The sequence below is a fragment of the Rhipicephalus microplus genome, chromosome X (genome assembly GCF_043290135.1).
Source record: "Rhipicephalus microplus isolate Deutch F79 chromosome X, USDA_Rmic, whole genome shotgun sequence".
Lineage (NCBI taxonomy): Eukaryota > Metazoa > Arthropoda > Arachnida > Ixodida > Ixodidae > Rhipicephalus > Rhipicephalus microplus.
In genome coordinates this window covers 221,828,695-221,900,783 of record NC_134710.1, presented here as the reverse complement: position 1 = coordinate 221,900,783, position 72,089 = coordinate 221,828,695, and the positions used below count along the sequence as shown (strand labels likewise).

At 44.0% G+C, this 72,089-nt stretch overlaps 1 protein-coding gene and 1 long non-coding RNA gene across 2 annotated transcripts; one reads left to right on the top strand and one right to left on the bottom strand.

The window, feature by feature from the left end:
• Positions 1–46,083: 46,083 nt before the first annotated feature.
• LOC142775997 (uncharacterized) lies at positions 46,084–51,816 on the bottom strand. Its single transcript, XR_012887220.1, has 2 exons — positions 51,678–51,816; positions 46,084–46,406 (listed from the first exon to the last, which is right to left on the bottom strand). It is a non-coding gene; the product is annotated as an uncharacterized LOC142775997 (long non-coding RNA).
• A 2-nt stretch (positions 51,817–51,818) lies between these two features.
• On the top strand, positions 51,819–66,526 carry LOC119187543 (stearoyl-CoA desaturase 5). Its single transcript, XM_037435683.2, has 5 exons — positions 51,819–51,982; positions 52,728–52,902; positions 56,988–57,118; positions 63,846–64,051; positions 64,278–66,526. Exons 2-5 carry the CDS (start codon positions 52,737–52,739, stop codon positions 64,726–64,728), a joined length of 954 nt encoding a protein of 317 aa, XP_037291580.1. The 5' UTR covers positions 51,819–51,982; positions 52,728–52,736; the 3' UTR covers positions 64,729–66,526.
• Positions 66,527–72,089: the final 5,563 nt, after the last annotated feature.

Genomic DNA, 72,089 nt, shown 5'->3' with positions numbered 1-72,089 from the left:
GGTGGTTCTTTCCGCGAAGTCTACCACAATTAAATTCAAGACATCACATTTGACATCATCGACAGCTGCAGGAGTCGCCGCCATATGTGCAGCTCTAGAGTTTATAGTTGAAGAAGCTTCGGAAACTTGGTCCATCTTCTCAGGCTCGAAGGCAGCTAGCTTTACAATGCCTCATGTAACCCATTTGCCATAGACCTAATGAACAGTTAGTAGCTAATATAAGGCTTATTCACCACCAGCAATCGAAAGACAACACAACACAGCTTATCAATGGATACCAGGTCATTGCGGCATTTATGGCAACGACCCCGCAGATAAGGCTGCTAGGTCTGCGCATGACGGTACGCAATAGACAGCCATCCCGTTCTCAAGAACCGACGCTGCTACAAAACTTCGTTCGCTTGCACGTGACCTCACACTGGTACAATGGAACTCGACGTAATTCAAAAATGCTCGCCTGCATAGCTTGGATTTCGATCTAAAGGTTCGTCTTCCTTCAGGAATATCTCGAGCTGAGGAGACTCTTCTGTGCCGCCTGTGGCTTGGCATAGCCTTCACGAACGCATACTCATTTGATAGTGGATAGCTGCGAAGAAAGAATTGTTCATCTTCTGTGTGAGTGTACCCATTTCAACACGCCAAGACAAGAACTTACCGAAGCTCTAGATAGACTAGATGATCGGCCTTTGCTGGAACAAAGGATTCTGGAACATTGGCCGAGACCATCCTCAGCCCAGAAATCTTTGAAAGCTTTATTGCGTTTTTTTTTTTTTTGCGGACAACTGGCTTTAGACACAGACTTTAGTGTCGCATTCTCTTTGATGTTGGTTCTCCTTTTTTGTTATCTTTTGTCATTTCTTTTCTCTCTCTCTCTCTCTCTTTGTAAAATCTATTTTCTATGATATTTTATTCCCCTCGCCCTCTTCCCCAGCAAAGGGTAGCCAGGTGGTCTAAGAACTGACTAACCTCCGCGTCCTTTCACTTATTTCTCTCCTTCTCCTCTTTGTAATTACGAAAACACAGAGTGAACTTGTTTTTTTTTTTTCCTACTTCTCGACGGGTGGCCTTAATGATGCGTGCGGCGTTAACGATGTGTTTGCTATGGTGATTTGCTTGTGCCAGCCGTTTTTACTAACCCGCCAGCATGCGAACCAATAACCAATTTTTTATTTGTTCAAGCCTGAATTTTAATACAAAGTTCGGAAAAAATCTCTCGCCACAGACACCCGTAAAAGAAGCAATCATCGAAAGCGAGTACATTTCATTTTTCCCGCTCTTCACTTCAGTTACCCTGCATATCCAGAACGCATCTGGGATATGCGACGCACGCAATGACGTCACTTAGTAATGGGAGCTACCAATGACATTCTTTTTCTTCGTAAGCAGCAGAGTCAAATACACTAATAAACTCATCAGCTAATAGAGGGGGAGAGAGGGGTTGTGTAATAACGGTCGGCGGACAGATATCCCGAACCCTTCGCACGTTACGTGCTGACGCACTTACACTTACTGGAGGAAACGCTTATCGAAAGAAAACATAGACACTCAGTCGTGTAGCAATGTCTCTTAAGTGTGGCTTTTTATCTCCATAAAGAGTGGGGCGCGCTACTTCGGTCCGGTACCGTCCAGCCAGGTGGAATGCCCCGGAATGAGCGACACTCGTTTCTCCCTCGCCAGGCCACATCCGTGCTAGCACACTACACGCACTTCGATCGATTCAATGAAGACTCTAAGCGCATGCGCAGAACAGTAACGAAAGTCGAGCCCGGTAGGTGGCCGTCGAGAAAGTGTTCACTTTGGTTCGCAGGCGGAGACGAGACGAACGCTGCGCAGTGGCCAGCCAAATGTCACCTGCGGACGCTCGCCCCGTATGGCGCATTTTATGTGGCCGGCTCTCCCGAGTAAAATTGTCAAATATAGCGACCGGCAATGCGTTGCTGGAGAGCACGTACCGATGAGCGGCACGCTCCGACGTATTTGAACCTCTACTCTTTTAACTGTTGCTCGAGACGTCGCAATCGTCGGCAATACCGCCTTTATCCACCGCCGCTCCGATGCTCCGGCGCCGCGGAATGTATTCAAGCCACAAAAGGCGACGCCATTTCGCGTGTCTCGCATGCGGTGGGAAGTCGCCCCCTCAATCGAAGCCACATCCTGCGACATTGGAATGCACTACGTGCCATGGAACGGATGTCCCGACCAAAAGACGTTCTTTAACCAAAAAACAAATTGTAGTGTTTGTTTACATTGAGGTCGTTTATGCTTGTCACAACATACACTACCTGTGCGGTAACTACCATGTTAGGAACTGTACTTTCAGAACACTCGCCGCTTACGACATACAGGAAGATAGGGATACAAGGTTATTAACATTACTACCGTGCCAAGCTACCTTCATAGAGCACGGTTACTAACTTGACAGCGCCAAAACAACACATGGTGGACAGGAAAAGGGCAGTACAAGCGCTTGTCCAGTCTTTTCCAGTCCGCCGTGTGTTATTTTGGCGCTGTTAACATGAAGTATGCACAATCGACTAGCTCAGTCAGCCACTTTGTTAGGTTACTAACACTAGTGAGCTATAATTACCGAAAAACAGGCGCACACCTATTAATTATGTGGGGTCTTGGCATCTTTATATCCCGTCTAATTTATTCCAAAACCGCTCTCTAAAATAAAAAAAGAGAAATGTTAATGCGTTGCCCTGTTACACTAATTAATAATCGCTCATTACTAATCAATACACACCACACGGGCATCTTTTGATAACAACGCATAACTGCATGAACGAACTGTAAACAGGCAAACACACGCGCCAAAACAGAATAGATGCGCATCTACGCGACAATAACTGTAACAGCAGCAAGTGAAAGGCGTTGCACCGAGGAGCATAATTTATACACGTTTTGGACTAAAATGCTGAAATTTTACTGCGTGCTCATACGTGTCCCCTGGCTCAGCACAAAAAAGTACCTCCAATGTAATCAAGAACATTATATCTTGCCTGAATTTTCTATAATAATGTCGCAATTTCAGCATAACATGAACATTGTGGCGAAACAGTGCAGGTGATGCGACAAAGAACATAGAGGACCCTGCGCTGTGTCCTGTATGTTCTTCGTCCCGTTTTGGCATAATGCACTAAGACTTCTTGTACGCAAGTCTTACCCTGAAACGCTGTTGTAGTTACAACGCTTTTTGACAACGCTTTTTGACAACATATTTTTTTTTTGGAGGTAAAACGAGAGACCCGTCAAAAAGTTGGCAAGGGGGTGGTAAAGACTGCAGTTAGTTACTTCTTGACACATTTTTTTCGGGAGTGCAACACATACTGCCAATGGTGTGATGACAATGACAAAGACAATGAGCGCGTTCTAGTTTGGAGCAAGTCAGGTACAAGGAGTGAGGCTGCGGCTGAGTGTACGCACTTATATAGCAGCCGGCGAAACATCCCGTGTGCATGGCAGCCGCTCTTGCAATGTGAAAACTAAACGGAAGGCAAACACGGCTCGACGCTGTTCCGTCTCAGCCGCGGGCCTGCGATAAATATACTCAGTCAGTGCCTCTGTAAATGAGCAATACACAAGAAGTTCTTTTCTACAGCAAGGACGGGAGAGAAACGTACCCCGTGGTACATGTTGAGCACGAGTAACACGATTACTAAAATATATGTCCAAAAAAGCGGCCAATGAATGCCTTTTTTTCATGGTTGAATTTGTAATGCGGTTGCTGCAAAATAACTTCAGTGATTCTGGTTCTTTATCTTCTTCTTTTTTTCTTGGGCCGATATATTCTAATCATGCTACAAAACAAAATACAAGTCGCATCTATTTAATTTTCGTTTCACCAATTAATAGAAAGAAGGCGAACAAACAAAAAAGCCGACCTCCATACACAGCATCCCAGCATAGGCTTATTTCAACTGCGTCAGTGTTATGCCTCCGTTATACGCCTAATATTTATAGGTAATTAATAAAGAAAATAAGAATAACACTTCGAAGTGATTTCATGCGAGTCTAATTCGAGCAGGACGTTTTGTAAGCACGCTTCGGTAAGTTGATGTAATGAACCCAACACGTTTCGCATGGAAAGTAGCGTGCTTATTGGGAATGTGCTTTTTTTGATATTCCGATTCTATGTTGACAGAAAAGAATTTTAATTATCGAGCAACCTAGGACACTTCCCATTTAGGTAAGGAGACGTGGTACCGTGATAATCAGAGCAGCTTCGGTAGCTGACGCATCTCGAAGAATGCGATCCGAACACGAATACGCCCGCGTGGCTCTCATCCAGAGTGCAGCCTATAGCCAACCGAGCAAACTTCGAGTACACCAGTGAGGCACCAGGTTATCGTGTGCAAATGCCTTTTGGTGGTTCGTAATAATCACCCCTCACCGCCGATATAAATCTGCCGTTTTCGTTGTCATCCTAATATATTTTCGGCAGTGCAGACGATACCAGAACGGAGACACCACGCGGCGCTACTCTCAGCTGACATACGTATTGCGTCACGCTCCCTCTCGTAAACAGCAGGCCTAAAAAAAGAACAAAGAGAAAGACCATCGTGACACGCCATTAAGGTGAGCGACCTCATTTGCCTCATTCGAAGGATCAAGGATTGGTAGGTCACAATTATTTTCTGCGTATTCTACTTCGGTTTCCTTTTTTGTTGTTAATATGTTTGTGACGTAATAAATGTCTCCGTTGAAAGTTGCCCCATATCCTGTACCACTCCGGGTGTCATCTTGTTCGCGCTTCAGAAAAAGTGACCAACACGCACCAACTATAATTTCGCGTACGTTGAAATCCGATATTTTACTCACTGCAATCCTGCCTTCGAATTGCGGACACCGTGTCTTCTTCTTCTTTTTTTTTTTTTTTTTGACGCGTGACGCGTAGCGACGTCTAGCAGCAGACGAGTACGTGCCTCAGGAGAGTGTGCGACAGGGTTGAAGCGTGCCGAAAGTGAGAACGATGCCTCTCTCCGGGACAGCATTTCCGCGAGAAATCGGAGGTGCCTTGCGAGAAGGAATGGCCGCCGTGCACTGATTCTGCCAGACGCACAGAACGAATCATGCGACAGAAGGAATATTAAAACAAAACAAATTGATGCAGAGACTAGTACGCGAAGCAATAATGGTGTAGATATTATTAACGTTTAGGCTGCTTAGGAGCACTGTGTCTAGAGTTGGTTCATGGTCTTGATGCAAGCTTTTCTCGCCCGAAACGAGATGAAAAACAAAGAAAGCGGTAAAAGAAAAGCACTCTTCGGCGTTCCTTCGTTTCCCGCACTCTCATCTCGTTTGTTTCGAAATCACCGCCCTAGCGAAACTTGCTCTCAGTCTAGGCATCTGCATTTCTTTTCTGGTCTTTTATTGATTAAACGATGTCCACGCTATTTGAATGACCGCAGTTCGATTGTTTGTATACTTCGGGAAGTTGAGAATACGAAGAGGTACAAGCTTCGAATGTTCGGCTTTCTAGCGGTCCTGTACATCAGAGATCGAGTGTTCGATTCTCTGTATATTTCGGAGGTCTATGGCTCAGTTTCCGACACAATTGGTAGGTCCGTGGGTTCGAGTCCACGTACAAATCGGAGGTCAAGGATTCGATATGTGACATACCCAGAAGTTTGAGGGTTCGAGCGCCGACACACTTTTCAAGACGTATGTTCTAGTCGTTGCTCCCAATATATCACTCCATCTTTTCCATGTACTTGCAATGCAGCACTAAGAATTCATATCGTAAATGCATTAAGAGACAAGTTTGCTAGGCTAGTCGCCCGTATGCTTGTCTACTCTACGCTGGGAGAATAAAATATTCGGCATGCTTATGCAACGGATGCAGGGGGTTGTTTATAGTTATTATAATTATTTGATCTTTGTACACAAAAATTCAAAGACACATAGAAAATAGGAGGCAACTGCCACCAATTTGGAGGATGGCAGTCACCACCACGCCGGCCGCCGCTAAGCCCGCCAGTTGACGCTGCAGTCCGCGGCATGCACACACACCGGCAGGAGCTGTCGCTCGACAGAACACACGCTTGCGTCAGCTTACCGGTGGCGTGAGCGAGAAGCGGCAACTCGACGCACGTACCGTTACGCTATCGGTGTCCTCCCTGTGGCTCTCGCGAACGAGCCGCGCCTGCGGTAAGACAGTAACACCTGCGCCCTTCGCAGATCGTCGATCGTCGTGCCGAGTGAGCGGGTTGCCTTCTTGCTGCTCGCATAGCGCTGACGATGTTTGGGGCTGGTGTTGTTGTTTTGTCCTTCTTCCTGTCTGTCTTCGCCTCGAGCCAACTCCACGGGGTTCAACTGTGGGCTATGGCACCGAGTGAAGTTTTAGAAAGGAAGGAAGAACAACAAGAGAGAAGTCAGGGACATGTCCGGTTGGCTAATCACTGCGGGGGAATGGGAAAGGGGAGTATAGAGGTGGGAGAGAGATAGGAACGAGAAGAAAAAGAGACAAAAAATTGTCAGTCAATGGGCTGACCCGTATGCAGCGATGACACTACACGAAAGTTAAAGGCGTTCGCTAGGGGCCGTAGTCCTCAAAAAGCACAAGAAGGCTTCGATGGCCTTTTGAGCCAATGAAAGACGAGGACGGTGCTCCAGCAGCATCTGCACAGAGAGTAGCCGATCGTCCAATCGTCGCAACGCCTCAGAAATTTTTTGTCTCTCAGAGGTGAATCGAGGGCAACGGTGGATGGTGGATGTCTTTTTCTGTGCCGCAGACGTCGTATTCCGCACTGTCGGCAACTCCAATGAAGGTTGTATATTCTCAGCTGGAACTTCGACATCCATCCGGATTAGTTGACGTGAAGCTTCACTGCTTTGCCTGCTTCGGTTTGGGGTTGCCTTCGCGAAAAATTGGCAGATCCCACGTATTGTGAGAATCGATGATATGCGAACCCCAAATGAGGAAGGTTGATACGTCACTTTAAAATGAGCACAACGTTGCGAGGCGGACGTAAACTATGCTGTACACAATTTCCACGCCAATATTAACATGTTTAGTCGTGTCAATCGCCTTCGTCCTCTATTCACGTCCCTTGATACAAAATTTAGTGTCACGTGACGTGATATGTGGAGCTAGTGAAATGGCCGCGAACACGCTATGACCATAGCATGTAATCATGTTTCAAATGACACGCATATCATGATTATCATGCTTAGACGAGTCATTTGCCTTTCTTGTCTATTCACGTGACTTGATACCAAATTTGGTATGAGGGGATAGTGAAATGGCTACGAGCGCACTATGAGCGTAGCATGTAGCCATGTTTTACATGACACGCATTGCGTGACTATCATGTTTCGATGTGTGATTTACCTTTGTCATCCATTCACGTCATCTAATACAAATGTTGCTATATCTAAAGCAAGTGAAACGGCCGCGAGCGTATCATGAGCGTGGTATGTTGTCATGTTCTTACATGACCCGCATGTCATGATTATCATGTTTGTACCAGTCATATGCCTTCGTCATCTATTCACGTCCCGTAATACCAAATTTGGTATATTTCAAGCTAGAGAAATGACAGCGAGCGCACCATGAGCGTGGCGTGTAGTCGTGGCTAGTCCTAACATGAAAATCATGACATGCATGACATTATTTCTACGTTAGGATCTACCACTTATATTCGCCTTGCAGTCATGTCATACCATACCAGTTTTGCAAAATATAATTTGAACGAAACCACCGCAAGAGCAGCAAGACTATGAAATGTAAATCATGACATTCATGACATACATGTCATTAATGTCATGTTATGACTGGTCAATTATGCTCGCCATGCAGTCATGTTATGCCATACCAGTTTTGGTATCGATACTATTATCGAAACTACCAGGAGAGCTAAATGTCGCAGGCAGCTATATAGATAGATAGATAGATAGATAGATAGATAGATAGATAGATAGATAGATAGATAGATAGATAGATAGATAGATAGATAGATAGATAGATAGATAGATAGATAGATAGATAGATAGATAGATAGATAGATAGATAGATAGATAGATAGATAGATAGATAGATAGATAGATAGATAGATACGCTCAAAGTCGCTGAAGTTCGCTAAGAAACGCTTCGCATTTAAAATATGATTAGTCTGGTGATTAGGTCGCTCGCCTATTATTGATGGACGTTCTCAAATCTGGCCTCATCGAAATTTTTTTTCGCCAAGAATTTATTTTTCTATCTCCCTTCGTGTCTTTCTTTTCTCGTTCCTTCACTCATCTGAGTGATTGCTTCCTACTTCGGACAAACCAAGGCAATGTTTTGGGAGGGAAGCAAAAGAGGAAGAGGACGAAGAAGGTGCATTCAGGCACACGATTATGGTAATTTTCTTTCTACGACCCCTGGCAGACCTCGAGCGTAAGAGCTCTGCTGTAAAAAATTAACAGTTTTTTCTCGCACGTGGTTAGTCTCAGCATCTTTCGCTTCCCTCTGTTAAAGTTACCACGTACCCCGGCTAGCGCATTTAATGTGAAAACAAGGATGCGTCAAGGTAATGTGATAGGCGAGTGGTACATTTTGGCGCCTCGCGCAGTTGTCCATCCGCCTTGTCCTGAATGGTAGGCTGTGTGCGTGCGCCTGTTGAACGCCGTGGAACGTTTACAAGTACAACACCGTTCTCTCTTCCGTTCCCTCGTAAATGTAACGAGTTACTGTAGCAGTTCCGCTTATCCTGAATGAAACGGTGGCGTTCCTTCGCTCCTCCATAAAAGTAGTTAGTTCCTTGAACGTCGTTCCTTGTAACGCGTTACACTGGTAGTAGTAGCACATGTGACGAGAATCGAGAAATTGATACTAACTGAACAAGCTATCTGTTATAAGAGTGCAGTTCTCAAACAAGACTGGTAGTACTGAGTAGACAGATTTTTCGCATAAGGAGGAGGAATAAACATCATTATAAGAAACCAGCAGGTTTAGGCGGCCGGGCCTAAGCCTCCCACGAGGGGACGCCAAGGGCTTGCCTCGACGCCGCCTCACGGGAGTGCTTGGTCGCCCAGGTTTGTTCGTAAAGGGCAGGGCTCCGCTGAGCCTCATGAAGCTTCGACGAAAGGGTCGTGGCGTTAGTGTGTCTGTACTGCGCCGGGCACTCCCACGGCATGTGCGGAACCATAGCCGGGTGAGTGCCGCAGCACCAGCAGTGGGAGGTTGTGTACACGCCCGAGAATATGAGGTGAAAGCAGGCAGGTTTTCAGGCAACGTTTCAAGCGGGATCGCTGACAAGTGAAGTAGTCTAGGCAGTCAATTTGTGAATAAGTAATTATGGCTTCGAACGTAGGGGATGTCTTTCCGAACGTCGTTGATACCACTTCTGATCAGAGCATTGTTCGCATACCTGCAGCGTCGGTTTCTTCGTCATCTAAGGTTGTCAGCAGCTCTTAATCTTGCGTGTCCATTTCATATCCCGGTAAACGGATATTGGAGCAGCCTTAATAGCTATCATAGTCCCGGGATCGTGGGAGGCTTCTAGATTAATTATGCTGTACACGTCCACGGAGAATGCACAAGTTGCAACAACCTATTGCTTTTCATGCTCATGCAACATTAATCAAACATATTTGTGAAGCCTGTAGAGAGACAACACGAAATCGAACAAGCAACCCTCTCTACGCAATGGAACCCCTGAACATCCGTCTGGAAGTCCTTTGCGACCAAAAAGAAGTAGACAGGGCAGTGCCCTGCATGCCGCATGTGGTCACGCATTGATCTTATAAACAGCAGATGTGAGGAAAACACGCAGAAATAAAGTAAACTGCAGGACAAGACTTTTCTCTCTCTCTCTCTCTCTTTAATTCCTCTCGCGACTTCAGTGCACCTACACTCAAATCTTGCTCGGCAGGCTCCCGAGGGAATTTCAATGCAGTGCAAATAACTTGTCTGCGAGATTCGTGACAGAGTGCGCGTGCAACCTGTGCGACAGCGAAACTGCACTACCCAGCACCTCACCACCGGTCACCGTGGTCGTTCGCCAGTTCAGTGAAGGGCCACTCGATTGCGTCTCCCGCAGTCACCTCGGAAAGTTGTAGCCACGATTTCATTTTATGCTACCGCGTACTCACTCACTTAGATGAGCCGCACCGATGCACACCACATCGTCGTTTGCGATTTCTGCGGCGTCGCAGCTAGTTTGGATTCATCGTCTGACTTTGCAAAATATGTACTCTCAAAAAATCTGCTTTAACAATTGTTTGAAATGGCAAAAATACGAAGCATAAGAATGCTATCCTTCGCTGGAAACCTGGCAACTGACTCATCCACAATCCAGCTCAGTTTTTTACGATGTTCCAGGGTCTGAGATACTTGCATGGCGCAATAAAGAGCACAGCCATTCACACGCACATTCCGTCAGCCCCTTCACGTACACTAGGGCTTTATCAGGCACGTTCGATGTCGAAGACACCGCATCATTTCGTTGATTCCTTAAAAGTTTAGGTGTGAGTCACAATATTTCACTGTTTTGTTTGTACTGTCGTGTTCCTCGAAACCACTTATATAGTATGCATGTCTAATAAGACTGAGCTCCTTACAGAGTGCCTTACAACGTCAGAAGAATTGGTAGTGTACCATGGTGACTTAGTGGCTAATACGCTGCACTGCTAAAAACGAGCTTGTGGAATTTCAATTTCTGGCCGCCACAGTTGCATTTGGATATGGACTGATGCCCCCTCTCTCGGAAAAAAAAAAACAACCGTGTGCACCCATGAATACGCTGAGGAACCGCTGTTGCTGAATATTATTCCGGAATCCTCCAATACGGCGTGTCTTATATTCATATCATTGTCCTGGCACGCAAAAGAGCAGAATTTGAATTTATTTAAATTTATTGGTCATCTATATTTTCTGGCTTTTACAAAAAAGTTTTTTCTGCAAAAATAAATAAATTAATGCAAGTTCTGTTAGTCCACTATAACGGTGATCACTTATAGTGCTCATAATTCTGTATTTTTAGCTACCTTATTGTCTACTGCATTTTTTACACCTTTATATGTGGATTTCACCTCAAACCTTTTAACGCGCAGGGCTTGAAAATGAAGCTGGGTCCGAGCTATAAATAGCGATTACTATTTGGTTTCAAAGCCTGAATGCAAGAGGGAAAAAAGGATGCTCAGTCTAGAAACACGTGGCCTAGCAAAGGCGTGCTACGTAGCCTAAAGAACTGACACTGAAAGGGGTGAAATGACATGTATATTCTTCAGTAAAAAATAATAATAAAAAGCAATCATGCACGGAAACGGAAGTAAAACCACAAAAATAAAGAGTAAAAAAAATAAGACTAACAAAGACTGCATGAAGCAATGACCAAAAACTAGAACAATCACTGCAGTTCAAACAACGATAAAAAATAGTAAGGGTAAGCAATCTGCCAGCCAATCACTCTAAAAAAAGACGATGTGACTGAGTGCATGTTCGTGTGTGCGGCGTTAAGGGCCTTACTTCCTTCTCATTTCTCTCTTTTTCTTCTTCTAGCTGTCAATCTCCCCCATCCCATTGGCCCGTGTAGGGGAGCCAACCTGTAATCTTAAACTGGTTAACATACCTGTACAACCATTTCTCTACCATTTCTTCTCTCTCTCTCTTTCTCTCTCTGCACTTTTATTCATAATTTCCGGGTTCAGAAAAAATCTGCTGGCTTCGTTTGCAGGAGGGCCTATGGCTCGGTTTAGAACTATGCACCTTTTAACTAAGCTATAGAAGTGTAATGGGAGAAAACAAAGAACTAAAGAAAGACAGAAGGAAAAGAAAAGAAAGAGAAACGAGAATGCGTGTAATATAAAGCCCCATATTCAATCTGCGCTACGTTCCGCAGTTTCTAGAGCCTCTAACAAGCAGAAAAGAAAAACGTCCCCGTCATTTCTGTCAGCGATGCTGATATAATATAATTGCGGTGCGAATCGCTCATTGACCGCCGTTCGGCTAACGTTAAGATGTCTATTATAACTACGCAAAAACATCACTGCTGCAATGATGATACCACAAACATAAGCGGTCTTGAAGACCTGAACGCTTCCATTTCTTGGTAGTTCCGCTGAGCGTGTAACCAAGCTGTTTCAGGAGAGAGTGAAATCTGGCGCTCAAAAACTGTCATCGAAAGAGGCGAGTTAACTGTGATCCCCGGAACCCTTGAAGTTCTTTAGGAAGTTCAAAGGACGTTCGGGAACCACTCTGTAAAGTGCGCGATCGATGAGCATAATCTGTCGTATAAGCACAATCTCGTTGGTACTTGGAACGACGCGCTCTCGGGTTCCAGTATGATGATGGTGAAACCGAGATATTGCCTCCGCGAACTCGCAAATATTGGTGTATTCGTTTGAGCGAGACTTGGAGATCTTAGTTTCGCAATGTAAAGGCACAGTTCCCTTTTATGCTTTCACTGAGGTCTGCACAGTCGCATATATGTGTAGTACAAGTGCATGCACCTAAAATGCAACCACGACCCCAGCCGCGGTAGTCGCATTCGGAGGTCAAATTGCAGAGGCCCATGTACTGTGCTATGTTAGTGCACGTTAAAGAACACCAGATGGTAGAAATTGCCGGAGCCCTCTACTATGGCGTCTCGCATAATCATATCGTGGTTTCGGGACGCTAAACCCCAAATATTATTAAAATTAAACCACAGCAGAATGAAGTTATTATACATATAACTTCAGTTGTATTGCACGCATATTTAAATAGGCTACGAACATATTCAGTTGTATGCCCTAAAAGATATTTGCCAACTAAATAGTACTTCATATACTAAACACTTTTTAGAAGTGATACAGTATATAAACAGTCGGCGTTTCACTGCTGTCCACGTGATATTTCACGGTTCAAAGCCAAAAACTACAGTACAGGGCTGATGGCACGTTGCGTTTATTCTAATAACGTCGACGGCACGTGCTATCATAGCACCGCTCCTATAATCTCAATAATTATTGTGATGTGCATAAGCATCTCTCCATAACACGACTGCAGGAGCCCCCATGCAAGCATGGTAACATGTCAACGTTTCGTCCTGTATATTTTATGCAGCAGTTGCTTGAGCGTAAGATTGTTGGCGGGCCAGTTGATACATAGTGAGTTCGAAACAGCGCTCCTTGACGGGACAAAAAGTTACACGAAGCACGCAGACATTCAGCTATGCAGCTGTTTATGTGTGACGGAAACCTGTCTCCGTGTCGCACGGTTCGAGTGAGGCTTGTTACTTTTTATCACAATGCCAGGTGGGTGATTTCACGACACACGAATTATGAAGCGTGTTCTCTTGTCATTTTTATAAATGCATGGAGACACCATATTAATTTCATTTGCGTTAATAGACTTTCCATTTGGGTATTTTCCAGACCCGCTTTATTGCGACTTTTGTACTGATTTTACAACGTTTGTAATCGGACATAGCAAAAAGGCAGGACAACGTACGACTGTTCTTTTTCACTATCTCTCCTCTTCTCTTTCCTGATTTCACAGTCAAGTATGCATGGGCACTTGTCGCACGGCTCAATCAGACAAAGTTTGCCTCGGACAAAACCAGAACAGGTTCGCGTATTATGTCGTGTTTGTATGTATGTACAGTCACATCATCAATGCTCAGAGAACAATGGGGAAAACTGCACTGATTGACAATGTCATGAGCTCGGGGCCCAAGGCACTCCACATTGAGTGAAAAGTGTCTAAGTGGTGATGGTTACGGTCTTGGTATTAACGACGAATAAGTCGACGATTGCGGTGAAGATTTGATCGAAATCATTTACTCTGTCTGTGGTATTCTTTTTTTCTTTGAGGTCTTCCGCGTCGCATGGTCTGGTTGTAGCGCCAATAACAATGTTAGACAATTTACACGACAGGAAAGAAACTCCTCATCCCTGTCGTCAAACTTGTCTGTATTTGCTGCGTGGTGATACAACTGCATCTTTCAATGAAGTACCACAAGCCAGCATTGACACCCTTGTTCTGTATTGTTTTTTAAACAGCGTAACAGCGTGTATGTGTTTAAGCTTGGCAGAACTCTGTGTGATGTTGGTACCCCTGAAAGCGGGCATGTGCCAAGCAGCTCCTAGCATATCATGGCATATACTGCAAGGGGGTGAGAAATGCATGTGAGCATGAAGATGAGTGATGTCGTGCTGAGAATGAGAAAATTGACGAGGGTAAAGTATAAAGCGTAGTATAGCCTTCTAAAGTATAGCATAGACGGTTCTAGTGTTTGAGAACACATGCCCTGGACGGCTTCCGGTTTTGTACACCTATGTCGAGTACTATAGCATTGGCAAAGAAGACAAGCCTTGGTGAATAGCCATGCAGTCTTTTTACAATTTCTCTGTGTGTTTATCCAAATAATATTAAATATTCTTCTAAGCTATACACAGGATTAGAAAAGGTACTCTTGAATTTTATGCACCCTTCTTTTATCCTGAAACGTAAAAAGAGTCTTTTTTTACTCTCTGAGACAAATTATAAACGCGGTTTCCACGTCCGTGTTAAAGGGGTCGTGAAACGCTCGCTGTGAAACCACCGGCGTCTACACGTACTAACTAGGTGACGTCATCATAAGTAAAACTTTGCCTATCGAGAAACGTGGAGCTCTTCTGTACTTGTGAGTGCGCGCAATTGGGACACCCATCAGCGTCTTTGTTATATGCAATCGGCGCTAACTTGAACTCTCCAGCTGACGTCATATTAAGAAGCTGTAGTTGTGGGACGGGGATCACGTATGATAAACGCCGGTGAGCGCATCTTGCGCGGGCTTGATATGCCGTAGTGTTCCACGTTCCTCGATAGGCAAAGCGTCTATGCACGTGTACTCGGGCTGGTGACATAGTTAGCGCGTGTGGCTGCCGATCGTGCCGCATTGTAGTTCTAAAGCGACCGCCTCACGACCCCTTTAAATGATGATAAATGGAGGGACCAGAAGTTTCTTGTGGTAAAACGCTTGCTACTACTTAGCGCATACTACTTATTGGCAGCTTAGCGATCGTTAAATCGCTAAGCTGCCAATAGCAAGGAAATTGGAAAGGAAAGTGATAGTGAACAGGAGAGAAAGGAGGGAGAGAGTAAAGCATAGCATACTGAATAAATATGCGTAGTATTATGTATAGTAAAGTATAATATATAGTATCGTGTAGTATTGTGATTGGTCGGAAATAAAAGTGAGGGTGAGAAGGACTGAAAGGATATGGGTAAGGCCACTAGCTCTGCTTTTTTCTCAGTCTGTCACGTAATAACGAACCCAAGCCCTACACCAAGATCTCCATGTTGAATTCCACTGCTCGTGCCTAACTTCTACCTTGTCTTCTACGACGTTCTGCTTCTTGCTGCCGCCCGTTCGCAATCATTAGCAACATATTCCCCAGAGGCGAAGGAAGTTGATTATCGCTGACTTATTTCCAGAATATACGCCTTCTGAACGGGTCGTTTGATTTCCTGACCAAAGGCCTGTCACAGAGTACAGATGCGCACACTACCTCTTTTCACTGGGTGCACTGACATATTGCTGTTCAGCTATCGTGCCACTCGACATGCCCTGTAATCACATACGAGCACGTAGCCTGTCCACACAAGCGCAATCACCAGCACGCAGCCCAAGCATTTCGCGAACAGGCCCATCGCGCACGTACTGCTGTAGTAGGAGGTATGACCACTTCTCTCGGACCCGCCGCTGCGCTGGGAGACACTCATCATAGCGTGTGTGGCAAACAAGGTCTTCTCTTCTAAATTCATTGTAGCCGGAAGAGGACGTTCATTGCAGAAAGCCTACGTCGCGTCTTCCTAGCAACCATGTGCAATCATGTCACCGGTTATGATTTTTCAAGACTATTGTCAAGGTACACAAGAAGTCTGCTCTTGATGACTGCTTGAACTCCACAGAGTTCCTCGGCCTTGAGTCTGTTATCAAGTTGCTAACCTCAATGCAGTTTTTGTAGATCGTATGATGCTCTGATCAGCCTCCCCACCAAGGGATGCTGTCACACACGAACTTCCGAAGACAATGACTAGCTGCATACTATCAGCGTCTAGCTTTGAATCTTTCAGCAGGAAATTGTTGTGGCAGGGATAATCTAGCGCTTGAGATGAGGCGTCAGAGCCAGCACGAACCTTTGTCACACTAGCATCTAGGCGGACGACTTCATGATGAGGCGTATAATAAACATTCATCTGTAGCCTCGGTTCCTCAAATCGTCTTGTCTGTTCTTCAATTAATTCCACTGTGATTGCCACGCCATGGTTCCTCCGCAGTTCAGTATGTTTCTTGAAACTGTTCAACGCACTACTAGTGCATAGTAGTGCAGCTGAAGTTTGTGCATGTCCTTGTCTCCCAGACCAATTGCAGCCAGGACGACCGACACACGGACGACCATCATTGCTGCTGTTGTATCAGATTGTCCTACATTGCGGTAGTCACAAAAAGCAGCAAATTTAAAGTACACATCAGTAGTTATAACCTCCGAACCGGCCATCTACTAACTGCCGCAGGAAGACAATGAAGTCATCGCAATGTTTCGAGTGCTCTCGATGCCGTACGAAGGCTTTGCAGCAACCTGAAATCACCGCTGGCTCATAGTGCACTAAACGTACTTGATTCTCTAAATACACTATTAGCAAACCTTCAGAAAAAACTATAGCTCATCCGATATCCTCATTCCGAAACCAAGTCGTACGTGCGTTGGTTGTACTCTGGAGCGCGAGAAGTCTGACGTCCCGCATCTCATCATTTTGTCAACATATGTTCATAAACAGAATGCTCGTAATTGTCATTTGCGAACCAAACGTAAAAAAACCTCCCGAACTATCAGGGTACGAAGCACGTGCTTTTCTAACGTGCGAATAATGCAGCGAGTGGGTTGTATGCATTCGTAAGGATTTTACGTATACGATTACGTCACGAAGTACAACGACAAGATGACAATCAATGTTTCAATGTTTCTGTTTACGCGTGAGAAAGAAGAATATGTCATTCACGCTCGGTGGTGCCTACACATCCCCATCTGGACGAATTGGACGGGGCTGATACGAGACATATTGTCAGCAACTAGTAGCCCTTGGGTTATAACTCACGACTTCAATGCACATCATCGATATTGGGGTAGCTCGGCGATCAACGCTAAAGGAAGAAACCTCATTTCATTAGCCTCTAAGCAGAAAATGTATGGCCCCCTAAGCTGGGGCCTTTCAGGTAACAGAAACAAATAAAGCAATAAATAAATAAATAAACTTAAGTCCTACATGTTAGCTGGGTCTTACAGCAGCTGCATTGGTTTGACTCTGGTATCCTGATCCATCCGCTCACAAGTCCAATGGCTTTCAAACATCGAAATACATGGGAGTGACCACATTCACACTTATCTGCGAATGGGAGGTCTTGCCAACTCCTTCTCTAGGACAATACGAAGAATCGATGGGTCAAATTTGCAGCAACACATGAACATGAAAAGTGCATGCCGAGAAGAACCTGGCCATAACTTGGAAGAAAGTATCAGAGACAATGAGAGAATCTTCGTTCCAACCCAAATTGAATAGGACACGTTCCGACTTTGAGGCCGAACTGGAGAAAATTCGCCGAAGGGTGGGAATAAGGTATAGATAGAGACACTCGAGGGCAGCATGTGATCTTAGGCTGGCACGGCGCATACAAAAAAAAAAAAGACCGATGCCAAGAGTGGCGCCAAGATTTTTTTTCTGGGGGGAGGGGGGGGGGGCACCAACGAAGAATGCGTTTCTTGGGGGGGGGGGGGGTAATTTTTAAAAGAGAGAAAAGAAGATAAAAGTGAGCCCCGTAACTGCATCATAATGCGACACCTCAACAGTGGCTCACGAGGGATGGGGGTAAGGAAGGATTAAAAGGTATAGGGAGGTATAAAAGAGATAGGGATATAGATAGGGGTACGGACAGGGAGATCCACATACAGAAATAAGGAGAAGATAGGAAAGCTGGACACGGTCGTAGGAGTCTGAGGACGGGGCACCACTCAAGGAGAGCTCTTGTCCGCGTCAGGAGATGGCGTAGGGCGAGCCAGTCGGCCAGAGCTGCGCTGTCGTCGGAGATCGCGGGGGCACAACCGGTCGGCATGAAATCCAGCGAGCGAGTCCCGTGTGTTTTTTCAGGGGGCAGGGAGGCACAAAACTTATGCGCTGTGTTTTGACTATGCTTGCTTTTGGGTGGGGGTGGCAAAGTGAGGGGGCAAGCGAGAATGTTGTGGGGGATGAGTCCACCAGTGCCCCCACCCCCTCTGGCGCCGCCACCCGTGCAAACGCGCTTTGGACAAACTGGAAGAGCAGCACTAGAAATCCTTCTACTACTCGTAAGATCCACGGAAGCCATTGTCACCCAAGCCATTGTCACGCAAGCCATTGTCACGCATTTAGATCTTTTCATGTTTTTGCCCCTATACAGATTTGTACATCTAGGCAACACCCAACACGAGATGGTGAATGATTTTTGTGCGCGAATAGCTGGTTTGTGTGCCATAACCACTTCCGCAGATTTGAGTGTTTTCTCGGATTCCAAAAAGGGACGCCAATTTTACGATAGAAGAACTTGGCGCACCTTTGGCTGCTTTCTTGCATGGGTGTGATTATTTTTTTCGTGAAGCCTTTACAGCACAACCTATTGCACAAATGAAGTTTAAGCTTTGTATTCTTAACGTAATGAGGTTTATCTGCAAAAAAAACATGGGGCACGTTAATATATTCTATATACAGCTGTACAGGACGCTCTTCCTAGGTTTTTTTTATGGTACAGCTTGCCGACGCTGGCATATACACGTCAGACGAATATCCACACCCTCGAAAGTTTGCAAGACCATGCACTACGCACGTGCCTAGGATTACTACTCCACATCTCGACTCTTTGGTCCATTATGATAGCTAGCCCCGCCATGGTGGTCTAGTGGCTAAGGTACTCGGCTGCCGACCTGCAGGTCGTGGGATTGAATCCCGGCTGCGGCGGCTGCATTTTCGATGGAGACAAAAATGCTGTAGGGCCGTGTGCTCAGATTTGGGTGCACGTTAAAGAACCCCAGGTGGTCAAAATTTCTGAAGCCCTTTACTACGACGTCTCTCATAATCATATGGTGATTTTAGGACATTAAGCCCCACATATCATGAATTATGATAGCTAGCCACCATCTGATTTCGACATCGGCCACCGTTGACAGCACACACTCATCTTTGCCGAGTTCCCGGTCATCATATCGCTGCGTTGCCACTTCCGAGACAGAAAGCCACGCTGTCAGGGATTGTTACGAGCCACAAAGGCTGCATTTCACTGGGATTTATATGAGCAGCAAGACCATTTTCACCTCTGTAGCGCATATATTAACCACAAGTACACCTCAGAATTCCGGGAATATGAAAAAGAGCCGTCAGTCAACAGTGACTCTACAACAGAGAAAACATTGGTATTCACTTTCAATTGCTGTAACTATTGTATAATGCGTGTAACTATTGCTTATATGCCCTATTGTTTCTAATCTTATATGCACGTTGTTTTTTGTCCTATCATCCCTCTTAGGCCATAAAATACAATCTTGTAACGCGTCCGGTTTTTTTTTTTGCTGTCTGCCAGGCTCTGCCACCCAAGCCACCAAAGCCACCAATTGGCTTTGGCAGGCCTAGTCACATGTACTGTTTTATTTGAAGAAATAAAAGTTATTATTATTATTATTATTATTATTATTATTATTATTATTATTATTATTATTATTATTATTATTATTATTATTATTATTATTATTATTATTATTATTATTATTATTATTATTATTATTATTATTATTATTATTATTATTATTATTATTATTATTATTATTATTAAACAAGGAATAAGGGCAAAGGATGTTCACCGATAGCTTGGTCTCAGCCGACATCTACACAGGCGCTGTTATCGCGGCCAGTTAAGTGACCATCAAATTTAGAGTGTCCCACACAACGGCATCAAAAGCAGCAGAGTTTGCTGCCTTTCGTGCTGTTATTCTTTTCAGTGTGGGTTCCCGACCTAGAGAATGGGTTGCTTTTTGTGACTAAGTAATGCCTTCAGAGTCAAAAATGCGCGTTACGACGTAATGACCATGACGAGAGAAGACCTGCATCAAGATTTGACCAAAAAACAAGAGGTTGTATTGCAATGGCTGCCGGGACATTGTGGTATTGACGGAAACCACTCTGCCGATGATCCCGCCCGGTCCACGAACAAGAGCCGACGCTGCAGGGGGGCTACACTCCTTTGCTGACACAAATTTTCAAGCTTGGTTGAGCATTCCCAGCGCCACAGCCGCCTAAAAAAACTCGACCCATCGAGGAAGTTGCAAGTTTCATCACACATTTCTCGCCATCGGACGCAACCTTACCGGACCGCGTGTGGTTAGGAGGAACCTTCCAGAAAGCCTTTCGCACAGGAACGGCTGGAACCTCCAGATGTGACTCATGCAACAGTGACGAGACAATTAAATATCTACTGTGTATTTGTGATTGCTTTCTAAGCGAACTCGACGTTTTTATGCGCTGTGCTGAAGAAACTAGACGAACACAGACCGTTTTCGGAAGAAAATTAAGACTCTTGGATCGCGGGGCCCAACGCGTCGCATGCAGGCCCGCAAAACGATGCGAGCTTTGATGCTGTTCTTAAAATCTACCTGTTCGACCCTTTGATGCCCAAAATGTTGTTTCAATGAACAACATCAACAAAACTCTGGTACGCATAAGGAAATGGTAAAATATGCTAAATACGTTTTCAGAAGAAAATATGGTTATTTATAATCGAGTAATGAGTTACTCCTGAGCAACATTGGGCACCTGTGGTACTACTTCACATGCAATGCCTCCCAGCAGGAGCGGCCTGGAATAAGGTGTAGATGAACGTTGCACCATCCAAGATAGAAATTTAAATGTATATATCCTATAGTTTTTGTTTACACTTGCCCTGTGACTGGGCTTGAGTCAGGCAGCCTTGTATATCCTTCAAAAATATTTCAATGGTAGGAAATACAAAATATATTGTCGTTTTATATAACTGAAAAGCTATTTTAGATTTATTATTGTGTAAATAAAAGGAGAACCGAACCACGCAGACATTTTGTGAAAATAAAGTTTCTTCCTTTTCCTATGCTGGACTGAACGGCGCGCTTGTCCTGGGGGTGACGAAGACGAGGAAGAACAAGACGAAAGGAGCGCTAACCGGTTCTTGACGATGAGAGAGTTTTTTTCTCTTCCGTACTAAAACATCGAATTTGACAGCTTCGCACAATGTAAATTATTACAATCGTGCCTTCCCATTTCTGCTTGTACTCCCTCACATGCCCAATCTTGCTCGTGAGATACAACCCATTTGGTATCAAGATTTCTGTGATGTAATTTGCGGCCACACTAATCAGCGTGTTCATAAATGTTTTACAACGCATCCTCTTCCTATGTAGTCGAATAAATTTCCTTCCGTGTGTAGGGCTTTTTTTACCACCTGTCAGACGCTGGAACAAAACACTACAACAATGCGATGCATTGATATTTATGCATTTTCAAAACTCAAGACGCTTGGTAGTATTTGTCTCTTACCACATATAGCGCCAGGAGGTGAATGCAGCAGGGTGTCTTTCTTTTAAAAAAATGTATTTTGGTGGTTGTCGCCCCAGAGAAACAGCGGGCATGATCGCTCCTAGGCGTGCAGTGGACAGGCGCAGATATAGTCTTGCCCTTCTTTCTTTGTTTTATTTCTTTCATCACTTCTCCACTGTGTAGGGCAGCAAACTGGACGCGCGTCTGGTCGACCTCCTAGCCTTTCATCCCTTTTCTTCCTCCTCCGTCCAGCATGATGCTGTACAATATAGATCAGTAATTTCCCCAGAGCCGCCATCCAGTGCATGTATTCATTCTTGCTTTTCTCCTCACTGTCATTCACCGCTATATATTATATGCTCTCTCACTCTGCTTAACTACTTCTAAACGCAGCATAGCCGACTAGAGCCAAACGTCGTCTCTGCCTCGAACGCAAATAGCAATCAGTTTTGGCCTCTATTCAGGTCCATTTAGCATTTCTTTCCATCACCAAATATTTTACTAAAAATTCCTGTTTCCAAAAAGCAATGTGTATCTAAGATAACCAATTACTCGATAAATTTAACGAATCCATAACTGACTTTGTGACACACAGCCACACACACACACACACACACACACACACACACACACACACACACGCACAAAGCAAACTAGCTTAAAACATTCTGTAAAATGCAGGTGACGCATAATAAGGAACATTTTGTATAACTTAGGGAAACATACCGAAGGAGAAAGGGTGACATAAAAACAAAACAAAGTAATGAAATAAATGAATGAAAAAGAGAGACGTGCCACAATATAGAAAAGTATAAAAATATAAATACAACATAAATACATTCAAATTAACAATTTACTTTTTCCTCTTGTTTCAATAAATGATTTCAGGTGGTTTATAATGCATTCACCACCACAAAAACAAAACAGTGACACGCTAAAGGAGTCGATCGTTTAACATGACTATACATATTTGAGAAGTGTCGGCGTCGCTCAATTCGCCAATGAGATACGAGGCGGTTTATATATATATATATATATATATATATATATATATATATATATATATATATATATATATATATATATATATATATATATATATATATATATATATTGGAGGATGGTCGTGTGTGTTTGGTCTGATACGAGTTTATTGGTGCGAATCAATACGCTTAGTACAATGCAGCATGAACCATCTCAACTGCGATAATCTTGTAGTGAATAAAGAGCAATATAGGATAAAGTGGGAGTGTGGACCAAAATACCTAATTCCTCTGCAACACCATGATGTATCGAACCATCATGAAAGAAAATGTCGCCTCGAACACGTGGCTTAATGTTTTCTTTTTTTTTAACCTGCGGCTGTTTTCGCGGCCTATACCAGACGTAATAGCTCGCAAACGCGATCACCATGGCGTGATCTCGCACCTAGCTTGGTTGTTTGCGATGCCAAAACGTAGTGATGGTGGGCTTGGGGGCTATACTCTTAGTTGCCACGCAGATTTGACAGTTCTCGCGAGTAGAGTGCGTCGTTCTGCATTCCACCCTGGAACTTTCAGCCTGCCGTTGTGTCGCATATTAGATGCTAAGCAGCTTTTTGACTCACGTGTGCAACGCCGTACGTACGTGCGTCCATACGAACGCGCCGTAACGCTTTGCCCTCGCCTCAAGTCTTGAATCGGTGCCAAGTAGGTGACACTGCAGCTGCGCGTTGACGTCACGCTCCCCTTGCAATCAAGCGCTTACGTCACTCTCTTCCTTACCCGCAGCAGGCTCACCACAGTGCCCGCAACTGCCGGCTCCTCCACCCACTCACAACACACTGCTTTTTTGCTTCAACCTCTCCCCCACTCGCAAAAACGCTCAACCGCACGTAGAGTGTAGGACCTTTTTCAACTCGTTTATCTGCGATGAAACTTACACAAAACCCAACTCGCCTCCTCTGTGTTTGCGTTTTAAACAAACGTTTACTCGAGTAAACGCTACGCCGCTTCAAACCGTTCTTCCAGCACCCGCGTCGATGCCCGTTTCGACCCGGTCAATGCCGGGCGCATCGCTGCTGCTTCGCCTCCCAACAGGGTTCCCTTCGGGGAGATGGTCCATAATTTTTGGCTCGCCTCAGTGTTTTGTTGATATAAAAAACCTGTTCGACATGATAAATGCTACAGTAAGGACTAGGATGCTATATCTTTAGCTTTTGGAAGTGACTCACGGGCGATCAATGTTGATTTTTTTTTTCTGGAATATCGTGTTTCACGAAAGTAAGGGACAGTACAGTTAATAAAACGAGTGTGCATATAGAGAAATGAGTTCACCCAGTCAGACAGGCGGCGGTTATAAGGCTCTGCTTATTTCAATTCCTTTCAGTAATGATGTACAAAACATGGCGTGCTGACGTTGGCTCTGAAACGCGCCATGTTATAGTGGTTGCTGACCCTCAGGTTGCGGTATTGAATCCCTGTCACGGCGGCCGCAGTTTTGATGGAGGCGTGAATGCTTCTAGACCGTGTGGTTAAGTTTAGGTCCACGTGAAAAAAAAAACACCAGTTAGTCAAAACTTCCTCAGTCCTCCATCACGGCGTCTCTCATATCACGGGTTTGGGTCGTTAAACCACATTAATTATTTTATCAATTAGCTGACACTGCACTACGTTATATATAAATACAAGGCAAACCAGCGTGTTTTGTTTCGTCATGCATGCCCACTTGGAGTGCCATAAAAGAATCGCATGAATACTGCATACGGAAGAAAAATTATTAGGACATACTTGAAAAAAAAAGCCTCGCCGCGGTGGTCTACTGGCTAAAGTACTCGGCTGCTGACCCACAGGTCACAGGATCGGATGCCGGCTGTGGCGGCTGCATTTTCGATTCAGGTGAAATTGCTGTATTCCCGTGTGCTCAGATGTGGGACCACGTTAAAGAACCTCAGGTGGTCAATGTTTTCGGAGCCCTCCACTACGGCGTCTCTTATAATCATATGGTAATTTCGGGGCTTCAAACCTCACATATGAAATCATCAATTAAAAGAAAACAAGAAACTGATCTGCTTTTTTATTTCTATTCATTTGAAAATACTACCTGCCATCAATCAAAAGTGGTAGTACACAGATAAAAACAAGGACTGCTTGGTTTATACAACAGTGCTGTATTATACCAAGTTCTTGAATCGAAATGATTGGAAAAGGCTGCAAAGATTCGAAAAACGTGGGAAGATGTGATTAGCATTTCTGTGAAATCAAAAGATGCGCAGCCCTGTACGTTTACATGTTATTGAGCCATTGAAAGAAACAGGTGCAGACAAAGAAGCGCTTGTTTGGTGGCTTGCTATTACCTCTGCACAGGAAATAGTTGAACTGCGCCACGAAAAAAAAAAACGGCACAATCACCAACAGCTGCACCGTATCCGCGGTGACGTGTACTGTATACGTGTACGCGGCGCATCAACCCGAGCATATGGCGGCAGCACAGGCCACCCATGCATATGCTGCTCTTGGCTGCCGCTGTTCCCGGTTTTGCGCGCATCTGCGGAATGTGTTAAGAACATCTTTGAGAGGCTTTTCATCCGTTGTGTTCTCCCTCAGATGAACGAGGAACCTGGAATTATTCGTCACGGAGCACGCCCGTGTCCATCGGCTTTGGTCCGACACCACGCGGCTAACGAGTCACCCACAAACATCCGGAAATATGCATGGTCGTAAAAACTTGCATGGCCGTAACCTCGCACTTTAAGTAATGACGGCTCAGGTAGGGCTGAGTAAATGTATGGGGTGAACTTAGCGCCCCCTAAAGATAATTCATGGGGGCGGCTACCTCCTCCCCCTCTTTGCGCACTTCGTGAATTGCAATGCTGATGCCGATGAAAGCTTGAAGGTCTTACTCTCGATAGTGGATGACAACTAAAAACCTTTTACTTCCAATATCCCAATCCCACGATGCCAATCTCAATCCCAATCCAACGATCGAATTTCATACATGAGTCAGTTTAGCGAGCCTCAAGGATCTTCTCGTAGCGTAAGGACATGCAGAAGACATTGCAATTAACAATCATGGTGTGCCAGATGGTACATTTTTTGAATTCATGCACTATAATGTATCCTCGAAATCAGTACATAATTTTAGTGTCACGGCGCCAAGCGAATGGCACGGTAAATGCTGCAGTGTAAACGTACTGCGCAAACAGCGTGATCTGTTTCGCAACTGGGACAATGTGTGAAAAGACGCTCCATATTATTAGACTGCCCTACACTCAAGGGAGTCCCGCATCATCTACAAGTGTTTTCAGGGCGTCCTGCCACGTCTGCTCGGTAACCAATCGACTAAGTGACTGATTTAAGCTATTGTTCTTCAGATAACTATATAAACGACAGGTGATGACAGGCACGTAGCCAGGATTTCTTTTCGGGAAGGAGGGGGGAGGGGACACCCAAGGCCTAATTGTTCGAAACAAAGTCCTTTCATGGCAAATAAAATGAAAGGGGCCCAAGAATATAGGAGGCAGAATTTATTAAAAGAAAATGAGAACAAAGTGGAATGCAGCACAAAAGGCGAGTTAACCTGTCATGAAAAGCAAATTTAGACACTTAAGTAAAGCTAGTGCGTGTTCACCAAAAAAATGCTTCTTTCCTGCCAAATATTGTCGACAAAGAAGGCCCCGTACAGCTTAGTAACAGGAAAACGAGGGGCAAAAAAAAATGGGGGGAACACAAGAGAACCGGTTGGCCACTTACGCATGTGCGAAAAAAAAATAAGTATCGGACGCTTTCTCTACCGAACTTCTCACACTCTGTCTTAAGAACAGGCCTGTGAGAAGAACGGGGGCCATCTTATGTAAATAATTTTGAACGAAATACTTACAATCGGGGAAAAAGTTTTATTAGATAGCAGAGAACTAAAACATGGTTGATTCCCTGACACAAAAAAGGCAGCACATTAACATTCATTTTAGCTAGCAATTTAAAAAATAGCGTTGCCAATTGTTTTACAGTAGAGTAAAGGTCAATGCAAAAGACGATAAACGAACATTTATTCTGGTCGTAGACAATGGTTCACGCTACAATTTTCATGCGTCGTGGTTTCTCCATAAGCACAGCAATAACTTTGTCGATACTGACTTGTATCCGGTGAATGGACATTAGGGCTAAAGCATCAAGCCACACCTCATCCATCCGGTTCTTCAAATATGTTTTCACTCTTTTCAGTGTCGATAATCTGCGTTCTGCATCAGCTGTATTGATACCTTGAGGTGCGTGTGAAAGTTCTGGAACAGGGTTTTGTCGCACGCAGCTAAAGCGTCCGTCACAAAGCGCAGAAATTTGTCCTCATGCACGGCTTGTCATTTAATTTTCCAGATTTCACATTCACCTTTTTAGTGTAAGGGTGTGAACTGTTGCCATATGTCTCAGATGAAAAAATTGGCAGATCCCGCGTACAGTGGCAATCAATGATATCTGAAGCATGAATTAGGAAGGTTAATATGCCACTTTAAAATCAGCAGAACGTTACGAGACGGCCGTAAATTATGTCGTACATGACTTACATGTCATGATTATCATGTTTGCGCCTGGAATTTTTGTTCATCGTGCATTTGCGACACGCAATACCAAATTTGGTATATGTGTGAAGCTAGCGAAACGGCCGCGAGCGCATCATGAGCGTGGTGTGTAGTCATGCTTTTACATGACACACATGTCATCATTATCATGTTTGCACCAGTCATATACCTTCATCATTCATTCATGTCACGTAATACTAAATTTGGTGTATGTGAAACTAGCGCAATCACCGCGAGCGCATAAGGAGCGTGGCATGTAGTCATCTTCTTACATGACACGCATGTCATGATTTACACGTGAGGGCCTGTCACTTGTGTTCGCCATGCAGTCATGTCATAGCATATGGCGCCGGTGGTCTAAAAGCATGGCTCACACCCACTCTGGGGGTTATGGGTGTTCCTTTTCTTTTCTCTTCCTCTTCTTCTCTATCCTCATGAGATGCAAATATACCTCCATCTGTCCTCCTGCAAGAGTAGATTTCCTCACTACAAAGGGTGGGTCCGGTGACGAGGGCCAGCTACCAGTCGAGACCATCCGGATGCGGTGCCAACAAACTGGAGGTAGCGGTGGGATCCTCCTAACCCCCGAGCCCGAACACCGCGCAAAATCGGGAGACCTCAAGAATCGAAGTGGCAGCGTCTGATTGCACAGACGAATCTGCAGTGTGAGAAGGATGTTGCATTTTCCCCACAGCTTTCGCTGTGCTACGCATACACGAATCAGGCAGAAGCTTCTCTGGCTTCCCGGCCCGGGCACAAGCACGCGACGACGGAGGCGCGGAGGGCCAGTCAGTGAGGCATCAGTTAGTGAAGTCTGTTGTGCAAGGGATAGTATGGTTGGTTCGACCACATGAGACGTGTTTGATGATGTAGTGTGGTCAGTTGAACTGTTGTAGAGTACCAATAGATGACACAGTAAAAGCAGTGACAACTTTTGAAGAGGGTCGCTGAGGAGACATGTGATCACGTCCAACTGCGAAGGATAACGAACCATCAGCGCTGCTGTCTAGGGGGAGTGTATCGTCAAGCCGGTCAATATGATAGGAGTTTCGCGCAGATTAGCGTAACAAGGCCCAGACATGAGGTGGAGATCGTGGTGAACATCCGATTTTTTATTACAAATGGGAAGCCTAAATCACTGCATGTTCTTTCTGAAGTCAACGATTTGCACATTGCTGTTTATGTATATAATAAACACAAAACGTTCGAGCGGAGTGCCCTTGCACGGCGCTCGAACCAAACCTTAGGCTACGATAACTTTCGTCTTTTACTAGTGTCCACATGATCGAGCGCATCCAATGAGGGCCGATACGACAGAACGAAAGCTTGAGAACAAGAAGCGACGCATTAACTCGTGCAATGTCAGACGGCTCGTCTGTCCCAGCGTACGGCAGTGATCCATTGCTTTCGTATAGCTCTTTCACATAAAGCCTTGCGGTGAATGAGTAAAAGCATGTTGTGGGCGAGTTTTTACTGGTGTTGAGTACTCCACCCCAGAGCCATTATTAGACATCCCAAGAAGTTTCAGAGGAACGTTGCTATTTTCTAGCGGAAACGGAAACGCGAACAGTGCGGTATACCACAGTATAAATACGTAAATAACAACGGTGGTCATGTCCTTACTTTCTTGAGGGTGACGAGCAAGTTCGCCAACTATGGCGCTTCCGTCAGCGCGCAATAGACGAATAACTGGAGAGCCGAATAAGCACTCATTCAACTAGTGGGTGCACCAACTCGTACCCATTGTGTACACTGTTTACCCTTCCACCATGCGGGCGCCTGTCCGAAGACAGGGGCAGCGAACGAAGGGTCGTAGTGTTCAAATCCAAACATAGGTGCTAGTTAGGTCGGGCGGGTCAAGGGGTCGTCGAATCTATCGCATTCTGTAATTAAGTTCCTTTTTTTTCCAGCTCTCCGTGTTCTTTGGCTTTCTCCCTCGGTGATCCGTCCGAAGCAGATCCGAAGCATGTACTTCCCATAATTCTCATGGAGGTACAAGTGTCGTTGAAGGAGTCTTCGTAGACACTAGCGCCAGATTCCCCTCTAGGTATTATTCTATCAAACTTGTGTTATAGTGTTATAGCCACTAGACTACCGCGGCTTGCACTGCCGACACGAGCTTGTGTGGGCCGTTCCTTCTTTTGTTCATGACATTGAAATGCATTTCGTAATTAACGATTTTTTTCAATGCTTCTTGAATTTATGCATTTAACTATTTCGTGTTTGATTTCAATAAAGTTATTTCATTGTGGCTCAGTACTAGCATTCACTTCATTTTAGGGGTGAAGCTCCTTAAGGCGTGGGTCTGTCCATCCCTGGTATGCATGTAGTAGTACATAGCCACCGGTGGCACGTATGTGCCACAGGGGATGCGAGATTGAAAGACGGCGGTACTTGGAGTGTTCACTAGATGGACGCAGGGACGGACGGACAGACAGACTAGCAGACGGACGGACGGATGGATACACGTGCGGACGTACGGATGGATGGACGCACGAAAAGACGGACAGATGGATAGACGGACTCATGGACGAACGCATGGACATATGTATGGACGCACGGATGGTCGCACGGACGGACGGAAGCAAGAACGAATGGATGGAATGGACGGACGGAAGCATGGACGAGCTGACGGATGCTTCGCCCCACTCATCATCATTCACTCCGTAAATATGCTGTGATTTTTTTTCTTTTAAAATTTTTAAGGTTGTTTATTATTTTTATGATTGGTATAGCTGTATGGTTTCTTGGAATTTGTGTTTGTTTTTGTAGCTCGTTCGCATACATTATTTTACATGTATGCGACAATATGCATTCATTATTTGTATACATTATTTTATGCATACATTTGATGCATATATTATTTTGCATGTTTCCACTTCTGTTTTTCTAATTGTTTTAAATGCAAAGAATTTCTTAGCAAACTTCTGACGGAAAGAAGTGAGAATAAATTTAGAGGGCTCGTTTTTCTCTGTTAGACACAATAATAATGAGTACTAACAGACAATAATACCAAAGAAAGTATCGGAGATGCATGCTATTAGGAGTAATTTTGATGCATATGCGAAGAAAGGAAAGGGGCCGAAACGATAACTTGTCACTAGCAGGGACCGAACTTGTCATCTTCAAATGACGCATCCGACTCTCTACTGACTGCGATGGGCCAACCCATGTCCACTTTTGGCGGTATATATGTAACGTTGGAGGGCCAGTCAGCATCCGCTAGTATACAACTATGACCGTGAGTGCGAAACAATCTCCCCCTGCCTGTACGCGCCACGTAAAAGTTGATCTTGTTACGAGCTGGCAGCCGTTCAATAATCACAATTCTGACCGATTGTGGCAGACCCGGTGCCTTCAGGTAGTATACGAGGAATGATTGGTCAGCTTGCCAGCTCGTGATAAGATTTCGTACTACGTGATGCAGAAAAAGACGAGTTCCACACTCGCTGTCATAGCTGCGAGCGATGATGGCTAAAACTCTTAAGTTTAAATAAACGCAAATGCCACATAAGGTGAGTGGCGATGACTGCCGCTTTAGCTAAGTCGGTAGAGCATCGCACGCGTTATTCGAAGGATCAGCAAGTTATCTTTTCACCCACTTTTCTTTCTTGACACTTACATTACAATTACTACTAAGGTTCTCTATACTTTCCTTAGCATTATTGTCGGTTAGTTGCCCATAATACTGTGCCCAACGAAAAGAAAACGAGCATGAAATATTGAGACGCAGGAAGGCTTCACTAGGCAGGACCAGCAGGAGCTTTTATTCCGCGATGATTGCCTCGGCTCAGAACAGCAGTGAACGAACCCAATCGCGAAGATGATGGTCATGTATAAGTGAGAACGATGACGTACGATAAAAGTGCTTACACTAATTTCTCCCCCCTTCAAAGCGGCCAGCTTAGCCACAGCTCAAATATCAGCTGAACGAGTAACGAAAGGCTTCATGCGAGACACGTGAACGATTTCCGTGCTGCGACGATGGCGGTCAGTGACGGACTGAAGCGTGGTCACGAGATAGTTCACTGGGGAGTTTGTCGTAGAACGGTGTATGGGCCAACGTACCGGTGAAGAAATTTTTTGCAGAGCCCTGACGCTCGAGTCGGGGTCCATAGAAAGACCTTATCTTCGGAATGAAAGGCCACGTCGCGTCTTGTGCTATCGCAGTGACGTTTTTGTTCTTCTAGAGTGGCTTTCATGTTGCGCCGAGGAATTTCACGGCATTGCGCGACTCGAGTTGCGAACTCTTCCTTTCGGGTAGGGAAGTACTGGATTGAGCTTGTACAAAGAATGCCGTGTCGAAGACTGAGGATGCATATCGTCCATACGCAAGGAAGAAATGTCTGTAGCCGGTAAGTTTTATGCGTCGTTCTACAGGCCTGTAGGACTTCCTCGAGGACGTGCGAAATGAAGGTTTTGCCCCAGTCGCTCAGAAGAACGCGTGGAGCTTCATGGCGCAAGATGGTGGACCGCAAGAAGTCGGTGACTTCTGTGGCTGTACCCTACCAAAGAGACACAGCCTTAGTGTATCTTGTCAAATGACCAACTGCAGTGACGATCCAACGGCGACCATTAGACGTCAATGGCAAGGGACCATGACAGTCAATTCCGACAAATTCAAAATGTGTTGTCGGACAGGGAAAAGGCTGCAGGAAACCGGCTGGCAGAGACGTCGATTGCTTACGGGGCTGACATGACGTGCACGAGTCGACGTATTTGGCTACCGACGTTGGCAAGCCAGGTCAGAAAAAGTGGATTCTGGTGCAGTCGTAGGTCTTCCGAAAACCTAGATGACCAGGAAGGAGCAATGCCATCGTGAAACGCTTCTAAAACACGAACACGAAGGCAGCGGGGAAGGACTGGCATCCACTTGTTACCCGTGGGATGATAAATATAGCGTTCGAGCACACCGTCGTCGAGGCGAAATTGTCGAAGCTGGTGTCTGAAGTGGCTGTTGGGTGGTTTAGTGATGCCGTGAGTATAGTCAATGAAAGTTCGACAGTAGAAGTCGGCCCGCTGATGTGAACAGAAATCAGATTGCGAAGAAGGTTGAATTTGGTCCAGTGAGGTGATCGAAGCGTGTCATGAGGCAGGCTGGATGTCGGAGCGCCCAGGATGCGATGCGAAGGGGGTATATTGTCGAGAGAAAGTGAAAGTGGACATCGGGACAGCGTGTCGGCATCATGATGACATTTGCCAGACTTATATGTAATGGTAAAGTCATATTCTTGCAAGCGCAGCACCCAACGCGCTATACGCCCTGACATATCGTTTATCGAGAACAGCCAACACAGCGCGTGATGGTCTGTGATGATAGTGAAGTGCCGACCGTAGAGGTACGGGCGGAATTTTTGTATCGACCAAACAATAGCCAGGCACTCTTGTTCCGTGATCGTGTAGTTCTCTGCTGTTGACAGAGACCGACTGAAGTATGCCGCAACTTGCTCTTTAGAGGCGGCACCATGCTGCAAAGTACAGCTCCCATATACTTTGCGCGCTTGCGTCTGTGTGGAAGATAGAATAGGTGCTCCCTCTTCTAAGTGGCGAAGCACTGGTCCGGAAGTCAGGCGTTCTTTAAGGACTTCAAATGCGAACTGGCAGTCGTCAGACCAAGCGAAGGGAACACCAGCGACTAATATCTTATTTAGGAGAGCCGATACTTTCGCGAAGTGCGTATAAAGCGACGAAAGTATGACGCCAGGCCTAGAATACTGCGCAACGTATTTTGGGTGGAAGGCCGTGGAAACTGCAATACATCGGCTATCTTGTCGGGATCTGGCCGGACTCCGTCTTTGGAAACGACGTGACCGAGGACTTTTATACTTTGCTGACAAACATGCACTTTTTGGTATTTATCTGAAGGCCAGCATTCGAAAGGCACAGAAGTACTTCGTCTAATCGTTGAAGGTGTTGGGTAAAGGTAGACGAAAACACAACATTATCGTCTAAATAACAAAGACAGGTCTTCTATTCCAGGCCATTAGGAACAGTATCCATAATGCGCTCAAATGTTACTGAACCGTTGCGCAGGCCAAATGGCATTACATTAAATTCGTTGAGCTCATCCGGCGTAGCAAAGGTGGTTTTTTTGTCAGCCTCATTCATGGGGATTTGTCAATACCGATCGTAGGTCAAGGCTGCTGGAAAAATGATTCGCTCCTTGTAGTGTGTCCAAGGCATCATCTGTTTGAGGCACAGTATATACATCCTTGCGCGTGATCATATTTAGCGCACGATAATCAACGCAGAAACGAACGGAACGCTCTTTTTTTTTCACTAAGATGACCGGAGAAGCCCAGGAACCGGAAGAAGGCTGTACTATTTTGCGTGATAGCGTATCGTCAACTTGTTCTTCAATGAGTTTCCTTTCCGATTGTGAGACACCATAAGGCCGACGACGTATGACACCAGTACCATCGATTTCGTTCCGGTGTACAGCCACGAGAGTCTGGCTAAGTGTCATGGCACAGCTATAGAAGCAGGCCTTATGCTTAGCTAAAACCTCCAATAGCGCTGTGGACTGGGCAGATGTTAGATCTGAACCGATGATTGCGCGGAAAGAGGAGGAACTCGCACCTGACATGGGTAGTGACGATGAAGTCGGGCCAAGTGCTGCGATGAAGGTCAGTGGAGAGGCGGCTATCGTCGCTCCAGTCATCCCCTTCTGCAGTTATGTTGCAAATGGGCAGAATCACGTGGCCATGGGACAACCGGAGCAGACAGCGACGATAATTCGATGAGAGGTGCAGCGAGAAGCAAGGACAACTAGGGCGTCACCACCGGCTACTTGGCTATAGATGCAACAGCTACCACGTGTTCCTGACCAGGGCGCAAAACACAGTCTTCAGCGACAGCGAGGTTAAAGACCAATGAAGGCGGATCTGACAGAGATGCTGCCGATGTATACCAAATGTGAACGACGTGTTCTTTACATGATATGACAGCGGAGGCGGAATGTAAGAAGTCCCGGCCCAGGATAAGTTCATGAACGCACGTGCGTAGCACAATCATTTCGATGTGGTGACGTAAGCCATCGATGAAAACACGAGCCGTACACTGTCCATCAGGTTGGATGAGTACGTTATTTGTGCCACGCAACACAGGTCCTACATAAGGAGTTCTTACTTTACGGAGCCGCAAGCAAAAGTCCCTGCGTATAGCAGAAGTAGCGGCACCGGTATCAACAAGCGCTTGCACAGGAACACTTTCAATATTCACTAACAACAAGGTTTGCCGGGAAAACAGGAGGTACTTTGGACGATCGACAGGACGCAGTTTTCCCTGCAAAAAAATGCAATTCTTAGTTTTCCTAGTGTTGTTCAATAGTGCGGGAGAGGGGGAGAAACAGCGATGCCGAGCGTCGGTAGGGTGATGGAGAGCGTCGTCTGGAAGAGCGATAGTCCTGATGTTGACGCGGGTACGCTGGAGGACATGAAGACTGGTACTGCGTGAACGGGTAAGCGTCTGGACCATAATATTCGGGCCGCCGATAGCGGTCCCGCTCGAACTCGGTGAGTATATATATATATATATATATATATATATATATATATATATATATATATATATATATATATATATATATATATATATATATATATATATATATATATATATATTCGGGCCTCCGGGCGGATTCGGGCCTCCGGGGGTGCGAGGAGCTAACTGGAAGAAGCAGAGGACGACTAAGTCGAGAGTAAGAACAGCTGGCCCTGGATCGGGTGTGTTGTCTCTTGTTCTCTGTCTGCTTCCTTACAATGGCGCAGTCCGACAAGTGAACCCTCTGCGGGAGGGTTCACTTGGTCGGCCGCAGTGTCACAATGACACTGCGGCCGACCAAGGCAACGATTAAAGTTTCAGCGCGCCAAGTTGACACAGCCTAGACGGGTCCGGCCACGGCGAGGCAGTTAATGTCACCCTCCAGAACCGTTTTCACTAAGTCTTCCGAACACGTCGAACCTTGGAGGAGACCAACCGCAGCGACAGAACTCATTCCAGCCGTCGGAAAACTCGTCGCAACGTGGCCGAGGTTATAGACGGCCGCAACACACAGTCGTAACCCAGAGTCGATATCGGCCAAGGTTTACGCCAAACCTTAGCAAACATCAGCGTCTTCACCGACATTTCGAACAACCACGGCGACATAGCCAGTGTCGTCCACCAGAGACGCTTCTCCCAGACCAACCAATGTCGCATTGTGGTCCGGGGCGATGACCACGATGCAGCCAAGCCCGCCCACCAGAAACTTTGCCGCCAGCTCCACGCACTTGCAGTCATGGCCGAGTGTGATGACTAAGAGCAGCGGAATCGGGGCTCTGGGCGTGAGGAGCTAGCAGGAAGAAGCAGAAGAAGACGAAGTCGAGAATAAGAACAGCTGGCCCACGATCGGGTGTTGTCGCTTGTTCTCTGTCTGCTTCCATACAATATATATATATATATATATATATATATATATATATATATATATATATATATATATATATATATATATATATATATATATATATATATATATATATATATATATATATATATATATATGAGATATAACAGACAGTAATGCCAAGGAATGTACAGGGGAAGTTATTAACATTAATGGAATGTAAATAAGAAGAAAGAAAAGTGGATGAAAAAATTACCAACTGTAAGCAGGAATCGAACCTACGACCTTCGAATTACGCGTTCGATGCGTAATTCGAAGGTCGTAGGTTCGATTCCTGCTTACAGTTGGTAATTTTTTCATCCACTTTTTTTTCTTCTTATTTACATTCCATTAATGTTAATAACTTCCCCTGTACATTCCTTGGCATTACTGTCTGTTATATCTCATTATTATTGTGTTAAAAACACGGAAAAAACGAGCCCTTAGGTATACACTTCTTTCCCTTATATATATATATATATATATATATATATATATATATATATATATATATATATATATATATATATATATATATATATATATATATATATATATATATATATATATATATATATATGTATATATATATATATATATATATATATATATATATATATATGTATGTATATATATATATATATATATATATATATATATGTATATACATATATATATATATATATATATTTATATATATATATATAAAGCATCTGTGGTCACATCTGTGCATAACGCCCAGATGTGAGCACAGGAGGCGGAATCGCAGCTATATCTGCATATGTGGGCGTCAGTGGTTGATCAACCGATGCTGTCGGTGTCGTGATGGAGGCCACATCAGCGTATGTGGACAGCTGGCGTGCTGGTGGAGCGACCAGCGCTGTCGGTGTTGTCATGGCCGCTAACTCCTGCATCACAAGATTCCGCAGGTCGAACGGTGCAAATGGAGTTGAGACGGGACTGCTGATGTTCGAGGTCTTGAAGTTTTACGCGGATGATCGCGCGAATTAGCCCTTTCAAATCAGACGGAGGCATAAGGCGGGGAGCACTGTCTCGTTGAAGGCGGAGCGACTGCAACTGATCAAAGCGTTGATATGTCGAAATGATGTTTTCAACTTTAGTGGCATTGTTAACAGCCAAGGCATTGAATGCAATCATGTCAATTCCTTTGAGGATCTGGCGAACGCGCTCGGCCTCCGTCATATCGCTGTTCGCACGGTGACGGGCCAAAACATCCTTTATATACGAAGTGTATTTCTCGTGTGGATGTTGAACCCGCGTTGCAAGCTTCTGTTTTGCGGTTTCGGAACGACCTGACGAGCATCTGGAGATCTGTCCCAGCTTCGTGGCTAAGGTCCACCAATCAACGAAGTCAGTTTCGTGAATGAAATGCCAAGTCTTTACTACACCGGTCAGATAGAATGGGAGATAGCTCAATTTCTCCGCTTCGATCCACCAATTGCCTGAACACACACGGTTGTAAAGGTCGAGCCACTCCTCGACGTCGTCACAGCGGAGACCCCCGAACATGGGTGGTTCGCGCAGATGGCTAGTGACGTACAGAGGACGAAGGGAGGACGGCCGCAGGCATCGTTGCAAAAGGGTTGGGGCTAGGTGGTGGTTCCATTGTCGGCATAGCTTTAGGGGTGACCGGGCGCAATCGACGACCGGATCGTAGCTCCAGGTGGAACACGGACGTAGGAGGACGTCGGGATCTTGACTCAGCTCCTCCATCACTCTGAAAGACGCAGGAAGACTTCACCAGCCAGGACCAGCAGAAGCGTTTATTCCACTATAATTGTTGTTGTTGTTGTTGTTCACCTATTAATTGTGGTGCATACCCACTATAGAGGATTGGCCAAGAATCGAGTGGTTTTAAAAATTACTGTTCGGATTTGGAATAATGGATGTATAACAGAAAGGTTACCGATAGCCTAGGAAAGTATGGTGCCTAATGTAATGCATACAAATATTTACATGAACGAATTTATTCTTAGAATAGAGCAATAATCTGATTTTATACGTATATGATTTTGTGGACATGTTGGGATAACGAAACAGGCTAATTAGTCAAACTATTAGTTTCATCGATATAGTCCCGGACGGCCGCGCATACTGTCGCATTAGAGAAACCGGAAATGGAAGCTCCAAAAGACAAAATGACAGGCACAGATAAGTCCATACCAATACCACGTAAAGGTGTTTCTAAAAGGATTTTTCGTAATGTGTTAAACCGCCTGCAGGTCAAAAAGAAATTATCTATTGTTTCCAGTTCATCACAGAACGCGCACAGTGGCGAAGGCGCCTGAGCAGACCTGTGTTTATAGAAATATAGATTTGATACCCGGCAACGCAGCCTTGTGATAGCTACTTCATGTTTACGAGTGCGGCAAAAGTCTCTTCGTCAGGGATATAATAAATGGCGATATTCTGTAAAGTAGATTAGTGCTGAACCTTTAAAGACTTGCATAAGAGTACGTCTGCGGAATCGAGCAGCACTCACATAAGCGGATGATGGACAGAGTGGTAGAATATGTTGGCTGATTGACGACTTAGCTAAGGAATCGGCTATTTCATTTAGAAACAAACCTTTATGTCCAGGCACCCAAACTAATCGTACTTTTCTCAAATGCGCAGGTACTAGTGCACGTAATGCCTTTGTTACTTGATTATCAGCACGTGCCGCACAGAGAGATAGGGAATCTGTTATTATGACAGCTGATGTAATTGCTGTATCTAACTTGCGTAAGGCGAGCACTACTGCATGCCAGAACTTCAGACACAATAACGGGTATGAAATCGGGTAGTCGAAGGGAATAAATCCAATCTAAAATCGGGCTGAATATACCAACCCCTGACTTTTCGTGATATTGCGATGCGTCTGTAGCAATAATAACGTTCGTTGTAATACTGCATGCGCAGGTGATCTTGTAGTAAACCATCCAAAATATTATAGGGAAGTAATTTGGCATTATTAGTAAAAATGTCGTCAAATTGAATTTCCACGGGGTATGAATTATCCCGACTCGGCATGATGTTGCATATACGTATGTTTAGAGGCTCCAGTAAATTTTGCACAAATATAGTTTGTGCGGTGTGAAATCGCGGCCATCTAGCACCAAAAAATGATTCCGGGGTGGATATAAAGGCTGTTTCTGAATGTCGTAATGGTGATTCATAAATTCTTAAGAATGTCTGAACAGTCAGAAGGCGAATTCTACAAGAAAGTGGAGGGACCCCCGATTCGAGATACAACACATCGTTGGCACTGTTTTGGGAAGGCGAAGGCATAAGCGCAAAGCTTCTCTTTCCAGATGAATTAGAGGCCGCAACTTGTAAGCTGGAACTCCAGAGAAACGTAAACAACCAAATTCCAACATGGGACGAACATACATGCGATATATCATTACCAATGTGTCTCTTCTCACACCTATGTGGTAGTTACTTAGCCTACGTAATATGCCAATGGCCCGCACACCTTTTCCGGCAATATATTCGATATGAGGTCACCAGTTAAGCGATGTGTGATAAATTACTCCAAGGTATTTCACAGATTCCACCTGTGGTATATCCTCATGATGGTAAGACAGAGAGATGTGCACAGGGTATTGCAGCGGGAAAACAAGGAGGGCACACTTACTCGGATTAAGTAAAAAGCAGTTGCCATCGAGCCTGCTCTCCAGTATATTAAGGGAAGTCTGCAGCCGTTCATATAAGGTCTGAATGTTATCTGCCATTGCAAAAAACGCGATGTCGTCTGCATAAACATAAGTTGTTATATCCTGTTTACGTGGAATGGTGCTCATTAGTAAATTAAATAGCACAGGAGAAAGCACTGAGCCTTGCGGTACTCCCCTCGTTTGGGTATAAGTAGATGATGAAAACCCATCTTTAAAACAATAAAATTTCCTGTCTGCAAAAAAATTGTGAACCCACGCTACTATATATGATGGAAAATCAAGGTATTCTAATCGATCTATCAAAATACAGTGCTTCACGGTATCATATGCTTTAGCGATGTCTAAGGTAACAAAAGCTGCATATTTTTTATGTAGCCGAGCTAATTGAAGACGACTTTCTAAATCAACGCGGGCATCCCAAATTGAACAACCAGCCCTGAACCCAATTTGACAGGGGCTTAGAATCGACCTCACGGTAATAAGTTCATTAATTCGTATATTAATTATTCTCTCAACCAATTTCACTAAGTTTGATGTCAGTGCGATTGGCCTTATGCTATCCAACATGTATGCTTCATTTCCATTTTTGAGCAACAATACAATTTTGGCAAATTTCCATTCTAGAGGTATCCATGCGTTCCCTAACGAATAATTCACTAGTTCTAGCAAAAGATTAGGCGATTCCTGGAGTAAACATTTTAACAACGAGTTCGTAATTCCATCTGGTCCGGGAGCTGTCCTCGGCAAGCATAATACTGTCTGACTCAATTCGGCTAAAGAATCTTCTGGAAATTCATGCACGTTTACCAGTATGGGCCGAATAACCGAAAGATTAGCAGCGAAGCGGCGTTATAAACCTTGCGCTATGTCTTCTAGAGAGGTGTTCATTTCTTGCGGCGTCAAGACACATGACTGCAACGTTAAAGGTGCTGGCAGTACTTTTCTTGTCCGAAGATAAGCGAACAAAGCACGCCTATTTTTTTATTTAGAAAGATAATCGAAATGTATGCTGTCGTATTCTTCTTTCGCGCGGTTCACTGTACGCTTAAATACGCCAGCATGGAATTTATAGTCGTTCCAGTTTGTTGGGCTCTGAATATGAAGAAGTTTTTCCCAAGCGGCTTTTCGTCTTCTATAATCGCGCGTACACTCATCGTTCCACCAACGAGAGGAGGATCGTTTATTGGATGGAATAGAAAATACGGAATTTTTTCTAGATCCCTCCAGCATTGAACCAATCGTCGATGCAATCTCCTTAGTACTGGCATTTCCAAGCTTGGAAATGGCAGAACGGAGGCAGGTTTGAAATTTGCTATGGTTGATGTATGTGCGTTTTGGCTGATCTAAAGTTATTGTTGGACAAGTAATGTCAAAAACTACAGGAAGATGGTCGCTGTTAGTTGCCGAATCCAGAACAGCCCATGACAAAATCTTGATTGCATTGGAGCAAAACGTTAAATTCAATACTGAGCTAGTTTGACCTCGGACAAATGTTACATGGCCTTTATTCAGACAGGAGAGGTTGTGATCAATAGTCCATTCCCACAGTCGCCTACCACAAGAATCTGTCCTTATACCCCAAGACAAATGATGTGAATTAAAGTCTCCTGTGAGTACAATTTCCTTTCTACATGCTACCAAACCGCTGTCAAGATAACGCGTACTTTGCACACCGGAGGGAAAGTAACAATTTACAATTGAAAAAGGGTGGTATCCGGGGAGACACAAGCCTAATGCTAATATTTCACAATCCGAGTCTAACATTCTGAAAGAAATTTTCGCCCTATGGCATAATTTACTCGATACAAGGATCATTAAACCACCACCACGTAATGGGCAATCTAATCAAAAAGAACGAAAACGTGCAAGATATAAATTTTTATCTGGTGTAAGCCAAGTTTCTTGGAGAACTATAATATCAAGATTAAAATTATTGCAAAAGTAATGTAAGTTGGCTGATAATATAGAACGGCAGTTCCACTGTAGCACCCTTAACTGACCTATGGTGTTGGGCCCACCGCAGAGGCCTACATATGTCGCACCCTTGTTAGCACCTTCAAGCGATAATTGCCTCGGCTCAGAATTGCCTCGGCTCAATCGCGATGATGATGGCTATGTACAAGTGAGAACGATGAAGTACGATAAAGGTACTTGCAATATTTATTCATTTCCTTCATTCATAGTTTGTACTATAAAAATAAAAATATGCATGCCAAAAATATGCATGCACAGTATTATTTATATGACACAGTCTTGAAGCACTCGTGGCCATTTTATTCACTGTTTATACTATATGCCAAAACTTGTGCGGTATGATGTGAGCATGGTACGAACATTGATTACAAGTCTCATATTATATACCAGAATATACGTTTCGCAATCATGGTATATACACAACTGTACATGCATTTACGCATGACAAAGATGATATAGCGACATATCCTGGTACGAATACCTTTATTTCAAAAAAGAAACAAAGATATGTACGCGGCTACTTGCTGCCTGCTTCACATCACATCGATTCCCACAATGCATGAGATCTGCCGGATTTTTTCACCGTAAAAATATTAACAATGTTTTTTTTATTGTTTGTATACGTTTAAGCCGTCTAGAAATCGTGTCACTTTTTTTTAAATGCTCCCCTTACACGATGTTCTGAGTGGCCTGTAAGCTATTTTAAATAAATAAATAACCATATACATAAATGTGTTTATTCTGAATCACAAATATTCAAATATATTAGGTCATAGTTCCAACGACTGTCCCAGCCTGCAGATGATTTTAACGGGGGGGGGGAAGACTTTGATTGGTATGAAACAAATATTTTAAAATACAATGAAAACATTAGTTAATCAAAATCTTGACCATCCTCCCGCTGTCTTATTCACTGTCTGAGAAGCAACAAATTGTTAACATTCGGATTCGATACGAGAAAACTACCACTTTAGCTAATATAGCTGGGTGTATACAATCAATTAGAAAGGAATGACAAGCTAAAATAAACGCAACATATGAAGGAGGTTCAAAAGGAGACAGAATGAAAGGACACTCTAATAAAGCCTGACTGCGTGTACAGCATTTTTGTGTACCTACGAACTATTTTGTAAAAAAACTCTCTAAATCGAAATTCAATCCAGATAGGATCTCGATCCCCTTTAATCCGTCAAGTGATAGAATTAGTTGCTCAGAGATTTAGTGCTCCTTTTGTCATCTGTGTATAGCTATTCAGTATGCAACGTGTCTATACGCCTCTTGTACGCCCTGACCTGTACGCTACACTTTTTTTCGCCCATGGTAAAAATAAGCAAACGTTGGAGTGACTTTTGGGAACTTGGCGTACGGAGTGGGTAGGCAGAGGAAATCGGAGTGTTCGGAGCATCCTCTACATATTGCGTACAGAAGAGTCCGCCTATGTGGGAGCCGTTGGGGAGATAAAGGCATCCTTTGCGTATACATTACTCTTTGATATTGTCTCGGTGCCTGTTCTGTTAGCCCGCCACACTTTTCGAGGGTTGAGCCGACCTTCAATGTTTTCCCGGCCTATCGTCTATGCCTGCACTTCATAAAACTAAGTCCCGTCGTCGGAAACCATTGGCAGTGCACTAAATGCTCATGATTAACACTGCTGGTTATTTGAATACGATTGAAAACAATAGAAATATCAGCCCCCATAATAAGCGTCTTTCACAAATATCTGGTCTCGAAAATAACCCTCAGTAAATGCACACGTGTCGTCGCTGTTTTCGAACAATGCGAGGTCTCGTGGCTATGCAGTCGAAAACGCAGCTGCATTCAAACTCGCAAAACGGTGATCTTACGAAAGGGATTGCTTTACTATATTTATACGGATATATATACATGGTGTCCCATTTCTCTTGCAGCACGATTTAAGAAAAAAAAAAAGCTGCCAGCGTTACTCGAGAAAAAAAAACCTACTGCATATTGTTCCTAGTACAGTGGACTATTCGATTGTAATTTTTGTTAATTACATTTAATTACGTGAAGCAATTAAACATTTAAATACAGAACTACTGTTCTATCGTTGAAGCGTTAATGATGCAGTGGTAGTCAACTACGCGGGGGGCATTAAACTGCGCTATTTTCAGCGACGTATCTTTTTTTTTCTGAATGATAAACAATACCCGCGAAATATGAAAATTGCCAAATGACAGTGCTCCCAGCCGCATCGTAAAGCAGTGGCCCCGAAGAAGCTGATTCAAAGTGATTCCTTTTCCGATCGCACATGCGAAGGGACAGCGCATCCACTTGATTTTGATATGGAAGCAGGAGCAATCTACGCGGCTTATCAGTAATTAAATCCTGTCTGTTATATGTCACTTTTCTTACCCGCCTCTTACGACTTACTGATCCACTTGCTAAAAATGGTTTTAGACAGAGAGGTCGACCAAGCGCTTGTACCACGCAAGAAACCCGAAAGGCAACGAAAGAGACGTAGAATATTTCAAAATTTCCGTTCGGCTTAATGAAATAAATGGCAAAAGGAAAAATAATCGTGACTGCGTTCGTGTTTTATATGCCACGTGCACCGCGCCCGATGCAGAAAGTCGCGTTTGGAGTTTAACAGGCAGTTACAGCTGTTTGCTTTGCGTAGATAGCGCATGAACACTTCAGACTCGCACGCTTTCGGCGAGGTATACGTTGTCCAAGCTTCTTCATTGGAACGAAGGGCGAAAACAGAAACGCAGAAGGCATGGAGGATAACGACAAAAGCGTCTCGTTGGCTATACAACGAGACTGATATGTAGGGTTTAACGTACCAAAACCCCCATATGATTATGAGAGACGCCGTAGTGGAGGGCTGCCGAAATTTCGACCACCTGGGGTTATTTAACGTGCACCCAAATCTGAGCACACGGGCCTACAGCGTTTTCGCCTCCATCGAAAATGCAGCCGCCGCAACCGGTATTTGATCCCGCGACCTGTGGGTCAACAACCGAGTACCTTAGCCACTAGACCATCGCGGCGGGATGCAACGAGATCGAGATTGGAAAAGGAGTATAGAAAGATGACAGGGTGGAGGGAAGGAAAGGAGGAAATTATCAGTGAACGCGATGATGCGTCAGGGACTGTACCACAATAGTTAAGGACAGTCGCATAATCCCACCACTCCATCATCCTCAGAAAGTACAGAAGTGCCTTCACTGCCAGGGCTGCTTGGTTTGGCTATACTTTGTGCCCATTCGGCTACGTTTTATATATGTTTGTGGCGGCAAAAAAAAACTATACTTTGCTACTTTTTGTTCCTCGATTTGATGCAAGGAATCAATATCTGCAGCAGCCGCTTGTGTTCTAGTATGTGGCCTCAAAAAAATAGCTGCCAAAGTGTACTTTCAGCTCCCGAAATTTAGTTTGGCCCTTGCAGCAGACAAACGCAAAGGGTTTTGAATTGGAAGGCTCACTCTCAGGGCAAGCTCTTAGATCGGGCCTCAGTTTGCCAACAACCTAAAGTTGGACGTGACATTAAGCCTTCAGTATAAGTGAACTGCATCTTGCCGGTACTTATCTACGGAACAGAAACCTGGAGGCTTGCAAAGAGGGTACAGGTTAAATCGAGGACGACACAGCAAGCGATGGAAAGGAAAATGATAGGTGTAGCCTTAAGAGACAAGAAGAGAGCAGAATGGATCAGGGAACAAACCAAGATTAAGGATATCATAGTTGAAACCAAGAAGAAGAAATGGACATGGCCCGGGCATGTAGCGTGTATAGGATAACCGCTAGTCATGAAGGATAACTGAATGGATTCCCAGAGAAGGCAAACGGGTTAGGGGGAGACAGAAAGTTAGCTAGGCAGATGAGATTGGGAAGTTGGTGGGTATAAAGTAGCAGCAGCAAGCACATGACCGAGTTGACTGGCGGATCATGGGAGAGGCCTTTGTCCTGCAGTGGACGTAATCAGGCATGATGATGATGATGATGATGATGATGATGATACGTGAACTGGATAACTGTAAGAGCTCCGCATCTACGGCCCTTTGCCCCAGTCGAGGCACTACACTAGTTCACCATCGAATAGGGATACCACAAAACATAAAGCCAGACAACCGACAAGAACACGCCAGTACCGAATCATGCAGCTTCTTGAAAACACAAGAAAGACATGAATCTTATACGTATTTCTGGTGGAGGCGCAAATGTTGTAGGCTCGTGTGCTCAGATTCGGGTGCACGTTAAAGAACCCCAGGTGGTCGAAATTTCCGGAGCCCTCCACTACGGCGTCTCTCATAATTATATGGTGGTTTGGGGACGTTAAACCCCACATATTAATTTATACTCAGATGCTACCCCAGCCCTGCTTTCCGATAAATAGCTTCTGATGGATAACCACTGTTTTGGGGTCTCCGTTACAGCACCAAGACTCAAATCATGACAGATAACCACTGTCATGAATGCCGCAACTATTTATCCCCTAATTTATTGATACACACACATAACCAAGCACATCGCCGTGCTCTCGCGACAGGATATATACCATGCATGCAGTAAGACACATTGGCCAACCTTTTGGAAGCTTATATATCTTTATGCGTGAGTGGATTTTGGGGCCACGTGGCCCCACGGATATTAGAGATAATTAAGCAGCGCACGCCACTTCCCACGCATATCGAGACCTCATCTGTGATTGACCACAGTGAATTATCTGCTCTGGTGTATTCCAACTAGCCCGCAAGAAGGTAACGAAATGCGTACAAAACGCAGAGCGTGTTCTTATCCGCTCCTCTCCATGGCGAGACGCGAGGCAGTCGTGAAGCCTGCGCAAATACACTGACATGCATACTTGTTTTTCTTTTTCACCGCGGCTAGGTTTCAGCGTCTAAAACATTTGCATGCTTTATCGTTCGGCACAGGCCATACATGAATGCACAAGATCAACGAATTTTATTGCTCAGATTGCATGCAGAAAGCGTATAGTTGCGTGTTGTTGTTGACACGTCTTTATTCACATTTTATGCCCTTTGAGGGCTGCGGTGAATGTAAGGGGATAGACGTGAAAAAATAAAAAAAGAATACAAAAATAAAAGTGGCGGCGCAAGAAAATGCAGTCCTAATGAGCGTCTTGCGAGCTGGCGTTCTGGCTGTCACGCCCAAGACGGAGCCAACGGCTGGAGCCTTGGGATCGTCCCGGTACTCGAGCAGCGCCCGTCATAGCTCGTAGGCGGCGCCGCTGATGCGCCCGGGTTGAGCCTGGAATGAAGTCGTGCACAGTTGAACGTACGCGAGCATTAGCAATAACACTGGAATGTACGATGGCTCATGTATCAAAGGCTGACGTGTTTCTCTGAAGGATCGTATTATCGATGACTGTGCTTGCTAGCCACTGACGTTTTACTGAGAGTGTTTGGGCAAAGGTTGAACCGATGTAGAGTTCAGTTTTTATCTGTATGACTGCGGCGTTGTTCACCGTCAGAGTGACTTGCACGAACCAGCCACAGTGTGTCTCCAACTGCATAGCACGCATGCAATGACTTCCCAGGTGATGTGCTATGCGCACGGGCCGCCTACAAAACGTTACAGCCCTGGAAGAGTGGCAAGTGGATTCCTGCCTTAACACCATCCGAAGGCACTGCTCGAACACGCCCAGTTTATAGCCCTAACCAAAGACTACGGGTAATCAATTTTTCGGTTGACGTTAAATAAGGTTGTTCTATCATTCTCTCTCATTTGCCCGTTGCCATGATGTTTCGTTGTTATTTCTCTCCAAATAACGGTTAAGGTGTCCGAACACGATAGACCGATACCACTTTTCTATCGTTCTCTCCCCCTCTCTCTCTTGAAACAGTTTATGAATGAAAATATTTTTTCTCACTGTAGTCGTGATCGCTGTCTTCGCAGCAGGAACAGTAAAAAATAAATAGAAAGAAACATCGACTGGCAATTTGAACAGCTGCCGTTCACGCCGCTTGCATTGCGCCGCCTGGATGTGTCGTTTCGTGAAAAATGTCGGGAAAAGGAGGAGAAAATTTGAGGACTGCAGGACGTACAGAAATGTGGTCGAGTGCCGTTTTGTACTCTGTGTTTTTATTTATTTATTTATTCATTTATTTTAATACTCTAAAAGTCCTATTGGGCATTACATAGAGTGGGGTGTAAATGAATACATGCATTTTATACGGACGAGATACGACATAGGAAACAAGAAAAAGGAAACAGCGAGTCGATCGAATCACATCGTCGAGTCAAGTACACTCACCAAAATAAGTCGTATGCATATTCATAGGTGCAGTTTTTTTTAATAATTATGAAAACGCTTATAAAAATAGCCTCGAAGAACACTGAATAATATCGCGAACAGAAACCGTAAGTGAAACGAGGGCAATCAGACGCAGGTTAGCAATGTCACTCGCTATGCAAATAGCCCTGCAGCGTCGACTGAAATGTGGAAGTACCTGTTATTTCGGCGATTTTAATGTGTATGAGAGTTCTACTCAATGGTGGGTAATGGTAATGGCGAAATCACTGGTCCTGGCAAAAATTGGGACCACCTTGTACGCATGATCGATGCGCGTTGAGGTATGAGGGTTTGGAAAGATTTGAGACTGCGCGAAGGATGAGTTAACGTGGTAAGGTATAGATGAAAACACGGTATAGTCTAATATGTCGCCTGTGCATGGAAAGTGTGGTTCTTGAAACACTTCTGTAACGGGGCTTTGATGATGAGATAAACTGAACAGCCTTATTCTGTAGAGAGAGAGAGACGAGAAAATGGAAGGCAGGGAGGTTAACCAGATGCTAGTATCCGGTATACTACCCTACACTGGGGTTGGGGAATAGGGGGTTGAAAGAGAAAGGGAGAGTTAAAAAAACAAAACAAAAAAAACCCTTATTCTGTACCATTTCGAACATGTTAATAAGACCGATTGGGGGAGGATGCCATAAAACCTAAATGTTAGAGATGATCAAATCTATGAATTGAAAGCGCGCAGTCCCTATTAATAACGACTAATAGATTCCCTATTAGTCGTTTGAGGTGGCTGTGTTTCTTATGAGCCTCATCAGTAATGCGTTGTATGTACACGGTCCAAGCTTAAATCTTGGGTGGGTATTCACACTGACTCGTGACTTTTTTCACGTGACTTTTTTCTATTACCAAATCGTTTATTTTATAATAGCTATAGCATGTATAAGTGATAACAGTAAGCATGAAGTGCTTGGTTATGTAGACGTTAATTTCCGCCTGCCAATTGCTGCATCATTCCCTTAACCGGGTGAGATCCGTTGAAGTTCTGCAACGTCATCTGTGCAACTTCTTTTTCAATAAACAACACAATCGTCCGCAACAAGACGAAAATATGGCCCAGCACGCTGCCTTGTGGCACACCAGATGTTACTCGGGTTGGATGAGACATTTAGTAGTTAAGTTTAACGGACTGAGGCCTGTTGCGTGGAAATTCTTGAATCCATGCCGTCGTTTTCTGGTCGAGGTTGAAGTGACGTATTTTCAGCATTAGCCAATTATGCATGCGAAACGCGGTCAGAAGCCTTCGAAAAGTCTGTGAAAATCGCATCGATGCAAATGGACATATGAAGAGCTTTGTGCAGGTCTGTCACGAGTTGGAAAAGTTGACTCTGACATGATAACTTTTTATAAAAATGCATGTTGGTAGTGTGGAGGAGTAAATTGTCACGGATGAGATGGCGCATGACCTGGGAGTGCATGGTGCGCTCCAGTAACTTGTATGAAATAGACGTGAATGAAATCGGAGTTGTTTGGGGTGATTGCTGTTACCAGACTAAAGAATGGGTACCACATTATAGCAGACTTCCAATCATCTGGTATACAACCAGAGTCAAGAGATTGCCGGAAAATGAATGCAAGCATGTGAGCTGAATGTCGGCAGGTTAATTTAAGAAGTTTCGTGCAAATAGTGTCATCGGGCTGGGTCAAGTTTTGAGGGGAAGTCAATTGATAGTTCTAGCTACCCCGTGCTCCGCTATTATGATTGCTGGAAAGGGGTGTTGAATGGGCAGTTGTGACAGCAAAAGAGAATCTTTCAGTGGAAGTTCGCGAGCACATATATGAAGTGCTCATTGAATTTTTCAGCTGAGTGTTCTATTGATAAGGCGCTGCCCTATTCCCATATTAGCACTCCTGTTGAGCGGGTGCTTTCGGGGTTCACGATATTCCAAAAGCTTTTATGGTCCGTTTTTTTTTTATAAAATTAGGCAGCGCCTCGTTAAATAATTAGTCTTTCGCTTGAAGGGTTACACTTTGACCTTTCTCTGAAACATTTTCGTGTGCTTCCCAACCTTTAGGAAAGGTCGAGCAACTTGCTTTTCTATAACCTCCCCCCCCCCCCTTTTTTTTTTTTTTTGTTAGGGGAGTGAATCATGGGAGCAATGCTACCGTTACCATGAGCCATCTGATCTAGAACTTATTATCAGTGTTTAGGAACACAGTGAGTTTCAATTTTCTTAGGGGGACAGGGTAAGCAAAATTTTTGAGCAATATTTTTTTTGAGTTATTTGAATTCTACGGCCTTTTCTGAACCAGAATCAGTCGTATGTTTATCTCAGAGGGTTTTTTTCTTTGTCTATCTAAAATGACACATTTCAAAACTCGTGCCTTCTTACGTAGCAAGGGATTCTTTGCACTTCAAGTATCAATGCCACATGGAGAGATTACAGTTTGCACGCGGCAGCTTGCAAATGTGCCAAATGCACTGCACATTAAGAAAAGAGTGGGCCCAGAACTGCGAGAAGGAAAAAAAAAAAAAAGCAGAGGCATCAAGCTTTCTGTCGTGAAATCTACATCTGGCCGAGGACGTCTTAGTAGTACCATGAATGGTAAGCACGAAAACCATTGTCGCTTGGTCATTAAAAGAATTTGAGCCAGCTTGGAGGAGATGTGAAAAAGCTATCCGGGCCGCATATTTTCACATGGCATCAAAGGACACCAATTTATGTCACGGCTTTTGCCCGAGGGACGGCGAAGCTTGGTGTAATTTCAACAAAACCCAGTTGAATGATGAACTGTTCGTTCATAAAAAAAGCTCCTTACAGCATCTGTTATTGAGGCTGTTAAGCCAAATTATCCGGAACTAGCTCATCTAGAATAACGCCTACATGGAAAAACTCAAAACCCTAACGAGTAGTTCAATCGTCGTGAAGGAAGACGGTAAGTTGGGCCAGTTGGTTAGGATCCATCGTGAACTTACTTACAGCGCAACACCAGAAAAAAAAAATACAGGAAAGGGAAGGAGCAAAAGAGAACAGCGCCGTCTTTTCTTTCTCTTTTGCTCCTTGCCTGTCCTGTATTTTTTCTGGTGTTGCGCTGTAAGTAAGTTCACGTCGTGAAGAAGCACACACACAAAAAAAAACGTTTTTATCGGACACCAAACACTGCAAATGTGCACTCCTGATGACGTGCTCGCTTTTATTGATGGCAATATAGCCCGCGTGAATGTGCTGAACTCCTTTGTAATTTCGCCAGTGCGCTGCACAGTGCAGGGTCTACACACCCTTGAGCGGGGTCGACAGTACTTGCTGACAGGGCTGCGCAGCAGGCGACAAAAGAGGCTCGCTAGGCAAGGCATTTCTACACAAAAAAAAAAAATGATATCTGTGATGAGTATCTAACTCCTATTGAACGAGACTGTCAATTTTCTAGCTGTTATCTCGTTGTACCTTTGAAGTAATGCACATTTTAAACTTTAAATGCAATTATCTCAAAACGTGCTCTTTGTTGTAGTTGAATTTCTTTATCTCGGCAACCACAGTATTTAGAATCATAAATTGCGGCCAGTATTTAGATAATGTAATAGACAATATGCTGAAGCAGAATTATTCTTGTGTGAGGTAGTGCTCTTCTTCAACAAGACATCTAATAGCTATTACCGAGTGATAATTCGGTACATTAAGTAAAAACATACAAAGGATAGCATTACAATTTTTCTAAATCTGCTTCAGAAAAAAGAGGAGTGGCTTATGATCACACTGATGGTAAAATAATTACTGTAACTGTTATGGAGACACAGGCGCATAAGCTTTGCCTAAAATACTTACCCTGCTCTCTATAGTTTATCCCGAAACAAACGCCAGTTTTCATTAGCTGTACGGTCGTCAAAGTAATCGTAGATTCGCAGCCCTTCATTGGCAGATTCGGAGTAACCGTAATCTGAGTTGGGTTCCTCTTAATACCGGAGCCTCGTAGGGACCCTGTGAAATATGTGCGCCGGGAAACACAGCGCGCGCGTCAACCGTTTCGGCTTTTTCTTTTCAAAAGAGGCGCGCCGCTGCTGCTGGTCCACGCGAAGCGCGGAGAAAGCGAGCACCTTCGAGGAGAGGGGGCGCATCATCTGATCACCTCACGCCACTGGCATCACGCCACTCTTTTGCCACTAACTGGCATTCTCTGCAGCCACGCGCTTGGCTGCATGGGGGTACGAATAGGTTGTTTCCAACACAAACGCGTTATTTAGCGGCATCGGGAGCCTGATATTGCTAAGGCATCCATACCTAATCACAGTTGTATTTTAGCGAGCGTTGAACACGAGTGGACCAGCGGCGTCGTCTGCTCCACCAGTCTTCCGCTCGCCCAGTACGCCATGGCGGGCACGTCGGTTCCGGCGTAGTTCGTCCAATCGGAAGGCTGAAAGTCATTCTCACGTGACATCTGGCTTCTTCTCCCTTGTATTGCCGGCCGGTCTATGGACGCGTGATCCTTTCTTTCTCGATCACAGACCGTCTTTAAAGAAAAGTGCTGCAGTAGCGCCTCGAAAACTACCGCATTGGATACCGTCTGCCCTTAGAAATAACCCCAGGCAAGTACTTCATTCTTCGAGTATCGTTCGAATGTGCTCGCAGGACGTGTGCGCCCATCGGGCTGGGACACGGCAGTAAGCCGAACGAATGTCAGTGGATGCATCGCCGGCCTCACTTGGCCTAATGCCGAAGATCACTTTTTTTCTTTCTGTGCTGTCAGCGGATGCCTCGTGCAATTAATGTGAACCTGTATATCTATTCATAACTGGAGATGTATTATGTGGTGTCCACAATTGCATCGGCCTGCGACATCTGTGTTTGCACTCGGTGCTTTTTACTACCTTATAATACTGCAGTAAATCGTAATTCCTCATAAACTTCTTACGTCTGCATGATTGCATCACCTGCTTACGTCAAATGTAGCTAGACTCAATTAAAAAGCATTGAACTGCCAGAGCGTTGAACGGTCGTTAAGCATGTCGGCTTTTTTCCATCTCCGGCGTCGGCCGTTTAACCCGGTCGTGTGCACTGCTCGTAGCTGTGCAGAAATGTAGGTGTTGGCTATACCGCTTAGCGCCTAGACCGTGCTAGGCAGCACAAACCGACCTTTGGAGATCTTCCCAGTAGGTCCTGCGGATGATCGCCTTGTAGTTTGATGAACAGATGAACTGCGCCTATGTATTCTCACTGTTCCCTGGATACCCCCCGCGCAAGCAGCTCGTTACCGTTTTGCTATGAGGTGTGTCGTTGTGTGCGTGTTTCACAGAAGTAAAATTTGTATATTTTTCCCACTAATGTTCGCAGAAGCGAGCCATGTCGACAGTGACGGAAACCGTGACGCAGGAGCGTCCTGCCTCCAAGCCGTACAAGATGGAGATTGTATGGCGCAATGTGATTCTCATGGGGAGCCTGCATCTGTTCTCCATCTATGGTTTCTACTTGGTTTTCTTCGCCGTGCAGTGGAAGACCGTGCTCGCCGGTAAGGCTGGTTTCTGACGGCTGACGGGTGTTTCATTCATTCGCCTCGGCAAGCTCGCGCGCGCTCTAGCGCACCGCTGGCTGCGCGGCATCACGGGCCAGCCCACTTGTCTCTCTCTCTCTCTCCCCTTCCTCCTTTCGTGCTTAGGTCGCCTGTTCGCGGCCGTGGTGCATAAAACGGCGTATATGGTGCGCTACTTTCTCTTGTTTTATGCTTCTTTATTTTTAGCACTTGTTGCAATGGGCCATTTATTGATGGCTGCAGTGTGGTTATTAATTTTCCTATCGGATTTGCGCCGAGCGTAAATATAGGCACTTGTGTCTGGGCCAGCTCGAAAATACCGGAAACCTATAATACAAGTTGTTACTGCTGAAGTGAGATTACAATTTCTGACAAGCGAGATAAGAGAATATATGTGAAACTTCTTGCTTCCTCCGCTCTTCTAGATGATCTGTTTAATTAGCAAAGATCGGTATGACTCAATTTTATCGAAAGTAACCTTTCGCGAGTGTTAGTCCGAATGAGCCCGCCTCAGGAAAATTTTCGTGAGTTCGAGTGAGTCCAAAGCTCAAAACATATTTAATGAGTGAGTTTGAGTGAGCTCCACAAGTTTTCCCGTCCTATGTATGGTAGTGGCATTAACCCTAGCTGTGAATACAGGTTCACATACTTGCGTCACAAAAAAAATATATTGTCCTCACATATTATGTACCATGAGAAAGATCTTTGTGTAATTATTTTTTTTAATTATAACTCACCCGGTTCTTGAAACATTTAAATTCAGACTATTTGGAAGGAATTTAAGTATAATCTGAGAAAATTTGAGTACGATCGGTTGGATAGTTTTTCAAAGAAGGTACATCAAGTTTTGAACATTTTCAAAAAAAAAAAAAGCTAGGAGAAATACACGTCATTATGCTTCAAACAGGCACGCAGCCAGGATTTCTGGGGGGGGGGGGGGGGGCTAATTTTTGTTCAAAAGAAAATTCTTTCATGGCAAATAGAAAGTTCCCCCAAAATATAGAAGGTGGTTAATTTTTTGAAGAAAATGTGAACAAACAAAAAACACATTTGGGAAAAGAATTTTATTGGATAACAAATAACTAAAACATGAATGATTCCCTGACACAAAAGAGGCAGAATGTTAACATTCATTTTAGCAAGCAATTCAAAGAATGGCATTGCCAATGGTTTTACAATATAGTAAATATCAATGTGAAAGAAAAAAACAGACGAACATTTAGCCTGGCAAAAGACAACTGTTCATGCTACAAGTTTCATGTGTCGGGGTTTCTCCATAAACAAAGCAATAACGTCGTCGATACTGACTTGTATCCGGTGAGTGGACATTAGGGCCAAATCATCACCTTAGCCGTCCGGTTCCTCAAATGCGTTTTCACTTTTTTCAGTGTCGAGAATATATGTATGCATGCACAGCAGCTGTATTGACTAGGAGTGTTGTTAAATACATTGAGGAGTGTGTGAATGTTCTGGAAGAGGGCTTTGTCGCATTCAGCTAAAGTGTGTCGCAAAGCGGGGAAATTCGTCTACTTGCATGGCTTGCCATTTAGTTTTACAGATTTCCCATTTATCTTAGGTGTAAGCGTATGAGCTGTTGTCATATCTCTCAAGTAAAAAACAAAGGCCGGCTGCACAGATTCAAATTTGCCTTTGGAGGCATGCTTTGGCAACACAAATTGCAAACTTTGCTGTGTTTTGCAATGGTTTGTAAAACATCTTTTGAGGTAAGCTTTCAGGTCGTCAATGTACAGGGTGAACAAGGCTTGCCTGTAGTAATCTTCTGTAGAACTACAATCATAGTTTGCCTGGTATCTCTGTGTTCCTACCACCTGTGAAATCTTTCACTTCATTCCGAACTCCGCCGCTCTGTCTCCATATCAGTTCCCATTTCTTCCAGCTTAGTCAGCACCAAGTCAACCTGCTTCAAGGCGATGCTCATGTGAAAATATGGGCTGTGCAGATGCACAGACAAGTGGTGTTTTAGGCCTAGGAATGTCTCCCTAACAGTGAGAGCTGCGAGGCATATAAGGAAGTTGGGCGATTAGATTCCCTGATGGAGGCAATAAGCAGTGGACACTGTTCCTTTGTCCCGATAGGTGTTCATAAACTCTTCAAGTGAGCGAACTGTCTCAGAAAGCGATTCTCGAAACAATGCAACTGAATCGTGACTTTTCACCCACCTTGTTTAACTATATCGGTACAGCCGGCTGAATGACATTGTGGAAGCTTCTAGATGTTTTTTCAAGACTGCTGTCTTTTTGGGTGACACCCGAAAGAAAGTGCACTCTTAAAGGGGCCCTGGAACACTTTTTAAGCATGGTCAAACAACTCTGCAGATCGGTAGTAGAGGCTCCTGACAACACGCGAGCCACATATCATAGCGCAGCATGCAGCCTGTAATTCACAACAAATTATCAAAGTCAGCTTAAAATTTTTAACCACAAAGTTTACAGCATGTGATGAATAGGTTGTCAGGGCCCTACGTTGGGAAGAGTTAGGGATAAGAGTACAGTATCTTAGTAACCTGCAATTCCCTGATGACACTGCACTGATGAGTAACTCAGGGGATGAATCACAGCTCATGAATACTGAACTAGACACAGAAAGCAGAAAAGTAGGTCTGAGAAATAATTTGCATAAAACTAAAGTAATGTCCAACAGTCTCGGCAGAGAACACCACTTTGTGATAAGTGGCGAGACACTGGAAGTTGCTTAGAACAGGTACTAACCGTGAAGTTAAATCGTGAGAGTAAAATAACTAGAAGGAAAAGAATGGGGTGGAGCACATTCAGCAAGCATTCTCAAATTATGAATGGTAGTCTACCACTATCCCTCAAGAGGAAGGTATATAATAGCTGCATCTCAGTGGTACTTACCCATGTATCAGAAACCTGGAGGCTTACTAAGAGAATTCAACTTAAATTGAGGACGACGAAGTAAGCGATGGAAAGAAAAATGATAATTTCAACAAGAGAGCAGAGTGGGTAAGGGAACATACTGGGGTTAAGGATATCAAAGTTGAAATTAAGACGACATGGGCTAGATGTAGGCTAGATAACAGCTGTTCATTAAAGGGGCCCTGCAACACTTTTTGAGAATGGTCAGAAAATGCTGCTGATCAGTAGTAGAGGGTCCCGACAACACGCGAGCCAAATATTATTGCACAGCAAGCGACACTAGAATTCGCAATAAATTATCAAATTCAGCTAAAAATTGCTTTTTCTTCTCTCAACAAATCACGGAATATGCCCCAAAATCACACGTGAATTACCCATCTATCAGCCATTGGCTGACTTGAACATGGCATGCTCGCTCGTTACAAAGATCGCCGCAAGCGGCCGCTATTTGTCTATGCGCGCGCGTGATCACACTGGAAAAGCTTTGCATTCGAAGAAAAAGAAAAAGGGGGATCAAGGTCACGAGCTGCGTGTGACGTTTTTTTGTGGCCCTTCCAACCCTCCCTACTTAGCTTCCAGCGCTTACGTCAGGATGAGAGAAGAGGGAATGCAACTGCAGCTTGCGACAAACCTTTGTAACTCCACTCGCCCCAGATGGATTCTTATAATTTTTGTGGCGTTGAATTCGTGAGGCAATAAGCTCTTCCAGTGAATTGATTTCATGGTTACATGAAAAAGCGTTTCAGGGCCCCTTTAAGGGTAACTGACTGGATTCCAAGAGAAAGCAAACACATGAAAGGGAGACAGAAAGTTAGGTGGGCAGATGAGATGAAGAAGTTTGCGTTTATGACTTGGTAGCGGAAAGAACAGGATCTGGTTGATTAGCGGAACATGGGAGAGGCCCTTGCCCTGCAGTGGACATAGTTATAATATGCAAAGTCACCCATTAATTAATTTTTGTTATTATGGTTATTACTACTATTATTATTGGCCAGAATGTGGTATATAAATTGTATGGTACAAGTGTGAGAATTGTAGCTTTGCATTTCAATAAATGTCACAGTTCCCTTTAATTGAATCACAATAGGCCAATGTGCACTTCATTATGTTTGCGACATGGTGAAAACAGCAACAGAGCTCTTGATATGTTGCGTGTATCTCATGCAGCCTATATGCTGTATACGGTGTCTGGCATTGGAGTGACAGCCGGTTCCCACCGCCTGTGGTCTCACAAATCGTATAAAGCTAAACTGCCCTACCGAATCATGGTGATGATTTTCCAGACCATGGCATTTCAGGTGAGCAAGCAACATTTCTTTGTGCACTTTACACAGGAGAATTGCTGTGCTATAGTTTGGTTATATGTACAATTTTTTTCCCCATGTGTAAGGGCTGGGCACTTTAAAAATTATGTGTATGAAACAAAAATGATAAACCAGTGCACATAACTTTCCACTGCTTCCACTAATGCTGAAAATCCTAATAGTCTCTCTGTTTATGCCACTAATCTAGCAGGCAAGTATCATTTCTGCACTTTCAGTAACACTTCTCAGCATGTAGACTCTTTTCAGTGCAGTAAAACTGCAATGTCAACAATAGGGTTGCTGTAGTCGTGCTTTTATTTTAGGCTCAATGAAATATGCTCAATGAAATGAAATGACAAATATTTTCTGCATGCAAGTGAAACCAAATGCAATTCAAGACAGCAAGGCTCACTAACTGAAAAAAAATTCAATTCTTATGGCATTTCGCAAATGCATTGAACTTGTATACAAATGCATTGAACTCCTTTGTATGTGTCATCTTTCTAAGCTCTGGGGAACCAGTGTTGATAACCAAACTCACTCTGGCTTAGAAGAGCTTGTAAAAGTACTAAGCATTTTTTTCTTGTGGGTTACCATGTTGTGAAGCTAATGTGACATATTTTTGGTTCAAGTGCGAAAAACCTCTGTCCGTCTGTGGTATGACATTATGATGTCATACAAACTTCTTCATAGTTGAACATATCAATTCAAAAACAAAATGTCCTGTGACGATGTCACAATACTGTATTGTTACAAATTGCTGAACTCCTCCTACTAACAGTCAAGTGAAGATGTTGCTTATCACTCAAGTGACTTGGTGGAATTATTAATTTTGTCCATTGGTAATTTTGGTGCATCTTTGTAGCTTGTGTCATCTTTATGAGGTCTAAATCAGTATCGTTAGCTTCAAAATTTAGTCTAGTAATGCAGTAGACTCACGATAAAATAAAGTTTTTGGTTAATTCAAACATATTTCACACTTGAGTTCTGCTGTTTTCAATTTATTTAGAAGCCCATCTCATTAAAACTGCTCTATTGAATTAATTTGGACAAGTCTTATTTTTACTTCACCATACCAGAAAATATTTGCTGGCTTTGCCATTTCTAGTTGAACATTTGCACTCTGATATCACGTAACAGTCAAAAGCTGATTACTTGTCTACAATTTTGCCAATCTACTCCAACCGCACCCACTAACAATCACATGAATGAAGAAGAAAAAAAATACATATACGGGCTACTTTTGGTCTATTGCACGGGGAATGCTTCAAGTTGCTTTCGCTGCAGTATCGTGTGGGAAAGCTTACCACTATAGGTGGGGAGGGGGGGGGGGGGGCATTAGTTGTTGCATTAGTTGTTGCATTAGTACAGCACACATTGTATCCCTCAGCTGCACGAGCAGGTATGCACCTTATAATATAATAACGAATGTCTCTATGATTGACGATGTGCAGAAACTTTAGTGGCACTCATTCAGAGCAATGTATGGCGTTGCTCTGGCCCTGAGAACCAATGAATAAAACTGCACACCAGTTTTATTTTGTCATGTAGCCCCTCCCTACCCTTTTAACTCTACGAATCTCTAGGATATCAAAGGCCAGGTTGGAAGGTATGTAAATGTGGATGTGTCATTTCAGCACAAGTTCATATATGGTCCAAGTCATATTTATGAGAGCTTCCAATGATTTTGACAATTCAGCAAGTCCTGGAGTCCCCTCGATTCTGAATTATCACAAGTCTATGCACATCCTTATGACAAGCTCTTAGCTAAACAACCTTTTGACAAAATTTTTGGTATGATCTTCTAGGGGGAGAGGGGGAATGAGAGAGAGCGAGAGAGAACAGGAAAAGGCAGGCAAATAACTTGGAGCCCTGCAACCCTTCTTCGGCATGTTCAGAAAATGCTACTGATCAGAACTTGACGCTTTTTCCTTTTTTCTGTGCAAATGATTCGTCTCGTGCGCCATCGATGATGGTTCTGTGCATCTCCAGCGCTCTGTTGCCACAGAAGGGTAGATTCGGCTTTTGGCATCTTGGAGGCTCTGGCTAGAACAGTAGCGCTTTTGTCATAGCTCGCTTGCATCACGCGGCATTTCTTTACTAAGTGTATTTTCTTCTTGTGATACTTCGTTAGATGGCTACCAGCATTACGGGAAATGAAAAAACATTAACGTTTAGCATATCTTCTGTATATGTGCCGCCATCGCGGTCAGGATCGTGTGCCCGAGTTAGTAGCTTAACTCACTGGGCTTGATCGCGTTGAAGTATTTACATGAAAGCGTGAATGTCCCGCGAGCAAGTTAATGAGAGTCTGTGCTTTTTTGGAAGTGAAGTGCAATTAATTTTGTGGCTTATTTGCAAAAGTTTGCATGGTGTACAGAGACTCAAGCTGAACAGAAATTGACACTCCAATCTCAATCGTAGTCATGTGGACTTGTATACACAAAACGCTTGCCGAAAAAATAAAATTGAAAAGTTTACCGACCAGCGCATTATGGCGGACAGCAAGCGTGGGTTGGGCAAGTTGGATGTTCATTGAAACTTGTTACACGTATTGTTGGCTCCAAATGAAATGCCAGCTGTTGTGTGCGCAGTAAAGTTTGCACTCTTATGAATAAGGATAAATACTTTCCTGTGGTTTGCCACTTGTGAGCCACATTTATGCTTTCGATGACGTCACTGGTGATGACAGGACAATGCGCACTATACAGTTCCTGATGCTTGAGCAACGTGCTCCTCTGTTCGTGTTTCACTTGAGAGCAATAGTACAGCTTGGTAAACAGTATGAAAAAGTCTGCAAAGGGGTCCAGGAAAGGGAAAAGAAAAAGCTCTTTGCTGCGTTCTAACAAGATTAAATATGTTCTACCAAAAGCCTTTCATTCCTCATCAAACGCACTCGCCACAGTTGTCTAGTAGCTAAAGCACTCGGCTGCTGACCTACAGGTCGTGAGATCAAATCCCCACTGTGGCAGTAGCTCTTTCAGTGGAAGCAGAAATGCTTGAGGCCTGTGGACTTATATTTAGGTGCATGTTAAAGAACCCCAGGTGGTCGAAATTTCCAGAGTCCTCTACAACAGCGTCTCTCATAATCATATAGTAATTTTGGTACGTTAGACCCCAACAATTATGATTACTTATTATTATCCTTGTCAAACGCAAAAATTGACCAACAGCACCCAGCATCGGCATTGTTCACACAAGTGATGCAAAAAATCATATGACGACATCACCATCATGTCCTCATGACATCACAGACCAACATAGTTTATGATTCATGACATCACATAACATGACTTTATCATGAGACGTCATGTTATGTGACGTCTGATGATTAAGTCATCACACGAAATTCTCACTTTTCATTCCTTCCGTGATTGGCCCACCGATTACGGGGGCAGTGCAAAACCACATTATGTCTAGAAAGCATTTCGAGGGAGGCGGGCAAAGACTAATAAACCTATTGAAAAAAAAAAAAAATGCGACTTTCGCTTTCTGTCGTCTTAAACAAATGCATAAGGGACCCTGTGAGTTTATATAGTACAATGATTGCACCGCATTCTTTCAGGAATCGACCATTCAAAGTGATTTACCCTATTTCATTGCAAATACATGTTATTAAGACTTTCTGATTCCAAACTTTTGTACTTATCTACATTAGTATGATCACTTTAATTTTGTTCAGCATACTTTCATAAGACCATGAATGAAAAAACAATCATTGATTTATTAATGCAGGTATTACAATATGTTAAAAAGAAAAATCTCACAACAATTTGTCAATATTTAATACCACCGCTGTACATTCCATTTGTTTTTCATACTTTTAACCTTTTTGTTTCTTGTTTCAAATTTAAGTACTAGTACTTAAAGCACGTGCTTACACGACGGCTGCTGAAAATTTGGACCTAATCAAAGGTTGTTGCCTGTAACGACTGCTTAATTTATTTCAATCTCATCACTTATCGTTTGTTATGTGCTTAAATTTGGAACATCGGAACTGAACTGAAGAATTGGATTGGTTTGGATTGGATAAACTTTTATTTGGTCCTCCAAAACACCGATCACTGTGTTGCGGGCAGCTCCCACGTGGGTACTGAGATGCCGAGCTCCACAGAACTGAACCGAAGAAGCAGGCTCGGAAACCGAACACGTGCAGCATACATTATACATACATTGCGCTATAACGGAGACACAATACACATTGAAGTCAGTGGTAGAAAATGGGCTGGCAAGTCATTTTGAGTGCGCCATTGCCATAGAACAGTCAGAAAAAAAAAATTCTTGCCATACATATTGTTACGTACAATCCAAATGGTGTACGAATAACTGTTTATTGAAGCTAACTTGTGCCTGAAAAGTAAAGGAAAATGTAGCGGCGTTTCTAACAGGCAATCGGCAAAAGGGGATCAATCTCCGAGAAGCCCTCGAGCGGTGCACCACTTCTTTTCCATCAAAATCCCGTGCTGAGGAGGCGCGCGCATCACGGCCTTTTCTTGTTTCATCACCAAGCCGCTGGTCTCTTGGTGGGCGCACGAACTAGCGCGCGTAGTTTGAATACTGCGTCTGCCTTGCGTCATTATCCCTCCTCCAAAAACGCATCGTCCCGATGCGTAAAAGCAGTGTTGCTGAGATGGTCTGAATGCGTGGTTTCCATTGCAGAAATAGGTATTCCTCATGATCGGGTGTGTATAGTTCGATGTTCGTTGCCTGTCATAGTATGGCTTCATTCTAGCTACATGCACGATTTCTGTGCTCCTTCGGCATCTTGATGAGCTCACTTGTCCTTCCGGTGACACCTCGTAGTTCAAGGAGCTGACGCGATGAAGGACTCGGTAAGGGCCGAAATAGCGGCGCATGAGCTTTTCGGAGAGGCCAGGCGTCCGCGTGGGAGTCCAAATCCAAACTCGGTCGCCTGGTGCGTAGTCGACTCCTCTCCGCCGAAGGTTGTAACGGTTTGCATCCACGCGTTGTTGTTTTATGTGATGTCGCGCCAACTGCCGTGCTTCTTCGGCTCGCTGAATGAATTCGCTGATGTCAGGCTTGTGCTCTATATTGTCGCCTACAGGCAGCATTGCATCTAATGGTGTGGTAACTATTCGACCATAGACTAGCTGGAATGGCGTCACTTTAGTAGTCTCCTGCACAGCAGTATTGTAAGCGAAAGTGGCGTACGGCAGTATCTTGTCCCACGTACGGTGCTCCAAGTCAACGTAAATGGACAACATATCGGTTAGCCCATTCGCTTGGGGGTGGTAAGCCGTTGTTTTCCTATGACATATGTGGGTAAGTTTCATAATGGACTGCGTCAAATTGGCTGTGAATGCAGTTCCTCGATCCGTGATAACCACCTCTGGGGCACTATGCCGTAGTACAATGTTAGTGATGAAAAATTCAGCGACTTCTATAGCCCTGCCCCTGGTGAGAGGGGCTGTCTCGGCATACCGGGTTAAGTAATCTGTCGCCACTACTATCCATCGGTTGCCCATCGATGACGTAGGAAATGGACCAAGTAGATCCATTCCTACTTGTTCAAACGGAGATTCAGGTGGTTCAATTGGTTGGAGAAATCCTGCAGGTTTCAATGGAGGCGTTTTGTGTTTCTGGCAATCTCTACATGTCCTTGCGTAATGCTGTACAATGTAGATGTGCACATTGATGGCTAGCAGATGACACCAGGAGCAATTCACACTGAACATGCTCCTGATGGCTACTCTGCTCGATCTTGCGGGGCATTTTGCTTGAATATTCAGTACAAATTGTTGTATGAACTTGACCATTAAAGTTTCAGTTGCTCGAGCAGAAGAGACTGGCTCGCAGCATCAAGCTGTCTTCACATAGCAAGCATGCGCGCGCAAAGAGCGGCACCTGAGTCCTCCCTTCGACATCACAAACGAGAGGATGACACTCAGAGATCTATGGCCATTGGCTGTTTTCAGTATTGTGATCTCAATATTCACCATGGCTGTTGCAAGATGCCACCACGTGCCCACACGCGAACTTGAAATAACATTCAAAGTAAGTTGTGCGTGCATAGAAAAATATAAAGTGCTTAAGGTCATGGTGTACACTGATGAATCTTTTTGCCCCCTTGTCATCCCCCTTCCTGCATAGCTGTCAGCAGGCTTTCTGGCATCAAAGAAGAGAGAAAGTGCTAATAGTGTGCGGGAAATCTCTGTAACTCTGCATGTGCTTGGTGGATTCTAAAACTTTTTGCAGCTATTGATCACTGATGCAATAAACTTTTTTTAATGAAGCCATTTGATGAAAAAAGCTTTGTGGGGCCATTTAAGAAATCATGTTGTTTGGTGCTTATATACTTACCTCCTAATTGAGGACATTTAGTAGAAGAATGACAAAATAATTCACTCACAAAGTTCTTGTAATTGAACAGCAGTGCGAGTTCTAACTTAAGAATTGAGTGCAAGCTCCTTCTGTAGAACTACACGTCTTGTGCCCTTAGTGCATCCACCCTTCAAAATAGTTATTTAAAGCAGCTCTAATGAGAATTATTACCACTGCCATGTGGTCGTAAAAGTCACCCAACATAATGATCCATGCTTTTCAGCAAGTCTTCACAGAGGCATAAATATTTGCATTTTTCAATACATGCTACTCCATTGGCTTATGCATGCATCACCGTGTGCAGAAGCATGGTAGAGTGCCCTGAATGGTTTGAATATGCCACAGTGCTGAAATGGCTTATTCTTGTGGCTCCTTTCAGAATGATATCTTTGACTGGGCAAGGGATCACAGGATGCACCACAAGTACTCCGAGACGACTGCTGATCCACATGATGCCACGCGAGGCTTCTTCTTCTCGCACGTTGGCTGGCTTCTTGTGCGCAAGCACCCTGATGTCCGTAACAAGGGCAAGAACATCGACATGAGTGATCTGTTGGCTGACCCAGTTGTCCGGTTTCAAAGAAGGTATGGACCATGCTTTGGTAACTGCGCGCAATATTGAGGGTATCAAGTAGCAGTTTTTACAGCTAATAATAAGTATGGCACAGGATGCATTCTGGAGCCAATTCATAACTAGAGAAGTGCTCTTTTTCATGTTGTCTGTGCAAACTTCAGCAAGCGCAACCATGATGCTAAGATACTTCGGAGCATTTATATGTGTTTTAATTAAGCTACATGGTTTTTGGTGCAGGTACTACTTTCCCCTGATGCTGTCTCTTTGCTTCATCCTTCCGGCTGTGTTGCCATGGTGGCTGTGGGAGGAGACACTGTGGAATGCCTTCGTAGTCTGCTCTTTGACTCGCTACTGTTTCACCCTCAACATGACGTGGTTGGTGAACAGCGCCGCACATATCTGGGGAAACCGACCATATGACCGGCACATTAGTCCACGGCAAAACCTTGTGACCATTGTTGGGGCCCATGGAGAAGGCTTCCACAACTACCATCATACATTTCCCTATGACTACCGCACCAGTGAGCTGGGCTGCCGAATCAACACAACCACATGGTTTATTGACTTTTTTGCCTGGCTAGGTCAGGTGTACGATCGCAAGGAGGTGCCCACGAATGTGGTGGAGCGGCGCATGGAGCGTACCGGTGATGGTTCCCGAGGCCTGACTGCAGGCACGCGCAGCTGGTGATGGGTTGGCTATGTCAACCACCTGTCTTTCCTGCCTCTTCTGTTCTTCTATTATGGGGGTGTGATCTGACAAGTTAACCACCCTCAGCCCTTTCTGTCATGTGGGACTTGTTATTTATAGTTGATGTCGCACTGTGAAGAAATGTCTCTTTGTTTATTTAAAACTTTCTGTTTGTCAGGAAGTGTAGATGAATGCTTCCGCTGTTAGTGTGTTGGAAACCTTCTATTGGGTGTTCAGTGTCTGTTCTGGACATCACCTTTTCAGACCCGGTGAGATTTTGATCAGCAACACTGTGTCCTTGCATGTCAAAGCACAACTAAGCTAGGCTGAGTGAAATAAAACCCTTCTTAGAGTCCACTGTGATGTAACTGTTCAGTGGTCATTTTTCCTGTTGTAGTCACCATGCATGAATTTTGCAAACTATTCGTGTTACAAATTTTGTTCTCTAGCTTGCATTTTTGTCCTTTTGCACTTTATTATGGGGTTATGTTGCAGAAGGCTGAAGAAAAAGGTTTCTGCCAAAGCTCTAATATAAATTGGTGCCAAGCATTTATCACATGTCTTGCTTTTCTTTTTATGTGTTGTGTGCTGACTAAATTTTTCCAGGCTTGAAGCACTCAGAATCATGAAAGCACATGTAAACATTCACTGACTGGCTGTGTAAATCTCAAGGAATGGGCGGGACACTGTGGGAACAGAAAACAGTAAGAGTGCTTAACTGTACTGCACATAATACCCGATAAAGGTGTTGCAGGAAACGTTCAGTTCCGTGCAGAACTAAGCTCCTCAGCCTGCGGTAATTGTACACTCTACATGTTCAAAACTTACGTCATTCTTTTACTTCTCTTTGTGTACACAGTGGCCATCATGTGATGTATTAGATGAAATCTAGAAGTTTCCAAGTTCTGTGATAGTTGTACATTATTGTTTGAGTTAATTTCATGTGCACTTGACTGCCACATGTTTAGTTTTGCTGTGACTAATAAGAAACAGCTTGCTAGCATGCATTTAAAAAAAGCTTTACAGCAGTTGCTAAATCAAGGTGTTGAACAATGCTAGCTTACCCTAGTCATGTGCTTCAGTGCTTTAAAATTGACAGCTGAGAAAAAGAAGGGTGCATTTTATAGCTATGAAGAATGAAACACTGCAAAAACCATTGTAAGAGGACTGCTTGCTCTGTGAGCAAGAATATTTCAAAATACCATATCATACAGTCATCCATGAAATGACAAGTTATGTGACTTCAGCACGATTATATGTACTGATTTGGCAGTAGGTGTGCGCATTCATGGCAATGAATACACTGAATTTTCTTTTGGCACAACTTAGTCAGTCATTAGTAGAACTAATCAGGCTTGCGGAAAAGATCCAGGCACGATCAATCACAAATTCATCAAGTTATTTTTTTTGCTATAAGTCTTGTATAAGCATTCCTCTTTTGAAGTATTGTGTTTTGTTGTTTGTCCCTGCAAACTAGAAGAAAAACTTAGTTGGTTGGTGGTAATTCATAACTGACAAGTTGCGGTGCTAAAACATCTAGGCTTATGTCGTGAACCCCGTTCTCTTTGACTTCATGTTTTTAGCACACTAACTTGTCAAATGGGCTGCTGTGGTGGCATGGTATTAGGCTGATCGTGAAGTTGCTTAGTTACTCATTACCTCTTGCTTGATATTTTGCAGAAGTCCTTGAGCTGAGCTAAGGTGCCTGTGTGTTGCACACCTGACTGTAATTGGCAAAAGCTTTTGTGTTATGTAATGCACAAAGAAAATGTGAAGTAAAAATCCTCTTCCAAATGTCCTTTGTAGTCCAAAGCATATAGTAGACATTTCTAAAGTTTGCCAGGTATGCATCCTTACTGACAGCTTCAATCATTTAGGCTAGGCGCTTCATTTCAGTGAGCATGTTCTGAAACGCTCCAGAGTCGGCAAAACAAAACAAAAATTACAAGTTTTTAGACGAGGCTTCTGCACACATGTGAGCCAAACTGCCCTGCCACGGTGGTCTAGTGGCTAAGGTACTCGGCTGCTGACCCGCAGGTCGCGGGATCAAAACCCGGCTGTGGCGGCTGCATTTCCGATGGAGGTGGAAATGTTGTAGGCCCGTGTACTCAGATTTGGGTGCACGTTAAAGAACCCTGGGGGGTCTAAATTTTTGGAGCCCTCCGCTATGGCGTCTCTCATAATCTTATAGTGGTTTTGGGATGTTAAACCCCACAAATCAATCAATAATCAATCATGTGAGCCTAACCCTACAACACTGCGTGTAGCAGGTAATCTATAGTATTAAAAAAAAATGCTAGGCCCACGCAGAATGCTCAGCACAATCGCAGTAAAATTACACTTTGGGTAACTGCGAGAAGCAAATAAGCAGGGTACCCACTATGCCATATTCATTTTTGTGTAGTAGGGAGGCATTCACTCTGCCATCCCTTTGTCATTCTTTGGAGGTACATGGTACCCGCTGGAAACTTGCAAAAAATTTGTGCAATTTTGATGCTGTGGCTGAAGGCGATGAAGAATTATGCCTGAAGCTTTTGGAATGGGAGAAGTTGGAGCATTCAACGGCCCACTCGTTATGCAATTCGCATAGTGTGACAGCTGGTTGTTTCTTTGCTATTCTAAAATGCTTCATTACTCATATACAGGAGACTCTCTTTGCCCCGCCATGGTGGTCTAGTAGCTATGGTACTTGGCTGCTGACCCGCAGGTCGCGGGATCGAATCCCAGCTGCATTTCTGATGGTGGCGGAAATGTTGTAGGCTCGTGTGCTTAGATTTGGGTGCACGTTAAGAACCCCAGGTGGTCAAAATTTCCAGAGCCCTCTACTACAGCGTCTTTCAAAATTGTATAGTGGTTTTGGGACGTTACACACTACATATCAATTAATAGACTATCTTTAAGACAAACTCCAAGGAACTACGAGCATTAGTTTGTCTTATCAGGAGTTCATCTTATAAGTACCCCGAAAAATCATATGTTAACATGCCAAGTATGCCCAAATATGTTCCTCGAAAACACTGAATGAAGTTTACTAATTTGGAGAAAAGGAACAAGAAAAAGCATATACGTATTTGGCTCAGCTTGACAAAAACTATGCTTTCGGGTAGAGTATTTAGACTAACCTAACGAGTACTCGGTTTCACAAGTTCATAATAAATCTGCTCATGAATAAATTGCTACCGCATTTTAACTATAAAACTGTAGCACCACCCTATTTGTATGATTAGAAGAAGATAAAAAGGAAGAGGCAAGCACAAATTTCTTTCAAGGAATAGAAAATTTATTCTTCGGGCTGTTTCCCTTCTGAGAGGCCGTTTTACTGGCTTTGCTATCACTTTTGGATATGCCTTCATATCGTACCGCTAACCTGACGAAGCCAATATACGCAAAGTTGCTTATGAAAGTCTGCTAGCTTTTCTTTGTGGTATGGATATTTTTTTTATTTTCAGGCCGCAGTAACTTTTCCGAATGACATGCAGCTGAATATCTCTGTTTATGCTACTCACGATCACAAGCCTTGGGCAGATAAAGAAGACACGATGTAGCTATATTTAGTGTGCGAAATTACCTTCCTTTGTCGTACACTTTGATAATGAAAATGGTGCATTACAATTTGCTGCCTTTTACAGCGAACAGATACGACGTGCACAGGCCTTATGCAAAACAACACAAACTGACCACAACATGTGCCCAAGTGCCATTGTGCGACACCTCTGATGGGAGTGCTAGTGCCACATATGTGGTTTTGGTTTCATGTGATTATAATGCACAGCAAATTTTTGTTTCTGTTTTCACTTTCATTTGGCTTTTTTTTTCGCCCCTCTTCCCTTGCATTTTCCCCTCTAGCCAAGCTCTTGTGTTCTTGTATTCTCCACTGTACTCCTGTTGGCGAACTGAAGAACAAGAGAATACAAAAGGACGGAATACTTTTTGTAGCTTTCTTTGCTGATAAAGCCGGTCTTTCTCTACCTACAGGCTAGGGGTGAGGGGGATACCAGCTTTAAGCGCTGACCTTTCTTTTCCACTTATTTCGCTTTCTTCCTCCACGTCGCATTTCACTTTCGAATTGCTTTGAGTCTTTGTGCCAGGAAGTTTTTTTTTTCTTCTTCAGTTTGCTTTCTCTTGTTTACCTGAATGCCCCCATCAAGACTCTAATGTTCATTGTGCCGAATTTCAATCATTGTTGGACGCTGTGATAGTTTGTCTTAATTAACAGAAGAGGCCTGTTAGTACACGGTTTGTGTTAAGGAGATTTTTTTTGCGTTAGGTCTAAGGGAAACCAAACGAGCACTCCCGTGTTGTTCTGTCTTAACAGGAGTTTACTGTAAACGCAATTCATTTTCCAGCATGGAGCCTGCCTAGGGTCAGTTTGCAATAGTTTTAAGCACTAGTGTTGCTCAGCCCTGCCACGGTGGTCTAGTGGCTAAGGTACTCGGCTGCTGACCCGCAGGTCGCGGGATCGAACCCCGGCTGCATTTCCGATGGAGGCGGAAATGTTGTAGGCCCGTGTGCTCAGATTTGGGTGCACGTTAAAGAACCCCGGGTAGTCTAAATTTCCGGAGCCCTCCACTAAGACGTCTCTCATAATCATAGCGTGGTTTTGGGATGTTAAACCCCACAAATCAATCAATCGATCAACCAGTGTTGCTCAGTGGTAGAATACTGGGCTGGCACACAGGTTACCCGGATTCGAGTCCCATCGGGACCTTGGTGTTTTTTGTTTATTTAGTTTTTTCTTATTTCGTGCAATAGTGGTTACAGACACCTGCGGTATCAAAAACAACCCTTCTTGTGGTCTCGTAACAGCTTCCGCTGTAAAAGTGGCAGATCTTGCTTAGAGAGATTGCTTCACAATGAAGTCATCGGGTGCACAGCAAATGAAAGCAGATGAATTCATTATGTATCGTGCGATTTTTTTACTGCAAGAGCAGTCTTCGTAATATTAAAATTATACCCCATCTGTAATGTGAAAAATGCTGGAAGAATGTTTCATTATTGATCTTACAATTACAGCTGACAATAATCTGCTTAATATTTTTTCTTCTGTACAATGTTAAGGCGGCATCGTATGTATTGCTTGTGCATTTTTACACGCTGTACATGCACGAGTCAAGTCACTTGGGTGGAGTTCAAGTCCACTATGGCAGGCCTTGTATGACACACAAGAGTAAGTGTAGGTTTCAGCCCGGTCTTGCACTCTGCAAACACTGTATGCCTGCAGTCCATCGCATAGCCGCTACTGTGTGCTACGTCATGCCCTCTCTCCATCATCTCTTGACTGACCACTGTTTGCACTGATTGGGCTCTGTGACTACGTATAAGCATGAAGCAGCCTAAGTTGCACAAGCATTTCCAGAGTGTGTCATGAATTTCTTAACTGGAAGTAGTGGGCTTCTGTAAACTTAGTGTTGTAACACTTTTCCAAGAATAGCTGCCAATATGTGCGGGCTTCAAGCAATTTTGCATTAATGCCCAAGATTTCTTGGCCATTAGTGCTGTCATTATGCTGCCAATGTAATTTACTGATATGCATTGCATTTCTGTGACTTAGTTAAAAAACCATTATTGCAGCAGTGGTCGTACCTATTGAAATATTTGAAACATATGGAAAAAACTTCAGTATGCTTGAGCTCGCCTCAAGAGTGGAATGGGATAGTGGAGCCGGGCCTTATTCAAATAGTATCATTTGCTTGCTAAGCTTTGCTTCGCATCAGGCACCTTAACGTTGCTGCAAACAAAGGAACATCCGCGTAACATTTTCTATTTGGAGGGTAGTTGGAAACTGTCTGCTACACCATGAGTCATCATACTACAACTGTGAAATCTAACCGCCATGTGTTTGTGAGGCAATTGGCTTAGAGGCACATTTTGTTGAGGCGATTGTTAATGGTGATAAATTATGGCTGAGCACTTTGTGCTGTGTGTGCCTTTACACCACCCACTTGTTGCACAATTCACATGGTGGGATGATTAGTGCAATTGTATGCTTCAGTCACGCAATAACACATGTGTGAATGGGTCCTCGCTGAGGGCGTTGTCAAAGTGAATTATAGATGCGCTGTTTGGTGCGTCGATTTCTGTTTCTCCAGCTAAATAAGGCTCATTGCATCGCTCCACTGTGAACACCTGTGGCCATTTTTTCAAAATTTCAAAGTGGCTATAGACTATTCATAGGAAGGGCTTGAATTAACGCATTCGACTCGACCGGCTATTACTACTGGTTAAAAAATAAATTGTGTTAACTTCTATAATTAGTGCTGTAATTAATGTTTATAACATCTGAAAATGTCTTCTGCCACAGGAAAGGCAATGCCACAAGTAGCACGCAGATACTTCACCCTTTAAGTGATTTCAAGATACTTCACCCTTTAAGATAATCACCCTTTAAGTGACTTTTAAAGAATATTGGGCACATTTCTTCAAAAACCTTATACATTCATCAGCAGGATCAAAAAGGTTAAAACTATGTCGACACAAAAGATTTATTTATAATTTTGATAGCCTTCAAGCAACAGCAATAGTATTTGGAAGTGTAGGTATTGTCACACTGTATTAATGAAAATGCATTAGTATAGTTACAGCAACTGAAATAAATTAGTAAATGATCAGCCCTCCTCTACTATTGCCTTATATGATTAAGTGCAAATTTTAGAAGAAGCAAAATGTTGACAAATGCCCCACTGCATGCGTCTTGCATGTCTGTGCAAATTGAAAAATAAAGTTGGAGGTTCCCACTTGAAACCTTCATTTCGATATCGCGATGTTGGCACTTATAAGAGTTACATTTAAATAATTTGTTTTCAATAGCAAACTTTTCACTTTTCAATAGCAAACCAGACCTTGACTGGTCAAGCTCTCTGCCATTTCTTCTCTACCATTTATTCTCTCTTTAATTTGCAAGTCAGACTCTCTCTCTGGTATATATATATATGTGGGCCAGCTGTGCAGGCAAGGGGAGGGAGGTAGGGGAGCTTCGTGGCTTTGGCAAGAACTCTTTAGCTTGACAGGCCTATATGGACGTCTGGGTGCAGTCGTGTGTGCCCTACCTTAGCAGGGAGCAGCAGACTGTGCATATCTTTGTATGTGTACTCCTCAATTTGTGTTCGCTCGCTGCAGCAACCGCGTAATTTCTTACGCCAGCGTGCGTGTTAAAGTTAGCAGCTAAAGACTGTTCTTACTTTGTGCGTGTGTGTGTGTGTGTGTACGTGCGTATGTTGTTAGTCATTCTCATAAAATGAGAAAAGGGAGATATTAATCGAGCATGCATATTAGCTGCAGCCGCAGATACCTTCGCATGGTCAGACTGGAAGACAGAAGACCTGATGAAAAACGATGCTAAGCCGAGAGAGGCTGGGCGAGCC

What these genes read in the sequence shown, in the direction of transcription:
- LOC119187543 (XM_037435683.2), top strand. Translation starts at nt 52,737, where the DNA reads ATGTCGACAGTGACGGAAACCGTGACGCAGGAGCGTCCTGCCTCCAAG. An exon ending in GTGGAAGACCGTGCTCGCCG is followed by an intron (nt 52,903 to 56,987) that starts GTAAGGCTGGTT and finishes TATCTCATGCAG; the next exon opens with CCTATATGCTGTATACGGTG. An exon ending in TCCAGACCATGGCATTTCAG is followed by an intron (nt 57,119 to 63,845) that starts GTGAGCAAGCAA and finishes GGCTCCTTTCAG; the next exon opens with AATGATATCTTTGACTGGGC.